Raw genomic sequence first — 70,129 nt, forward strand, 5'->3', positions numbered from 1 at the left:
ATTGTATAAATCTTGCATGCATGTGCTAAGTCCCTTCAGTCTTGTCCAACTCTTTGCTACCTCATGAACTCCAGGTTCCTCTGTCCATGGGATTCTCCAGCCCAAAATACTGGAGTGGGTTGCCATGCCCTCCTCCAGGGGATCGTCCCAACTCAGGGATCAAATACGACTTTCTTTATGTCTCCTGCATTGGGGCAGATGGGTTCTTTGCCACTAGCGCCACCCGGGAGCCCCAAATGAATCTTAATTATGCTTAAATATATATATATAGTACAACACAGGAATATAGCCAATATTTTATAATAATTGTAAATGGAGTGCAATTTTTAAATTTTTTATTAAAATATTTTACTTAAAAATATACTACAAAATAAAAATACCAAAAAGTCTAATGAGGTGAAATGGCAAACAGATAAACAACAGATAAATGGGCACAGTGGCTGCAGGTAGAGATCACTGCTTTGAAGAGACAACGGGACAGTAGGATTTGGAGTGACTTTGGGGAGAGGCTGAGCAAAGCTCTTTCCATGAGTGCCCCCCAAAGACCTCCCTAAGGAGGCCGATTTGAGCAGAGACCTGCACAGAAAAGGGACCCACCTTGGAGGAGTTCCCAAGCAGGGGCAATCGGGCATTCAAAGGCCCTGGGGTATGGCCAGTGTGTTGGTAGAACAGAAAGAAGGGCAGGGAGGCCGGACTGGAATAAGTGAAGGGGAGACTGGTGGGAGGTGAGACAGGAAAGGAAATGAGGCTGGGCCATTGATGTCTCCTGGGTCATCAGAAGGACTCCGGGTACCATCTTGCGTGAAACATGAGGCCTGTGGACCTTGGAGCATTGAACCTCCTCTTCCCCAGACATCCATGTGCAATAAAGTCTGCAGACTCCTTGGGAGCAAGGAATGTGCCTGGTATTGTGTCCCAGGGCCCCGCATTGCAGGGGACTTAGTGAGGACTGGGGGAATGTGGGCTGCCTAGCCTTCAGGCTCCTCCCAGTGAACCCAGCTCATGCCAGTATCATCTCTCATCCCATGTAGGTGCCTCCTTTCCTCAGCCAGGCTTCAGGACCTCATCTCCAGGGCTCTCATCATCCCTGTCTTCTCTGGCCATGCTCCCTTCATCTGTATCCAAAGGAGGGGCACCTGGATGGGACATGTTAGAAACAGGCAGAAATTGGGCAACTTTCATCTCTTTTATTCTAGATTCTATTCTACTTTTAATGCAACTACCTTATAGATATGCCACAGGCAGAGTAGCACTGACTACCTATTACATGCTGAGCAAGTCATGTGCATGATTTAATTTACACCTAACCACAGCCCTATGGGGTAGGTGTCCCCGCCAATAAGTGAGGAATCTGAGGATCAGAGAGCCAAGGGACTTGAAGTGCCCCCAGCAATTTAGAAATGGAGGTGAGCTTCAGCCCCTGGGGACCACTGTGCCTCCAGAGCCTCTTGGGATACGGAGATACTGTCTGGCTTCAGAAGCCTCTGTTCAGATGCCTCATCCCCGGAGGGAAACTGCCCCCCTCTCTCTGACAGTTTCCTTAGCTCTGCTTCACCCTCTAGGAAGTTGTTCACTCTTTTTGACCCGCAGATGACCTTCCATCACTCTCTTCTGTCTCCTACCCCTGCTTTGCCATGCTTTTGTTACCTTGGCCCTATCCCAGCAAACCAAGGCTCCGTGACTCCTTGGTGGAGAGGGCAGATGGAATGAACACTGCCACCCACCCAACCAGGTTCTGACCCTGCCTCGCCCCTGGATCCTCATGGGCCTTATTAAGTTTCGACTTCCTCCAAACAGTTGGAATCGGTCAGCTGATCTCCATGCTGGCCTTGGTGGCAACCCCTTGGAAAATGTGGTAAGGGCTGATGGTCCTTTCCGAAGATCAAAACACAATTAAAGGACCCTCAGGTGGGCCCATGGGGAGCTGATGCGAGAACCTCTTTGGGCTCAGTGAGGCAGGCTTTGAGATACAAGAGGAGAGGGGAGGCATGGGTGCAGGGCAGACTAACGAGTAGAAGACAAGAAACCCCGAAAACCCATGTAGCAATACTGTCACCTGGAAAAGTGAGCCCAGCCAAGGTCATCTCTGTCTGGTAAAAACCTAACAGAGACAATAAAATGAGGGCAGTGAGGGTGCTGAGGCTAAAAGTTCCAAAGGTTTATCAGTCTCAGGACCTTGAGGGATGAGGGAACTAAGACAAAAAAACAAAAAGCCCTCACAATTTTGCCTTTCATCAGGAGAACATGATGACGTCACCTAATTTGCTGCCCCGTTCTTCAGTGAGTCATGGCAGGTGTCGGCTCTTCCAAGTTTAGGAAACACATCCCCATCCTTTACCTGGGGAAATACATCCTCCGGTGATGCAAGGGAGCATTATTACTCCTGTTCACGGATGAAAGAACCTGCAGCTCGGGTGAGAGATGGACTCGGCCAGGTTGAGCCAGCGAAGATGGAAGTCAGGGTATGTTGGAGTGTCCAGCTTCGAATACTGGGCAAAAGCAACCTGGGCAAAAGTCGGCAGACACTTGCCCAGCATCTGCTCAGAGAGATGCAGTCAATTCAGGCAAAAAATGCTCTCCGTCTTGCAACCAGAAGATGAAATCACAAAACTCACCTACATCTGCAGTTCTTCAGATGCATTGTCCATGTTTTCTAGGATGTCCTAAATGCATCTTGATATTTGTTCACCTGTTTTACAGTAAATCAATTCAGAGGGCTTATGATTTATAAGAAAAATCTTCTCTAACGGAATCTTTTCCTCCTAGGCTTCTGATCATCTATTCTGGGATCAGCAAAAAGGCTGAATTTCTGATTATCTGGTTCTGCACTCTTAGCATACATGACTAGTTGATTCTAGGACTCTTATCTGCTGAATATGGCACTTCTCAACCCAGTGCTCTGGGCAGCGTTAGTATCTGATCAGGAGGCAGTGTCAAAATGCAGCTATAGCTATTGCCCATCTTCAGATGTGGAGGGGCCTATTCAATCCAGTTCAGCCAACTTTTCCTGAGAACTTCTGTGGATGCAGGGAGAGAGACAAAGAAATCAGACCCTCTGCCCTCAAGTGTAAGTGCTTTGTAAACCCTCATCACAGTTTTCACCTCATCTTATCACCACATCCCATAAGCATGCTGGGAAGCCACCCACACAATTAAACTCTCCCTCGGTGTCCTCAGTTTACTCATCTATAAACTGGGGCTTCTCAACCTCGGCACAGTTGACATTCTGGGCTGGATCATTCCTGGTCGGGGAGGCTGTCCCGTGCACCCTAAGGTGTTCAGCCGTGTCTCTGGTCTCTGCCCACTAGGTGGCAGTAGCAATTTCTCAACTGTGACAATCCAATGTCTCATAGGCTCCCTGGGGGGCAAAATCTAACGCCGGCCCCACAGTTCAGAACCAGGACACTAAAGCTCCTTTCAGCATCAGATTCTCAGAGTAACTCACGTCACAGAGAAGAAAGCAGCAACCACAGAGGCCTGGGAAGGATTTTTGCACCATCTGCTGGTGACTCAAAGCCTTGTCATTGCTGAGCCTGGTGAGCCCCACTGCAGAAGGCCAGATGCAAACACCCCTGAGAGGTGGACGCTCTGAGGCTCAGCCTGGGGAAAGTGCTGGAAAAGAAAACGGAGAATGTAAGACTCGTGTCTGTGCTTTGTGTAAGGTTCACAAGTTAGAGTAGAAACCAAGGCTGATGGTGTCCTTGGTGAGGAGCTGCCGGCTTCTCTCCCACTGTGTTTCTCAATGGGAGCAATGTTGCCTCCTGGGGGACGTTTGACAGTGTCTGGGGAGGTCTGGGGTTGTCACAACTCGGGGGGCATGCTACTGGCATCTATGGGTACAGACCAGGGGTGCTGCTAAACACCCTTCATTGCACAGGATAGCAACCCCGCCCCCAAGAAAGAATAATCCAGCCCTACATGCCAATAGAGTTGTGTTGAGAAATTCCATTCTAAACAAATCACTGAGCTTTCTAGAGTGTTCCTTGCCTCCTGGGGCAGACTGGGCCTGAGTACTCATAGATACATTCCAATGCACACCTGCGGAGTGTGGGGAAATGCACAGACTTTACGGGAATTGCATTTGGAATAAGGTATGGTAGCAGGGTTAGAGGGGGTTGGAACAAGGGCAGACTTGCTTTAAACCCAGCCAGCAGGGTTGTTTTCCCTCCTTATGAAGCAAGCCATCCACCCGCAGCACATTTACCTGATGGTTCCCACAGACCCAGCCCTGGGCTGAGTGGACAAAGTGAGTTGGTCACCCAAGTTGGCATTTCTGAGGAAAGAAAGACTGTCCTTGAACATTAGCTCGGCCACTTTCTCACCAGTGAGTTGGGGAAAGGACTTGACCTCTGGAGACCTCAGTTTCCTCATCTGTAAAATGGGCATAATGCCAGCAGTACTGAGCTTTCACAGTAGTTGGGCTCATTCGAAGGAAGTCAGGGGGCAGGGAGGAGCTGGACAGTGGCACCATCGGCTCACACTCAGGACTGGACCTGCCCTGGGTGCCATCAGCTCAGCTTCCAGGGCCTCACGAGGGGGTGAACTTCGCTGCCCTGAGGGGGACTCAGCTGCTCTCCGCCTTGGGTGCTCCTGCCTCTGCCTCCCCAGGTCCTCTGCAGCCTCCAGCTCCTCCTCACCCTCCCACATTAATGCACTCTGTGCCTTCCTGAGTAAGGGCTCTCACCAGTCAATCAATCATTGGCCAGGATCTGGGCTTCCCAGTGGCCTCCCCAAGGCCTGTGGCCCCCTCAAGACCTGTCCCCCCACCCAGGCCTATAGCCCCTATGGGAAGGGGTGAGCTGCAGGTGAGATTCCCCACCCAAAGCCAGGGCAGGGAAGTCAATGACACACAGTAGGGTCACTCTCAGTGGGGCTGAGCTCATAGATGCCTCAGCACCTATGCAGAACGTGGCCACGCACCTGCCATCGAGGTCAGGATGATGCCGTCAGTTCAGGGAGAGCCAGGTGAAGGGCAGAGTGCTGGCTTTCTGTAAAGGAAGGAGGCGCACAGGGAGCATGGCCGGTCCCCACTGAAGGGCATGGGATAACCAGGTGTCAGCATTTGGGCTGAGCTTGGAGAGCTTCGTTTTCCAGCTGATCCTCGGAAAACCCTATGCAGTTGGAAGGACAGCCTTCTTTTCCAGATGTGGAAACTGAGGCCCAGCCCTCAGGGAAGGAAATCCCTGCCCCTGGAGGTTATAAACAGCAAGTGCCAAGGCCAGGGCGGATGGCAGGTCTGTCTGATTGCAAGCTTGGCACAGCACAGTTGCCTGGACCCTAGGTCACCCGGGAGGGCAGATGGAGGCGTCCCCGCCGCAGCCCGGAACGTCCCCTCCACCGCCCGGAGCCCTGGCACGTTAGCTCGGGGGCAGTGCAGGCTGCAACTTGGCTGTGACAGGGGCATCCAGGGCAGGGCTGTGACATCCAGGGGCAGGGTGAGCCTGAATAAATGCTGGTAGATCCCGCATGTGTGCATGGTCGATTGCTCAGTCACGTCCAACTCTTTGCCACCTCATCAACTGTAGCCCACCAGGTTCCTCTGTCCAAGGAATTTTCCAGGCAAGAACACTGGAATGGGTTGCCATTTCCTACTCCAAGGGATCTTCCTGATCTTGAGATGGATCGCGAGTCTCTTGTGTCTCCTGCACGAGCCAGCAGACCCTTTACAACTGTGCCACCTGGGATTTCTGGCAGACCCTGAAGAAGGGAAATTATGGATGTTTGGCAGAATGCTTAAATGTGGAGGACAACACGGTCTAATGCTGGCTGGAGAGGGCAGGGCAGGAAACTCCGTGTGTTAGATTGAAGCATCGACTATATGAATTTCCGGCACTTGCCATTGTTCACCTAAACATCCACAGTGATATGAAGGAGCAGCTAGAAGGGGCGTCTCCAACTTGGCGCTGGGGGCTGAGTGGTGGGATCAGGGAAGAGAGGGGCTGTGGATGAGCAGGGGATAGCATTCCAGGATGTGGGACAACAGCGTGAGTAAGACGAGGAAGCCAGCACAGCACGGGTGCATCTCGGCCTGATCCTTATCTGGACACAGCAGACTGGACCTGGAGCATCCCAAGGCTCCCCTTTCGTCGTCCTCCCCAGCCTGGACGTGGGACAGGCCTGAGCACAGAGCCTTCCTTCTCTCCCAGTGGACCTGAGGGAGGCGGCTCCTAAACCCCCTACTCTGGCCATCCAGATGGCCCTTCTCTGCATCCTGGGAGGAGGGGGGGAGGGTGTGTAGCCTGCGATAGCTGGAGCCGCTCCCCGGGGAGGAGCTCGGGGCTGCTTTAGGAGGGACCAGCACCCTTGCCCATGTGAGCAATGAAAAACAGGTACGAAAACTCAACCCTTGTGACTTTGGTCTCTAGGAAACTTAGCAGCAAATAGCCTTGTGAAAACTTCTAACTCGTAAATATGCACGTGCTGTGACTTTCCAGCTGTGGCGTTCTGTTTCTGTTAATTTACTGTGTCTTTGATAATATCTTGAAATCAGGTAGGGTCAGCCCTCCAGGTTTGTAGTTTTTTTATCACGGCTTTGATCAGCATTCTGACTTCATTTACATTTTTCCTGATGGTGAGTCTAATTTTTTAATTTTTAACTTTTAAATTTGAATCTAGGGAAGGTCCCTTAAGCCAGTCTCAAATACTTTAACGAACTGAATGAAACATAAACCTTTTTTTTTTCTCCCAGGAATGCAGGGTTGGAAAAGGCCTTGAAGATCTATTGGCACCAAGGTCATTGCAAACTGACAGCAAACAGGTTGAACCAGTACAAGCTGTACTGTTTGGTGTGGACAGATTTATAAAACTTACTTAAATTAGAGACCCACATTTTAAAATTGGGATTACTCCTCGCTTCCTCATTAGTTGCTCAGTCATGTTTGACTCTTTGCGATCCCATGGACTGTAGCCCACCAGGCTCCTCTGTCCATGGAATTCTTCAGACAAGAATACTGGATTGGGTTACCATTTCCTTCTCCAGGAGATCTTCCGAACCCAGGGATCGAACCTGGGTCTGCTGCAAGGCAGGCAGATTCTTTACCATGTGAGCCAAAATCGAGATAAATCACATTAAAAAAAAGAAAAGAAATCCAGATTTACAACTCCCTTGGGACAATCAGAAGGTTCACTGGGGCTGTCAGAAGATCAGACACCAGGTTCATCTAGACCTTCAACAAATGTTGAAGCCTAACTCTTATGGAGAGTTAGACCATAAAGGAGGCTGAATGCTGAAGAACTGATGCTTTCACACTGTGGTGTTGGAGAAGACTCTTGAGCATCCCTTGGACTGCTAGGAGATCAAACCAGTCAATCCTAAAGGAAATCAACCCTGAATATTCATTGGAAGGACTGGTGGTGAAGTTAAAGCTCCAATACTTTGGCCACCTGATGCTAAGAGCCAACTCATTGGAAAAGATCCTGATGCTGGGAAAGATTGAAGGCAGGAGGAGAAGGGGATGACAGAGGATGAGATGGTTACATAGCATCACTGATTCAACGGACATGAGTCTGAGCAAACTCTGGGAGACGGTGAAGGACAGGGAAGCCTGCTGTGCTGCAGTCCATGGGGTTGCAAATAGTCGGACATGACTGAGTGACTGAATAAAAATCTACTACATGGTAGACGCGGCCCTGGGCACTGAGAATTTCTCACGGTGCTTCTGAAACTTGCTTCATTGTCCTGTTAACAGCCTGGTCCTTGAGACGGTTCAATGTGCAGCCCTTACTGATCTGGCCACCTTTGTTTACAGAGGGGGAAACTGAGGCCATAGAAGGAAAGAAACCTGCTAAATGCCACCCAGAGACCACTGACCATCGAAGAACCGGCACCCAGGTCTCCAGTACCCATTCCCAGCTACATAGCTCTCCTCTCGGCCTCTAGCTGGGGGAGCCTATTACTTCCACACCTCCCTGCTCCAGTTCCTATTATCAGCATGTTCTCAGCAGCACCAGCGGCTCTCACTGCCCAGGTCTCGAAGGCAACTGACAAATCAGAACCCATGAAGACTTCCATCTGAGTGACTCTGCAGCCTCCTTCGGGTTCTTGCCTTTTTTTTTTTAAACTCACTGTGATCCAAGCATCATGTACACCCAATCCATCCATGCCTGCACTGAAAGCAGTCGTTAGAACTGATGCAGAGTTCATTGTCAGTTAGCTGTCTCTCATGCGTTTGGTTCTGCCCATGAACCTGCGGGAGGTTGGTGCCCTCACCGGCTGCTTCTCCTCCCGCTGCCCCGGCTCCCTCTGCTTGGTTTCTATAGTGAGTGAGGAGTGAGGAAGAGGGACACCACTTTCTTCTCCAGAAGGTGTCTGTGGCAACGGGAGCAGTGGATGCAGATCCCCCTGGGGTGTCTCAGACGCCCCATCGCCTGCCTCATCAGTGACGTCCTGAGTGACTTGGGCTAAGCCCTCTCCCCTTGGCCTTAGCTCCCAGCCATGCTTGTCTGCATGCTTGTCCCTTCTCCTCACCCATGTCTTGGTTCAAATGTTACCTCCTCAGGGTGGACTGCCCTGACCAGCCACCTCCCAATCAGTCTGTATCTCCCCGCAACATGTTCCTTCCAACACTGACCATGATCTGATAGTCTATTAATTATGTGTTTATTTATGCCTCGTCCATCATCTGGACTACCACGGCATGTGTTCCATGAGAATGGAGACTTTGTCCTCCTCAAAGCCCAACTCCCAGAGCCTTGCACAGCACTGGCATACAGTAGGTGCTCAGTAAATGACTGATGACCTGATGAATGGACTTGTGCCTCCTCTCCAGCCTCCGCCTTCCTCACTCTTGAGAACAGCCCCTGTCCTGTGTGCTGTCTTGCTACTTAGCGTCTGTCAGGTGATCTGTGCTTTAGAGTCCTTCTTTAAAAAAAAGCAAAAAAAATCTGCTCTAAAAAAACCCTAAGTCTGGACTGTTCGGAAAATTCACAGTTACATAATGAACCACCCAGAATCTCAGTCATTGAAAGCAGCGATCACTCTCTCACTTACTTGAAGGTTAGTGGTGGGACATTCAGGCAGAGTCTTGCCAGGCAGTTTTTCTGCTCTATATGGTGCTGGCTGCAGTCATTCACTCAGCTGCGTGCACAGTGCGGCTGTGCGGGGCTGAGAGGTCCCGGAGGCTTCACTGGCATTTCCGGTGCCCCGTGCTCCTCCCTGTGACCTCCCTTCCCCTCTCTCCCTCCTCCCTATTTGGTTCCATTGGGCTTCCTCCCAGCATGGCTGCCCCAGGTCAGCCTCCTTACCCGGCAGCTGGCTTCCAAGAAGGAATCTACCAGCATGTGAAAGCAGAAGCTGCTGATTGCAAGGCTCAGCCTCAGAAGTTCACACAACATCACTTCTGCTCCAAATTATTAAGACAAGTCACAGGGGAAGCCCTGATTCTGGTGGAGGGAAGGAAAATAGACTCTACCTTTTGATGCAGCACAGACTTTGCAGCCACGTCTGCACAATCACTCATAAAAGCCTGTCCTCCTTTACCTCACAATCCTTAACAGCCCTAAATGCTGAGACCCAGCTGGTTGTGAGCTAAGGAGTGCAAAGGGGCCTAAAGTCAAGACTGTGTGTCCCACCTGCCTTTGGTTAGAGCTGTGCAGAGCCAGCAGGGCTCACAGACAGGAGGGAGGGAGACAGAGTCTGAAGGACTGAGTTGGCCCTTCAAGAGCAGAAATCCCTATCTCCTCCTTTCCTTCTTGTCCAGAATGACTTTGACCTGAAATTACCTGCTCAGGATCAGATAGAAAAGCCTCATGGCTAAGATGATACATGCTCTGCCCAGTCAGAGAGAAGAGCCTAATGCCTTTGAATCAAACCAAACCAGGATCAACCTAAATGCCTCCTCCTCCGTGAAGCCTGCCCTGTGTCTCCTTTCCAATTCTTTGCTCTGTGGCTATGGACTTGCCTAGGGCTGCCTCACGCTGTTGCTGCTTGTGGTCAAACCTTGTCTCCTGCTCCCCGAAGGTCAAGGTGGTGCCTTGGGCACCTGTGTGTCCCCCATGCCAGTTCTCCCACCCTCCCCCATCCCCATCATTCACACGCTGACCCTTGGGCACAGTGGGGTCTTTGTACCCATCATCATTCCATGATTCATTCTTCTACAGAACTTTTTTTCATACTGTTCACCTGTCTGGAACACTGTTCCCTGCCCCACCCCTCTCCTTTAACTTGGTAACTCCTCATTCATATCAGCTCTCATGTCCCTTCCCTGGGAATCCCTTCCTAACCCTCATCTCCACCTGCGGCCAGTAAGTAAGTCCCTGTACTATCAGTCCTAACTCCTGAACTTACCCTTCACAACTATATGCTACAGTGCATGGATCCAGCCAGTGAGAATGTAACAGTGTTGCTCCTGATGGCAGGAGCTCAGTAAGCAGCTGGATGAATGAATGAATGAATTCAGAGACAGGCTGAAATCTCCCCCTTGAGCCCCTGAGAGTTTCTATTTCCCCTCCAACCTGTAGTCAAGTCTGAGCTCAGGAGAGGGTATGTGGTGGTATGGACAGTGCTGTGTGTATAATTTTCTGAGCTGCTGCTGCTGCTGCTATGTCGTTTCAGTCGTGTCCGACTCTGTGCGACCCCATAGACGGCAGCCCACCAGGACCCGCCGTCCCTGGGATTCTCCAGGCAAGAACACTGGAGTGGGTTGCCATTTCCTCCTCCAATGCATGAAAGTGAAAAGTGAAAAGTGAAAGTGAAGTCGCTTAGTCGTGTCCGACTCTTAGCGACCCCATGGACTGCAGCCTACCAGGCTCCTCCATCCATGGGATTTTCCAGGCAAGAGTACAATTTACTTGCCTTGAGCAAGTTCTATCCCCCTCTATAAGAGGAAATGTTTGGCTAGATGAGCTAGATTTAACATTCTTTTAAAATAGCAGAGGGTGTGTTTTCCCAACCACAAAAGCCACCTTTTTTTTCACCCAAACTCCCAGGGTGAGGGTTTTGGGAATACCTGACGTTAGAGGAGATGCCTGTGCCGTTAAGAAATAGTAGTTAAAAAAAAAAAAGAAAAAGAAAAAGAAATAGTAGTTAGCCCTCTGGTGGTGAAATATTAAACTGCAGGGAAGTCACACACTGACCCCATGGACTGTAGCCCACCAGGCTCCTCTGTCCATGGGATTTTCCAGGCAAGAATACTGGAGTGGGTTGCCATTTCCTTCTCCACACACATCTGGGAGTTGATTAAAAAGGCAGATGTCTGGATCCACTCTACACCACCCTCATGATTCTGATTCAAGAAACTTGGGGAACATCTGTGATTCTCTGCTTTTAACAAGTGTCCCTCTGGTGGAGGACCTCAGGGCCACGTTTGAACAATGTTGGTCTTTGGAAAAAGGCAACCACCTCCTTTCTGATGTCAATAGTTAGAAGTGGAAGTTGTCATTTGGGCTTTGGAGCCGGAGATGCCAGAGTTCAGATCCCAGCTCTCCCATTTACTAGCTGTGTGACCTCGAGCAAGACAGGTAACCTCTCTGGGCCTCCGCTCCACCCCAGTGCTGCCGAAGGGGAAGAGGGAAACTGACACGGATCTGGGCACACTTTAGGATGCCATCTGTTTCCCTCCTATGAGCCTTCCCAACGGTAAGCACTCCTAATTTGTCAGATGAGGAAAGTGAGGTTCAGAGAGGTGGAGTGATCTGCCCAAGGTCACACAGCGCAGTGGTAGCAGAGTGTGTCTAACACCCAAACCCAACCTCTGTCTAGAGCATCACAGGGGCAGGTGCCAGGGCAAAGGGCAGTCACTGGGTGCAGTGGGGTCAGGCTACCTGTCCCTCCAGCTGTAGCCAAGCATGTGCTGACCCCTGGAAGCCGTTGCGTCAACCTCTAACTCATTGCAGAAGGCAGACCAAGTAGCAGAAACCCAAATTGTGGACTGGTGAAGAACAAATCATTTGTTTTAACATGCATGAGACCAAATATCAATAAGCATCTTTCCTTCATTCATTCCCTCGGTAAATACTGCTGGCACCCCTGCGGTATGCTATACCCTGTGCTGGCACTTGGGTTAGAGCCGTGAACAAAACTGGAGCTGATGTTCCAGCAGAGTGACAGTCTGTCCCCGTAGAGAAAGAATAGTTCAGAGTGCAAATCCTACCTTGGAATCTGAGCTAGCAACTTCTCTGGGCAAGTTTTTTTTTATGGGATAGTATTGTGTGTGTGTGTGTGTGAGAGAGAGAGAATGAAGTGACATCAGAATTCTCTGTCTTACCTGGCACATCAGGTTCCTCTCTCATCCTGGTGTTGATGCCTTATTGTGTTGGTAATTTGGGCACGTCCCTGAACCTTCTGAGCCCCATAGCAGAGCTGGGACTTGGGCCCTGGGCCAGCTGAGTCCAGGCCCGTGCTGGGACCTGTCCTGCCCAGCCTGGGGCTCCCGGCCCTGTTTCACTGCTCTATACTGGTGTACAGTCCACTCAGTTCCACCAAGTACCTGGAGACCTATTCAGGAAAGCCTATTGGAGGAAGCCTGCATGGTCTAGGGCATCTCATTCAGGACTCCGAGGGCCACATCACTCCCCAAATGGTCTGAAGAACAGCCAGACATCACCCCTACCTACAGCTATCCCAGAATGATTCAAGGCTGCTGGGGCTCCCTTTTTACTGCTCCCTGTTTACTGGAGAGACAGCAGCTTCATTTCCATGATTAGAGAGGAAGTGTGAGACTGGATTCCTGGGCCAAGGAGGTGTCTGTTCTCACCCTTGCTCCTGGGATGCAATGTCCTTGCCATCTATACTGTGTGATATCTTGGTGGGTTACATTGCAAAAACATGCAGCTATAAAGCTGGCAGTGAAGTGAGTGAAGTTGCTCAGTCATGTCCGACTCTTTGTGATCCCATGGACTGTAGCCTCCCAGGCTCCTCTGTCCATGGGATTATCCAGGCAAGAGTACTGAAGTGGGTTGCCATTTCTTCCTCCAAGGGATCTTCCCGACCCAGGGATCAAACCCAGGTCTCCTGCATTGCAGGCAGACGCTTTACTGTCTGAGCCTCCAGGGAGGCTAGCAGGCTCCTCTGGAAATCTCCTAGTCCAGGATTGCACTTTGGAGGCTGTGGGCAGGGTCTAGCCTCCAGATGGGTCTCACCTGGCTGCAGAGGGATGACTCCAGTTCCTCATGTCCACTATTCCCCACCTTGTCACCCTGGAAACTGCCTTCCCGGGTTTGAGAAGGCCCTGGAGTTTGTTGCCTCTGGCCCAGCTCTTCATTTGTAGGGGGTGGGGATCAGACTGAAGTGGTAGTACAGGGCAACAGACACCCGGAGAAGGGGATGGTTAGATTTAAGCTCACAAGGCAACTGAGAGGCAGAATGAAGACTAGGCCCACTAAGGGGTTCCCCTGACCTGCAGGGAAAAGCTTGTATCAGGCAAATCTCAACATGTAACACAAACTTGGAGGGTGAACTCTCTTGGGGCCCCAGCAAGGACGGCGGGTTCTCCTGGGGGAAGGTGAGCCAACTGGCAATGAGGTCTCTCTGTTTTGAGATTCCACGCTGTACCCATGGGTCTGTTCATTAATAATTACCTGATAGGGGAAGTGGTAGGTGGGGGCAAAGAGGCTTATCCAATCTTCCTGGGCTTGATAAACCCAAGCCACATCCCTGGGTGACCTTTAGAGCTGAGACAGCTGCCTGGGGGGCCACTCCAGGACTGACTGTGCTGTGAGTAACCCTATAAGGGCGGCGATGGAGACGATAAAGAGAAGATGACGAATCGTCCTGGATTGACCAGGACTGAATGTTCTGGAACAAAACTTTCAGTGTCTGGGGCAAAACTAGGACAGTCCTGGGTGAACTGGGACCACCGGTCACCCTCATTAGGGTGACAAAGGCTAGAGAGTCCCTTACATATGATTGCACCCACCTCCTTGTGGCCCTGGGTGGGGGGACTTGTGTTCATACCCAGAACAGCCTTCTCCAGCCACACACAGCTGGGGACTCAAGTCTTCCGGCTCCAGGTGCTTTTGAAAAGCTCCTGCCAGAGGGGAATTATGTGTAATCTCACCGCGAAGCTGGAGAGAATGTGTGAGAGGAAGCGAGGGGTGTTCCCTAGTGAGCACAGCAAACTGAATAGATGAGCCAGTGACTGTGCGGTCCCCACAGCCAAAGATATTTACTATTTGGCTCTTTAAAAAAAAAGTTTTCTGACCTCTGGTCTCAGAAAAAGATGACAGAGATTTGAATAAGGGTCATAGCAGTAGAGGGGCTGAATGGGGTGGGAGTGGAGGGAAGGCCAGACAGATAGTAAAGGGTGACAACCGGGTTTGGAGCCTGATAACTAGGTAATGGTAGGGACGTGTGATGGAGCAGAGAAGATTTGGTGGAGAAAATCTAGCATCCTGTTTGGGGCAGGTTAAGTCAGTCTAGTCAAGGCTATGGTTTTTCCTGTGGTCATGTATGGATGTGAGAGTTGGACTGTGAAGAAGGCTGAGCGCCGAAGAATTGATGCTTTTGAACTGTGGTGTTGGAGAAGACTCTTGAGAGTCCCTGGACTGCAAGGAGATCCAACCAGTCTATTCTGAAGGAGATCAGCCCTGGGATTTCTTTGGAGAGAATGATGCTGAAGCTGAAACTCCAATACTTTGGCCACCTCATGCAAAGAGTTGACTAATTGGAAAAGACTGATGCTGAGAGGGATTGGGGGCAGGAGGAGAAGGGGACGACAGAGGATGAGATGGCTGGATGGCATCACTGACTCGATGGACGTGAGTCTGAGTGAACTCCGGGAGTTGGTGATGGACAGGGAGGCCTGGCGTGCTGCGATTCATGGGGTCCAAAAGAGTCGGACACGACTGAGTGACTGAACTGAACTGAACTGAAGTTCATTAGGAAAAGGGACCAATTTTATTCCTGAGACTTTGGACAAATCATGTTCTGAGCATCAGCGATTTCATCTGTACAGGGATGATAAGAATACCAGTTCTATTTACCTCTATGTGGATAAGAGGGTCAAACAAAATAGCATAAAAGCGATTTTGCAAACTGTAAAGAAAACCACAGATGTTTGTGGAGTCAATGCTAGCATAGCCGTTGTTTAGCGGCTTTGCTGTGATGCGTCACTGGGTTAAGGAAATAAACTCATATGGTACAAGACAACCCGGGCTGAGTCCAGAGCCCTCTGTTCTAGCTAAGATATTAACTAGTTTGATGACTTGGTTGAGACACTTTGGGCCGAGATCAGGTGCATTCAGAGTGGTATGGCTGTAGACAAGACACTTTGGGAGTCTGTTACCCCGTCTCTGCAATGAGAATGGAGTCTAGTACCATGCAGAGCTCACAGAGATGGGAAAGGAAATGAGCCGGTGGACAGGGAGCCCTGTGCTTTGTAAATCTGAAGTCTGGCTATAGCATGCCAGGGCACCTCACATGTGGAGGTGCTGGGTGTTCGCTCGTCCCCCTCAAGCTCATGTGCAGGAGCTGAGGGACCACTTTCATCCTGGGGCCCTGCCCTCTGCCAGCCTTCTCCGAGGGGTGGAATGTTCCACTGGGGAGCTTCCTGGGCACGTTTTTTTCTCCTACAAACCTGAGACCACAGAAGATGCATCTGGCTGGCTTCCTGCTCCTCCTTCTGGCTGGACAACTGGTCCTTTCTCAAGGTCAGCTGCATCCCAAGCACTACGGCCAGGGTCATGCCCACCTCCCCCGTCAGGCTCCCGGCACAGGTGAGGGCTTCTCCAGCCTCAAGATCAACCCAGGCAACACCACCTTTGCCCTCCACTTCCACCACCTGTTGGCTTCCCAAGCCCCCGGGGGCAGTATCTTCTCCCCTCTGAGCATCTCCACAGACTAGCTATGCTGTCCCTGGAGGTCAGCTTGCACAGCAGGACTCAGATCCTGGAGGGTCTGGGCTTCAACCTCACACAGGTATCAGAGTTTGACAGCCACCAAGGCTTCCAGAACCTTCTGCACACTCTCTACCTCCCAGGCAACAGGCTGGAGATATGCATGGGCAACGTCTTGTTCCTGAGCCCTGAGCAGCTGCTTCTTCTGAGAATCCTCAAGGACTCCGCAAGCTTCTGTGAGTCTAGACTCTTCTGCACCAACTTCAAAGACTCTGTGAGCATGACCCAGCTAATCAACCACCACCTTAGGTAGGAAACTTGGGGAAGATCGTGAATTTGGTCAGCAAGCTCAATGCCGATACTACGATGATGCTGGTAAATTACGTGTACTTCAAAGGTCAGTGTGTTGGTGAATCCCACTCTTCCCTTTCCCCCTAACTTACTGAAGGCTCACGTGTCAAAGAGAAACCCCTCAAAACAGAAAGTGGATAGATTGAGTCTGATACATTGAGCAGACTTCAGGAAATTTAATGTTAGAGCATCAGATATTTAAGTTTGTATAATATTGATTTCCATCCCTTCATACTTCTAGACAGGTTTTCTTATTTATTTTTTTAATAACAGCAATGCATGTGTGACAAACATCTTATGAATTCATATCAAAGCTTTACCCCTTACCAAGAGTGCAAATCCAGCAGGCTGTTTGCTTGAAGTGAGGATATGAGTCCCTGCTTCAAGTTTTATTTCTAAGGATCAAATGATGTCACATATTTATATGTTCCTTAGAGGAGGGCCTGAAGGGATTGGCAAGCTTTAGGTCCCAGCCAAATCCAACAGACCACCTGTTTTTGTAAATAAAGTTTTATTGGCACACAGCCACACCCACTCATTTATGTATTATCTCTGACAGCCTTTGCAAGACAGAGATTAACTGTTGCTACTGAGACAGAATGACCTGTAAAGCATAAAATATTTACTTTCTGACCCGTTGCAGAAGAAGATTGCAGATCTCTGAGCATTAGACATGCTCAATAAATAGAGCATTTGCAATTACTCTAATGACAACAATTTTGAAGACCTTTAAAAATACATAAAAGTATAAAAAATACATGGAAGTATAAAAGAAAAAATAGAAGTTGTCTATAATCTTACCTTCCTGAGTGAACCAGCATTATTTAGCCTAATTCCTTCCAGTCTTCTATTTATACACATGTTGATAGAGTTGAAATCACAGGTGGGGACGTTTTTGTACAGTGTGTATCACGTAGGGTGCCATCCAGGGAGCAGAGTCACCGTAAGTGTTAAGAGAAAGAGGATTGTCCTAGGAATTAGACTTGGTGTATTTGTGGGAGGGACTGGGGAAGTGAAGGTCTGGAGGAAGAATTTGGAGGGACAGAGAAAAAGGCACTGGAGCTGGTAGACAAGTTGGAACTTCTCTGGAAGTCTGTATGCCAGCTGGGCACATCCAGCCACCAGATTGGTTCTACATAGGGGGAGCCTGGGAAGAGGCCCAGGCCGTAGTCTGGGGACACAGTTGGGCACCATGGAGGAGCTGGACGTTGAACGTGGAGGACAGCATGGGTATCTGCAGCACACACCTCCTCTGGTCTGTCCATCATCTCGTCTGTCCATCATCTCATCTGCCTTCAACAGGCGATGGCTGTTTCACATCTGACTCCCAGTCTCCTGCTGTGACCACCTTGAATCTACAGGAAACACATTCTGGGAAACAGCCCCAGACTAACAATTCAGCCACACTGGTCATTGCTTGCATTTTACATGTAGAATTTTTACACTTAGAATTTTTACACACCATTGAAAATTAAAAAAAAATTTACATGTAGGATTTTTACACACCATAGAAAATTAAAAAAAAAATAAATTCTGCAATAACTATAAATTCACAGGAAGTTGCAGAGTTGTGTGGAGAGGTCCCATGTACCTTTCACTCAGGTTCCCCTGGATAATGTCTTACATTTGCTGCTGTTGTTTAGTTGCTCAGCTGTGTCTGACTCTTTGCGATCCCACGCAAAGAGCATTAGACATGTCTGTCTCCTCTGTCCGTGGAATTTCTCAGGCAAGAATACTAGAGTGGGTTGCCATTCCCTTCTCCAGGGGATGTTCCCAATCCAGGTGTCGAACCCACATCTCCTGCATTGCAGGCAGATTCTTTACCACTGAGCCACCCAGGGAACATCTTACATAATTGTATACAGTTGCAAACCAGGAATTTATTTATAAAATTTTATTTTATTTATAAAAATAAACAAACTTTATTCAGATGTTATCAGTTTTCACATGCACTCATGTGTGTGTGTAGTTTTACGCTCTTGAAAAATTTATTTAGATCTCATTTTAGTGGCTGTACAATATTCTATTAACTCCATTCAACTGGAAAAAATAATATAATTTACAGGTATAATATACACTCTCACCACACCCAAATCTCTGGCCAGAAATAATGAAGTTTTTGGTGCTCTCTTCCTGTAACCTTCTTTCCAATTGGGTTAGTGCTCGTGGCACAAGCAAAAGGCTCTCCAGAAATAGAAGAGAAATAGCCTGCCCTCTGACACATTTGCCTGTCACCTTGGGGATATAAATGTAGCCTCAAGCCCTCAATCTAGGTCACATGGTGTGAAGAGTGGAATGACTGTGGTTTATCTTTAAAAATGAAAAGTACCTAGAAGAAAACAAACCAAAGATGTGCAGCATCTTTCTAGATAAAATTATATTGAGAGATACTGAAGTGGGCAAACAAACAAAAAAAAATAGTATACTGAATTTATGAATAGGGAGACTTAATGCGCTAAAGATGTCAGCCCCCCAGCAATTGATCTAAATTTTTTAATGTAATCCCAACAGTTTTGGGGGGAAATTTTTGTTTATTTTTGGCTGCACTGGGTCGTCACTGCTGTGCACAGGCTTCCTTTAGTTGCCGTAGGTGAGGGTTACTCTCTGGCTGTGGTGTGCAGGCTTCTCTCTGTTGCTGAGCATGGATGGTAGTGTGCGAGGGCTCAGTAGTTGTGACCCATGGGCTGAGCTGCTCTATAGCACATGGGATCTTCCTGGACTACAGATTGAATCTGTGTTCCCTGCATTGGCTGATGGATTCTTAACCAGTGGACTGCTAGGGAAGTCCCTCCTAACAGCTTTTTAAAAGATTATTTTTGGTGCCAGTTAACAAGCTGATTCTAAAATGTATGCGAGAGAGCAAAGGGCCAAGAATAGCTAAAAAGGGAGAACCTGCCTGCTGGGGAGCAAGACCGGTTATAAATCTATATTAATTTAGACTGTGTGGTAGACCAAGGGGACAGAATAGAAAGGCTGGAATAGAACCCAGAAGTGGCCCCTTGGATATACAAACATCTGATATTTGACAAAACCTGCATGATAGAATGTTGAGAAAAAGGATAGATTTTTTTTTTTTAAGTGGTGTAGGGACAGTACCCTCATGGGGGGAAAATGATTTTGTACGCCTCCCTCCTACTGATAATAAGCATTCATTCCAGGTGACATAAAGCCCTAAATGCAAAAGGTAAGAGCAAAGCTTGTAGATGATGGAGGGAAGTATCTTCAGGACCTGGAGGTGGGAAAATGTCCCTGGGTAGGACACAGAGATCTAACCATAAAGGAAAAAACTGATATGCTCGCTGCATTACAGTGGAGAATTTCAGTCACCAAAGCACACCATTATGAAAGTGATAAGACAAGCCAGGGAGGAAGAAAACTCACTGACAACATACAGAATTGATCAACAACTAGTGTTCAGAGAGCTGCAAATCACTAAGAAACAGCCCTATAGAAATACCGGTCAAAAACGTCGCCTGGCACTGAGCCAAAATCAAACAAACAACCCGCTACCAAAACTAATAAAAAACTCCCGTGTGCTCGTGCTAAGTCACTTTAGTCATGTCTGACCCTGTGCAGCCCTATGGACTGTAGCCTGCCAGGCTCCTCTGTCCATGGGATTCTCCAGGCAAGAATACTGGAGTGGGTTGCCACGCCCTCCTCCAGGGCATCTTCCTGATTCAGGGATCGAACCCATATCTCTTACATCTACCTGCATTGGCAGGGGGTTCTTTACCACCAGCGCCACCAGTTGATCCATAAACACAGAAGAGTACTCGATCTTACTTTAAACTGAGAAAGGGCATGTCTGAAGCACAATGAGCTACCACTACACAAACACCAGGTTGACAAAATGAAGTCCAACAATTTCAAGTAACTGGTGAAGACATGAAAAGATCTTGCTGGGTATCCTCTTGGGTCTCTTACTTTAGAATCTTTCTGAACCCCCCCCAGATCCATGCCCCAGGCAGGTCTGGTGTTGAACTGATGGGATGGTAAGGTAAGGGTCTGGAGTGATGGTTGGGGGTGGGTGTGTTTCTTGGATGGAGGATGGGCTTATTTGTCCACAAATGCCTGCTACCCTCTTCCCTTCTTCCCTCCAGCTCTGTGGGAGAAACCATTCATCCCTTCCTTGACTGCTCCCCACAACTTCTATGTTGATGAGGACACCACAGTCAAGGTGCCTATGATGCCACAGGATACCCAGCACCACTGGTATCTTCACGACAGGTACTTGCCCTGCTTGGTGCTGTGGACGGATTGCCAAGGAAACACAACAACCCTCTTTATCCTTCCTAACGAAGGGAAGATGGAGCAGGTGGAAGAGGTTTTGACTCCCAAGATGCCAACAAGATGGAGCAACTTGTTCCGGAAGAGGTAATCCATCAGGGCATGGTGCAGGCTGTGTCTTCACTGTGAACCCTTCCAACCAGAGCCAGTGTCCCAAATTGGAAAGGGGATCACCAAATTTTGGAAGAAGTCTTACTTTCTCCAAGACTTTCCATGCTGCTGCTTAGTCGCTTCAGTCGTGTCCGACTCTGTGCGACACCAGAGATGGCAGCCCACCAGGACCCACCGTGCCTGGGATTCTCCAGGCAAGAACACTGGAGTGGGTTGCCATTTCCTCCTTCAATGCATGAAAGTGAAAAGTGAAAGTGAAGTCGCTTAGTCGTGTCTAACTCTTAGCGACCCCATGGACTGCAGCCTACCAGGCTCCTCCATCCATGGGATTTTCCAGACAAGAGTACTGGAGTGGGGTGCCATTGCCTTCTCCCATATCTATGCACTGGTGCTGCTGCTAAGTCACTTCAGTCCTGTCCGACTCTGTGCAACCCCATAGACGGCAGCCCACCGGGACCCGCCGTCCCTGGGATTCTCCAGGCAAGAACACTGGAGTGGGTTGCCATTTCCTACTCCAATGCATGAAAGTGAAAAGTGAAAGTGAAGTCGCTCAGTCGTGTCCGACTCTTAGCGACCCCATGGACTGCAGCCCACCAGGCTCCTCCGTCCATGGGATTTTCCAGGCAAGAGTACTGGAGTGGGGTGCCAGGGCCTTCTCCGACTTTCCATGGGTTTCCTTAAATAAGGATTGCCAATACTGTATCTAAATTTTGCCCTCATTAGTGAAGAGAGAACCAGACTAGGAGTTAGGAATCTTGGGTTTAGATGTAGCACTTATACTACCCACTCCAGGATCCTTGCCTGGGAAATCCCATGGACGGAGGAGCCCGGTGGGCTGCAGTCCATGGGGTTGCATAAGAGTCGGATACGACTAAACAACAACAACTTGTACTGCACATGTCCGGGGTGAGGAGACACCAGCTCTCTGAGGGTCCACCTTGTGCAATGAATGAGTAGATTTCTGGTCAAGATGCTGACCATTATGCTATAGAGGTATTTAGCAAAACCCCACCCACCTACTCCAACAAGTACCAAGGAAGCTTTCACATCACCCTGAGGCTATGAGGAGGAAAAGTCTTCAAACACACTTGAGAAAAGGACCTCAGGTCAAGGCCGTATGGGGGTGGGCAATTCACACAACTCATGTGGTAGAAGAATTCTATCCAAAGAAATCACCGGTTGCAAACAAGTGAAAACCATGGGGCCCCATCAGTTCAGTCACTCGGTTGTGTCCAGCTGTTTGTGATTCCATGGACTGCAGCACACCAGACCTCCCTGTCCATCACCAATTCCTGGAGCCTGCTCACACTCATGTCCATCGAGTCACTGAGGCCATCTAACCACCTCATTCTCTGTCATCCCCTCTTCTTCCTGCCTTCAATCTTTCCCAGCATCAGGGTCTTTTCCAATGAGTTAGCTCTTCGCATCAGGTGGCCAAAGTACTGGAGTTTCAGCTTCAGCATCAGACCTTCCAACGAATATTCAGGACTGATTTTGGCCCCATCAGAGACAAAGACAAAACTGCCGCATGAGGAGACCTGTATCTCCTGACACGTGTGCAGAAAACCACCTCTGTTTAGAAGAGCTGCCAAAGGAAGGAGATCTTGCAGACAGCTGACCCTGGGGTCAAAGGAGCCTGGCTTTAAGTCACCAGGAGCACTCACTGAGGGCATGGCACAGAACTCTGATGGAGTGAGGGCAGGGAGCGAGTGCCCTTGAGAAGAGCCCAGCCTAGATGGGACCCCTGGCTAGTTCAAGAGTCCAGTGTTTTAACCCACTGCCTCTTTCAGCCATTTTTATGGGAAGCTCAAGTTGTATCTCCCCAAGTTCTCCATTTCTGGCGCCTATAGATTAGATCAGATTTTGCCCAAGCTGGGCATCCCAGACCTGGGTATCAACCCCTGGAGACCTTGGAGGGGAACTTCTACCTCTTGGAAGGTGCTGGGTGCTGGGTGCTCTCCCGGCCACCATGTGAAGTCTCAGAGCCCGAGTTTTACTCAATAATCCCTGGGTGTAGAGAGCCAAGAAGTAACCCACCGTGTGCTGGGTGTGGTGCTCGATGCTGGGAATCCAGGGGCCACCAGGCCCCTGCCCTCAGAGAGCTGTCCCAGTCAAGTCACAGATGGTGGCAACAAGAGTGACAAATGCAGAGACAGAAACAGAGGGAGGACGCAGACGAGGCTGGGTTGTTTCATGCATTTCTTAGGTGAAAAAAAGGGACCTGTGACCTCAGTTATGTAAGACAAAGTTGTGCTAGAGGGTAGAGCCTTGGGCTTGAGAGTTCAAGTTTCAGTTCCGCCTCTTATGACGTTAGAAGTTCTGCATCTTAGGACCCTCCTTTGACTCCACGGTCAGCCGTCTGCAATGTTACCCAGCCTCTGGATTTACCTTCCTCATCTGTAAAACAGACATAAGACATTGACATCATAGGATGGTTAAGAAGATTTAAAAGAGTGTAGGCACACAGTGTGTGCTCAATAAATGATCACAATCACCATTGTATAAATAAGGGATCTTTAGCTCAATGACCCTCCCCACGGTGCAGAAATTCCTGCTGTGTTTTCTCAACAAATGGCTTTGGTCTTCAGTGGTTTCTGGTCTCTCCAGGCTTCCCTAAGCCCTGACTCATGCTCTCTGGTGGCTCAGATGGTAAAGAAGCTGCCTACAATGCCCTGGGTCAGGAAGATCCCCTGGAGGAGGGCATGGCTACCCACTCCAGTGTTCTTGCCTGGAAAGTCCCATGGACAGAGGGAGCCTGGCAGGCTACAGTCCATGGGCTCGCAAAGTGTTGGACACAGCTGAGCGACTAACATACACACGCTCTCTCGGCGCTAACACTAGCCATTTCCCTTTCAGAGTTTCCGCAAGGCCATCCTGGAGGTGGGTGAAGTTGGCACCCAGGCTGCAGTGGCCCCCGGCAGTTTTGCCACCTTTTGGCCCCCAGGACAATTGCTAAGCCCTTTGGTTTAACCAGTTCTTCCTTGTGATCTTTTCCACCAATGCCCAGAGCATCTTCTTTCTGGGAAAAGTGGTCAACCCCACAAAACCATAGCCCTCCCAGGGCTGGCTTGTCTGTTACAAGCAGGAGGACGTAGCCTGGAGGGAGAGGCATGAGCAGCTCTGGGCTTGGAGTGGAGGATACAGAAGATGCTGAGGATCTGGGGCAGAAGTTGTTGGTGAAGGATGCGGGTGGTATCTGAAGGGTGTGGACTGGACACCCAGCTCCTCAGGGCTGTGTCACCCCAGACAGACCATCTAACCTCTTTGAGCAGGTCTACCCTGGAAAGTGGGAGAAATGTCCACCACCAGCCGCACTGCCCAGGGTAGTTATACAGATTAAACAAAATGATGGCTACGGGGAGCCTGGCTCAGCGCTTCCCACATAGTGGATACTCAATCAATGCATCCCTTTCCTATCCCTCTGGGGTTTGCCTGTGGTCCCCTGGCACACCTGGTCCAGGATGCAGTGGTGAGATGTTCCAAATTTCAGTAAGTTCACGAGGTGTGTGTGTGTGTGTGGTAGGCAGTCGTGGTGTGGGCAGCCAGTGGACAGGGCAGGTGCCGTTTCAGAGCCAGGGTTCAGAAGGCCTTGGCAGGGAGAGTGTCCACCAAGGCATCTGCTACCGAGACTGGAGATGGAGGCTCAGGGAGGCAAGCTATTGCAAGGGAGCTCAGGCCCTGCCCCACCTGTGGTCACGGGGATGTGGCCAGTATCCCTCTCAGAGCAGATTGCCATGGCCACGGACTGAGCTTCACAAGGAGAAGTGTGAGATGTAGGAGTCTAGAGGCCTATCTTCCCATCCCTGCTGTGCCATCGAGGTGCTCTGAGACTTTTGTGGTCCTTCCCCCTCTGGACTTCAGTGTCCCCACCTCAGTAATGTTAGCTGGCCCAGTATTAAAAAGCAGAGACATCACTTTGCTGACAAAGGTCCATCTAGTTAAAGCTATGGTTTTTCAGTTATGGTTGGATGTAAAAGTTGGACTATAAAGAAGTCTGAGTGCTGAAGAGTTGATGCTGTTGAACTGTGGTGCTGGAGAAGACGCTTGAGAGTTCCCTGGACAGCAAGGAGATCAAACCAGTCAATCCTAAAGGAAATCAGCCCTGAATATTCATTGGAAGGACTGGTGCTGAAGCTGAAACTTCAATACTTTGTCCACCTGATGTGTAGAGATGACTCATTGGAAAAGATCCTGACCCTGGGAAAGACTGAAGGCAGGAGGAGAAGGGGACGACAGAGGATGAGATGGTTGGATGGCATCACTGACTTGATGGACATGAGTTTGAGTAAACTCAGGGAGATAGTGAAGGACAGGGGAGCCTGGCGTGCTGCAGTCCATGGGATTACAAAGAGTCAGACACGACTTAGCAACTGAATAACAACAGGTGGCCCAGCTCGGACCGTCTTTGAGTTTGTGGGGTGAAACCTCTGAGGAGGGACCACTCAGAGTCTGTGAGAATAAACCTCTCCCCCTCCCATGGGAGGAGGCAGGCTGACAGGACCTGGCTGTGTTTGTCCTAAACCTCAGTAATTTCCAGCAAATGCAAGGTCTAGTGGGTTTTGTTCATTTGTCTGTTTTGAAGGTGAGTGTCAGAGGCAGCAGGAGGTTTCACAGCCACAAAATCAGAGTTTACATTGGTGACAAGGAAAAGTAGACTGAGCACCATCTACAGAGCTGACAATTATTCAAGAATCAAAATATTCCAGGGACTGTGTGACTTGGTCCTGGTCCTTGGCCCAAATAATGCCACGATGGCAGAATAGAATCATGTCAGGAAGCTAGGAAGCCAGTATCTGGAGCAGGAAACAGACAACTTTTTTGATGGAAAAAGCCATGGGGAACAAACTGAGGAGTGGAAGATTCTGGGGTCTCCCCCATTTTCTCTGTAACACAGCTGATGGCCTCAGGTGTCACCGACAGAGAGAAGATCCTATAGGAGGAAATATCTCAGCAATGCCAGCCCAGCGCTAACCACACCAGCTCTGGGCTACAAGGTCAGGAGCCTGCCAGGGCTCAGCACCAAGTCCTCCAAGGCCCCGAGGACCTCACTCTTTTCTTGCCAACCCTGGTTTAATTGGTCCATTTCCCCCTGCACCTGCTGGGATGTTGGATTCTATTTTTCAACAGCCAGGCAAGAGATAGTTAAGCGCAGGCTGACTCACTTCCCTGTCTGCCCCTACAGCAGCAGGGGGTGGGTGGATTTGAGTCCCAGACAAGCCTGGAAGAAATGCAGGCCTGGGGTTACCATGGCGATGACACTGCTGGAGTGAGGTGAGGAAGAGAAGCTCTGGTGTGAGGAAGGGGAGGAGAGGGGTGCAGTCCCCTTGAGAGTGATGCCTTCTTGTTCTGATTAAGCTCATCTCATTCCCTCCTCTGCTCAAAAGCACTCAATGGCTCCCTATTGCCTCCAGGATAAAGTTCATATTCTTCCAACTGTAGTCAAGGCCCCCATCCCAATCTTGTCCCTGCCTGCCTCTCCCGCCCCTGACTCCTCTCTTGCCTTCACTCACCCAGTGACTGCACTCATGGAAAGTCTGATGTCTTCCCAGGCTACCCATAGCTTCCCACCTTTGGGCTTCTGTCCCTTCAGATCCCTATCACCCAGAATGCTCCCTTCCCCATCTCTGAGAATCTATTAGGATTTCCAACAAGTGCCTCCTGCTGTCCCTAAGGAAGACGGTCTTCCTACTATTAAACATGGCTGGCTGACATTAATCTCTGCCTCCCACTGGGTCAACCCTGGCCCCTCCTAGACGGAACATCTCAGAGGGAGAACCCTATTCACATTGCATTCCCTTCACTCACCTTAGTACCTGACCCCAGTGCTGATCATCTGGTCTGGCACGTGACTCAGGCCCAACCAATGGTTCGTGACTGAATGAATGAATGGAAGAGGCTGTACCCTGAGCAAGGTCCCCATGTTATTTGTTCTGTATCACCACCCCCCGACACACCCCAGGAATTGATTGGGTAAATATTTAGTCCAGCTTCTCAGATTTCAAAATGTCCTTTGGAGCATTAAAAAAAAAAAAAAAAAAGATCTACAGGGCTGTGTGTGACCCTTGTTTTGCTACTTGGGAGGCACACTGTGGGCATGGAGTTCAGTGTCGGGAGGTGGGGTATGCTGGTGATTTCTGTCATTCTCCTCTGGCAGGAAAGGCACAGTCTTTCTTCACTTTGCAATTGGAGAGCGGAGGGAGGCAAGGGAGTGTCACGAGTGTCGTGGTGGAGCTTGGGGGACCCGGATGCCAGTGGATGGATGAATTGCCCCGCCCTCATAAGCAAGTGTGGAGAGAAACATCGTGGGTTCATTTGGTTATTCATTCTCTCCTTCAACAAACAGTGGACTGGCCACTAGCCAGGAAGCCAGGGGGATTTCCTCAATGGGAGAAGAGGCACTTGAAATTTGGGCTGGGACAGAAAGTCTGCATTCCCAGCGTCTCTGTTACCCGCACCGAGGACAAGCTCTTACCTCTCCAGATTTCACTTTCCGCACCTGTAAGTGGGTACATAATCCCGCAGCATCTATAGAGGTAGGGATCAGATGGACATGGGATCAGTGGAAGATCCAGGCCTGGGAACCCCCAGCTCTGATGGAGCCTGTGAATGTGTGGACATGTGAAGGGCAGGAGAGTGTCTGTTCCATCCCTGGCTGCCTGGGAAGGCGAAGTGTCCTTCTCTGAGCCAGAGCAGATCTAAGCCTAATGGTTTCCAAGCCCTGAGCATCTGCAGCGAGCAAGGCACAGTGACAAGTGCTTTCAGGGAGTTACCAAGAGGCCACGAGCATCTGAGCACAGAGCTGGACTTTGGAGGCAGAATGCCTGTGCTTGAACCTGCACTTGACCCATGACGGAGTACACGAGTTGGTTAGTGTACTAATTTTGCTCTAACAAAGGACCACAGCTGAGTGGTTTAACAACAGAAGTGTATTATTTCACCCTTCTGGAGGCCAGTATGCCATGATCAAGGTGATGGCAGAATGGTGGAGTTGGTTCCTTCTGAGGCTCGGAGGGGGCATCTGTCCTGGCCTCTCCCCTGGCTTCTGGGGGTTCCCTGGCCATTTTTCCTTGGCTTGTAGATCTCCGCTTCGTCTTCACATGGTGTTCTCCCTGTGTGGGGGTCTCTTCCCAGATTTCCCCCTTTTACAAGGACGTCAGCCATACTGGATTAAAGGCCCAGCCTCATTCCGAATGACTTCACCCGAACTAATTACATCAGCAATGACCCTATTTCCAAATCAGGTCACCTCCTGAAATGCTGGTGGTTAAGTCTTCAATTTTGGGGAGATGTGCTTGAACCTCTGACCCGATGCGGGACTTGGGTCCCCCGTCTGTGCCTCAGTTCCCTCGCCTGTGAAATGGAGATGAGGCACCTAACGCATGAGTAGACTCTGGATGAGTCACTGTGTCTAAAGCACCTAGCTTTGCTGTTTCACAAATGCTCCCTACTGTTATTTCATTTTATCTCTTATCACAACTCTCCCCTAGGGCAGGGTCACAACTCCACCTCCCCGCCAGAGCTGGCAGGTGGCCTGAGCAGGTAAAGCAGGCTGACAGCCATGGGGACCAAGAAGGTGGAATAATAAGAGCCCCCATTGAAAGACATTTCTGTTCCATGTTGTCACACTCACTTGGGGGTGACAGAACTCAGTTCTGCCCAGGGTGAAACTCACCTATTGGGAATAGTACTCTTCTTTGCTCTGGATGTCAATGGAAAAATAAATCTAGCATGACTTACTCAGTCCTTAAAATCCCCATATCCTGGCCACTGACTCATCCTACTATCTCACCCCCGTTGTTGTGGACTGAATTGTGTCCTCCAAAAGTTTGTATATAGAAGCCTGAACCCCCAGTGAATGGGCCTTCAGGGAAGTAATTAAAGTTCGGTGAGGTCATAAAGACGGGATCCTCATCTCATAGCACTAAGTGTGCTTATTAGAGGAAGAGACACCAGAGCTTGCTTCTTCTCTCTCTCCCTCTTTCTCTGTCCCCACACAGGCACAGAGGAGGGACTGTGTTAGGACTCAGCAAGGAGGTGCCATCTACAAGCCAGGAAGACAGATCTCACTAGAAACGAACCTGAACATCACCTTGGTCTCAGACTTCCAGCTGCCAGAACTGAGAAACATGTTTCTTTTGTGTGAGCCCCTCCATCTGTAGTCTTTTGTTTTGGTAGAGCAGACTAATCTGTGCCCTGAGACACCCTCAGAACTTTCTCTTTCAAGTGTTCCCGTCCCCAGCCCCCCTTCCTTCAGAACCTGAGTGGCAATGGGGAGTCAGGGCTTGCCCTGTTCCCCAGATTATCAAGCTAGTCCCTAGACTGTAAGCCTGGGACATGGTACGTGGGGTGCCTCCACAGACATACACACGGGCTGGAGAAGTCTTTTCAGCATCTTGTTTAGCCCCATCTTTCATCAGAAACCCGTTTTAAGGTATTACACTAGTCTCCCATCGCTGCCGTAACCAATTAGGACCAACTGGGCAGGGTAAAGCAACACAAGTTTATTCTCTTATGGCTCTGGAGGTCAGAAGTTCAAAATGGGTCTTCCTGGGCCAACATCAAGATGTCGTGTCAGCAGGGTGTGCTTCTGGAGTTCCTTGGCCCAATGCCCCACATCCCATTGTTTATTTCCTCCTGCTTCCCTGGTCATGTCTCCTTCCAAGAGACTCTCAAAAGGTAACAAACACTGATTCCCTTGCCTCCTCTGACTCTGCTCTCTCTTTCCCCCCGATTCTGCTTCTCTCCCTTATAAAGAAGGGCCCTTATGATAACACTTAGGACTCACCTGGGGAATCCATAACAGTACTCCCCAATCCCGTTTCAAGATCAATCAAAGTCCCTTTTGTTCTATCAGGTCACTGTCACAGGTTTTGGGTGTTAGGACATGGATATCTTTGGGAAGCTGTTGTTATCCATACTACACACATCTTCGGTTGCTGCTGCTGCTAAGTCGCTTCAGTCGTGTCCGACTCTGTGTGACCCCATAGATGGCAGCCCTCCAGGCTCCCCCATCCCTGGGATTCTCTAGGCAAGAACACTGGAGTGGGTTGCCATTTCCTTCTCCAATGCATGAAAGTGAAAAGTCAAAGTGAAGTTGCTCAGTCGTGTCCGACTGTTAGCAACCCCATGGACTGCAGCCTACCAGGCTCCTCCGTCCATGGGATTTTCCAGGCAAGAGTACTGGAGTGGGGTGCCATTGCCTTCTCCATCTTCAGTTGCTAAGTTGTGTCTAACTCTTTGCCACTCCATGGACTGCAGCCTGCCAGGCTTCTCTGTCCTCCACTGTCTCCCAGAGTTTGCTCAAATACACGCCCATTGAGTCTGTGATGCCGTCCAACCATCTCATCATCTGTTGTCCCCTCTCCTCCTGCCTTCAGTCTTTCCCAGCATCAGGGTCTTTTCCAATGAGTTGGCTCTTCACATCAGGTGGACAAAGTATTGGAGCTTCAGCTGCAGCATCAGTCCTTCCAATGAATATTCAGAACTGATTTCCTTTAGGATTGACTGGTTTGATCTCCTTGTGTGGGACTTTGTTCTTGCAAAAGACACTCAAAAGGTAACAAACACTGATTTCCTTCCTAGAAAGCATAGTTTGGGAAGCTCTTGGTTATGAGATGAGGGACTCTTGCTTACATCACGTGGCACGATGGATGGAAAACAGAGCGTGAACAAATGAGACCTAGTCTCCCCTTGTTAAGGCCTCTCCCTAGCAGCCGTGTGCTGTTGGGCTGATCACCTACCCTCTCTCTACTTCCATCTTCTCACTGATTCCTTAGGGGTTCCAGCACCCATCTTCCAGTGCATGGCGAAGGTCGTGAGCACACGCCAAGCACCTGATGCCCGGTAGTGACTGTGCTTGTCTCTAGATTGAGGCAAAGCTCAGTATTATCCCCTTTGCAAGGTGGCTGGAAGTACTAAACTAGATAAAGGGCCAAAACTGGGTCCAAAATTATGGGGCAAGAAAGCAGATGTCTCAGAGGTTCTAGAGGGACCCTGTTTGCTGAGCAGCAAGGTCACGTTCTCTGGGTAATACCCGACCCTCTATTTCCTCTACCAACTGCACACCCCACATTTACTCACACAGCCTTCTGGGTCATGGCCACACACTGTACACCCCAGTTATTTGGAAGCCCCAGGCATGAGGACATTGGCAATGAAACAAGGGTTGAGCCAACACCCCACCACTTGGAAACAGTCTTGAAAGAGTGGGGCTGAGTTTTGAAGCCCCAATGTCAAGGTAGAAAAGAACAGTTCAACTGAGCCCACAGAAATCCTGGGGACAGACTTTTGCTTTGCAAAATACAGTGGCCTTGAAGCTGGTGGCCTGAGCAGTCAGCCCCACTCTGTCCCTAACTGATGCACATCTCTGAAAAGTCCTTTCATCTCTCTGAGCCTCAGTTCAGTTACTGGTACAATAAAAGGGGTGGAGACAGTGATCCCTCATCTCAGCCACTATGGTGGTGGTGGTGGTGGTGGTTTAGTTGCTAAGTCATGTCTGACTCTTGTGATCCCATGGAGGCTTCTCTGTCCGTGGGATTCTCCAGGCAAAGACCCTCTTGATACATCTAATTTCCACCAGGAGCTGGCTGTAGGGGTCCATGAACCTCGTAAATGCACAGCCTGCATAGAGCTTGGGCTCTCATTTCCCCAGATTTGCAGCAAATTGGCTGCAGGAAACGAAGCTAAAGAGGGTTTGGAAGGGTGTCTCTCTTTGTGTCTGGACAGCTGGTCACCTGTCCAGCCTGGTCCACCTGAGGTGTTTGTGCCATAGCAGTGGTGGCTGGTGTAGGGTTTTCAGGGCAGTGAGGGGCTGATCCTGGTCAGAGCTCAGCCCTGCAAACGACTGGACAGGGAGGAGCCAGGGAAGGGGAGGAGCCCCAGAAGGGGCGGGGCCAGGGGAGAGGCAGAGTCAGGGCTCTGCTTGGTTAGTGACAGAACCTGGCTCTAGTCCAGCCAGTTCTCTACCAAGCCCTACGGACAGTCGCCTCTGCTGTGTGCACACTCATCACCGGACAGAGTAAGTACAGGCAGTGTGGACCGAGGACCTGTGGGGCTTAGGGTGGTGGTGGGGGAGTGGGGGAATGGCCTCTGGAGTTATGGCATTTGGAGGGCTTAAAAACTCTGGAGGTGTCCCAGGGTGAGCAGGACAGTGGTGGGGAGGGAGGAAGCCAGGGCCTGAAGATTAAATAAAGTGGTGATTCTCACCCAAGTGTGATTTGCCTCTTGGGCACTGCTTCATCTGGAGGCATTTTTAGTTGTCATAACTGGATTGGGGGCTGCTGTTGGCTTCCAGGAGGAGAGGACAGGCCAGGGATACTGTGAATACTCTACGCTACACAGGACAGCCCCCACTGAACGACCTGGCTCGAAGTGCCAATAGTCCTGAGAAACCCTGAACTAAGTGGTGCGGACACAACGTCTGGTCCCCGGAACATGCTGGACAAACCATAGCTTCTATTGTTTTCTGTGCCTGGAATGTTTCACCTTCAGAAATCAGGAAAAATGATCGAATACAATCTGTTTCCCTAAGATAAGGCTGGCCTGCCAGGAGGTTGCCACCCAGAGTGGTCATTTGGCCATTTGCTAAGTAAGAAAATGTAGACATACAGTGAGTGGAATTTTCAGTTTTTCTAAAGATAAGGCTTTGCGCATGAAACACAACAATAAAAGGGAAACTGCTCCTCTGGGCCGACATCCTATTGACAGATCAAGAAACCACAGCTTAAAGAATAAAGGGGGTGGGAGGGAACTTCGGAAAGTGGTGGATGGCAGTGATGATTTCACAGGTGTGTACTTCCCTGCTCTCCAAACTCATCAAATTGTGTACAGTAAATATGTACAGCCTTTGGCAGGTCAGTCCGACCTCAATAAAGTATTAGAAAAGAAAGAGAAAGGAAACTGAAGCTTAGCTTCAGTGCGGAAGTTATTCAAGGTCAGCTGGCAAGTTAGCCCCAGGAATGCCAGGGCTCAGCCCTGGATGCCCAGACTGGCTCACTTCCATGACTCGGTGGCCAGCACATGTTCTAACACCTCTGAATTACAGAGAAGGAGCCCGAGTCCAGTCATCCATCCACTCATCCATTCATTCCACAGGAGTGCTGGAGCACCACCTCTTGACTGAACGCGTCATGGCGGGACCAGTAGAGACGGAGGTCCTTTCTTGCAAGCACAGGTTCTAGTGGGGGAAAGGCTTGGACAAAAGAAGCCCGCAGCACACGCATATGTAATTTCACTTCTGTAACTGGTGGAGCCATGAGAGAAACAGTCAAAGGAGCCCTTATAGAGAATAGCAGTGGTGAGGGTATGGCCAGGTGTGGACAGGGTGCCATCAGGATAAGTGGAAGCCTGGACCCAGAGAGCAGGTGGCGTTAGTGAAGAGGCGGGGAAAGGTTTCCAGGAGGGAGGGTGGAGTGTACAAGGGCCCAGGACTAGGACAGGGCTTCTGTGTTAGGAACTGAAAAACAAGACTTGTGTCCTGGGAGGCAGAGCTGGTCAGGTGCGGCTGGTGAGAGCCAGACAGAGCTGGCAGCCTCATGGGTTATCGTGTAATCACAGTTAGGTTTTACCGAGCCAGTGGGCAGCAATGGTGTCTTTAGGCAAGGGAGGGCCCTGCCCGTGTTTGTGATCGAAGGGGATTATTTCAGAATATACTTATGTATGTCAAAGGGCTCTCAGGGGCAGGATAAGCAGAGTCCAGGAAAAAGAGGCTTCCACTGGGATGATAGCAAGGAAAATGCGGCGAGGCAGGCAGATTTCAGAGCTAGAAACCGACAAGCCCTGCTGATGGTCTGGAGATAGAGAGGGAGGTTAAGAAAGGCCCAGGCCCCTGATTCCAGAAAGCTCTTCCCCCCTGGCCTGCAGGATCTAGGGGAAGTTGTGTTTTATCTCTCCCTCTCTGCCTGGGCTCCAAGTCCTATCTCTCTTTGTGTAATTAGCAGATAGTAGACAGACCCTCCTGAGCCACACGGCCACCTCCCACAGCTGAGTCCAAAGTCGACCTTGGTGGGACTTTGTTGCCTAACATTTGGAATAAACACCAGCAGATTTCCAGGCTGGATGGTGGGACACCAGTGGGAGGACCTCTAAGGACGTGCCTATCCGATGCCCAGCCTCTGTCATCGCAAGTCCCTTTGGCCTGGGGTGCCAGATCAGCCCAATCAATTTGCTCTCTTCCCTCTGACACGTGGGAGCATCTCTGCAGACACACTGGCGTCAGGCACCCAGGAGAGCGTCAGCCAGGCCAGGCTCTGCCAGCACTCAGTGGGGGCTGGTCTCCTGAGAGCCAGGTTCACAGAGCCTGAAGACTTTCCACTGGCTCAAGGTTGGCACGAAACTCTGTAAGCTGTATATTTGCCCCCAGAGGCCCATGAGTGCAATTGCAAAGCCTGGACTTAGAAACTCAGAAACCTGAAATGAGCACCCCCAGGCCTCTACTGTCTCAAGAGTAACCTCTCTGACCCTCTGTTTCCTCTCCTGGACAATTGTGACAATGATACCAACTCCATGTTGCTATGAAGTGAAGTGTTAGTTGCTCAGTTGTGCCCAGCTCTTTGTGACCCCATGGACTGTAGCCCACCAGGTTCCTCTGTCCATGGGATTCTCCAGGCAAGAACACTGGAGTGGATTGCCATTTCCTTCTCCAGGGGATCTCCCCAATCCAGGGCTCCAACCTGGGTCTCCTGCATTGCAGGCAGACAAGGAACATGAATGAGCTATTTCAGGTGAGCAGGTTAGGAGACACCTGGGAATCAGAAGAGGGGGAACAGCATGTCATCCTCATAAATCGGAGCCAAGAGGCAGCATGTACACCAGTCAGAGTCTGGATTTTAACCCAGATCTATTACTCACTGGCTGGAACGAGCTATTCCATTTTGCTAAGCCTCAGTTTCTTGCTGTTGTTTAGTTAAGTCGGGTTCAACTCTTTTGTGACCCCATGGACTGTTGCCCGCCAGGCTCCTCTGTCCATGGGATTTACCAAACAAGAATACTGGAGTGTATTGCCATTTCCTTCTTCAGGGGATCTATCCAACCCTGGGATTAAACCCACATCTCCTGCATTGGTAGGCAGATTCTTTACCACTGAGCCATCAGAGAAGACTCAGTTTATTTGGCTGTAAAATGGAACTAATAATACTTTGGGTAAAGATGAAATGTAGTTATATTTAGAGAGCATTTAATCAGTCCTTAATAAATAGTGGCATCAATAAGAGGGAGAGAGCTAAATGGAGCAAGGTTTTCTGGGCCCCAAACCTGAAGCCCAGAGGAGCCTGAGAGAAGCAGCTTTAGTCCATCAGATTGCTGGTGTTTCAGAGGGGTGGCCAGTGGTGGGGCCACAGCACCAGACCTCCAGGCCTGGGAGGGGAAGGGCCTGGCCCAAGGTCACCAGGCTGTTGCCAGGGACAGGAGGATGGGAGGTTGGAACTCTCACTCCTGCTCCCTGACCAGCTGCCCCTGGGCTCTGCTGTCCAAGCAGGAAACTCCTCTGTGGCCTGTAACAATTCTTTGAATGCATTTCTTTTATGGTAATTATCAGCTCAGTGTTATCTGTGTGTGGGTGTAGAGGGAGGGTTGAACTGAGTTGCTTCTTAAGCAGCATCCTGCTACACTGATGATTCTAACACTCTGCAGACTAAAGGACACAACGATCACGCCACCCACCCATGCTCTTTAAAGACCTTCGTGAAGGTCACTCTCAAAGTGGGAACAAAAAGGGAGTGTCAGCATGGGAAGCCTGGACTGCTTCTTGTTTATTTTTTTATTTGGCTGCCTTGGGGAAGCAGGCTCTTTGTTACATCCTATGGGTCCTTCGATGTAGGTCACACACCCTCTCGTATGGCACCCAGGCTCAATAGTTGTGGTGCATAGGCTTGGTTTTTCTGTAGCATGTGGGGTTTTAGTTCCCCGAACATAGATCGAACCCATGTTCCCTGCACTGCAAAGCAAATTAATGACCACTGGGCCACCAGCAGAGTCCCCAGACCATTTCTCAATTCTCTGCAGAGGCAGAGAATACAAAATTGGAAGGCTGTGACACAGACAGGGGAGGACCAGGGATCTGGGGAACTGAAGGGTGTGGCAGTTCAGAGCATGAGCTTTCAGGGTCCGAACTGGGTCTGAGCCCAAGCTCTGCCACTACTAGCGAGTGACTCAAACTCTCGGAGCCTCAGACGACCCGTCTGTAAAATGGAGCTGATCTCGTGGCCTCGGCCTGCACAGTCTTGGAGCAGAGCCTGGGTTCCCAGCCAGAGACTGAGGCCAGGTCACGGCGGTGAGAGCACCAGATCCTAGCCACTAGACCAGTGGTCAGTGACAAGTCCCTGTCCTTCTGCTTTGCAAAAAAGAATTCTCACAAAATGGAAAGTAGTGAAACGAGTGAAGTATTAGGAGGAAAAGGAGTACAGTAAGTGTGGATAGACACACAGGCACACTCAGAGGGAGAGTCACTGAGTTCGCATCCTCATGGCAGTTTGAATTACTTTTATGGGGCATTTCTTCCAGGTTTCCTTTGGCCAACAATTTTGATTTCCTGGTTCACAGTCCATGTTTGGCATAGCTCAGGGTCTTCCCATGTGAGCACACGCATCTCTTAGCCAAGATGGATCCCACCGAGGAGGCTCACGGGTAGAGCATTTCTTGACATCACTCCTTGGCCCTCCAAGAAGCCTGTCTGGTCATGTGTGGTCAGGGAGGTCTCCTGACTTCAAGAAAGAGAAACGTGTTTTCTGGGTAGGGTCCAGCCCACTCCCTTACTTGTCCTGCTATTCTTGTCCTGGAGTTTCGGTCCACAGAAAATGAATCTCCAATCGCTCTTCCCCTGGGAGTCCATCTACCTCCTGCCTCATAGCCCGTAATCGAACCTGCGTCCACGGGTGTGTGTGAGGCTAAAGGGACTGATGTGTGTTGAGACATCGCAGCACCCAGCAGTGGCAAGTGCTGTCAGTGCACCTGGGCCTCCCATGGGCACCGGGACCTCTGAAGCCGCTGTGTTTGGCTCAGGGTCACTGGAGGTTCGGCAGACGGAACACCCTAAATGAACTTCCTTGGTGGGCTCAGGTGTAGTTTATTTTTTGTTTGTTTTTGATAATGTGAGAAGTAGATTTATTTATTTAAACTGACACACATTGCATAGACAGAATCTGGTTTGTCTCAGAAGATGAGAACAGCCCTGGTAGAAACAATCCACAGAGTGTGGGCCATCTCAGAAGGCGAGAGGCCCTCGGGTACAATTTGGAGGCCAGGAGTGCTGAGTGTGACTTGCTTGAGTCCATCAGTTTCATTCAAAGACAGGAGGGTCCACGGACCCCCAGGCTCACTGGTGTCCTCCCACCAGCCATATCCAATGCAGCAGTGGGGGGCCCTTTGGTTTTGCATGGGTCTGTGACTCTGTGGCCATGCTCGCCCTGAGCCTGGGGGGCCTGATGTCATGGTGTCCATGGGGGGAGCACACCCAGCTGAAGGGGATGCACACCGGGCCCATCGTGGGAATTAGTTGTCTGGCTGCCACTGGGCTCCCGTGAGAGCGTGTGTGTGAAAGCGTGTGCCCCTGCATACAGCTGGGGAAGCGGGGGTCTCGAGTGGGGCTTTGGTCCATCGTGGCCACACTGCCAGCTCACACTTGGACAGCACGTCTGCATAGGGCCCGGTTCCAAGCCATTGCTTATGTGGACTCCTTAAAGCCTCAGCCACTCCTGGTGTGGGTTCTGTCCTGACCTCCGGCTACAGGCAGCAACACTTGCTCCATATCACACTTGGAGGAGCAGTGAGGTTGGGATTTGAACCCGGACTGCTGCCTTTAGAGTCTGTGCTGTTCACAGTGGGTGGAAGGAGGGCTTTAGGAGGCCCAGGCACAGGAACAGTTTCTGGGTAGACAGGGGGAGTCTAGGTAGGTGGCAGGGGAGAGACTGAGGGTGGAGGACAAGCCAGAATGATGGCAGAGCCCCAGAGCCCACCTGAGAGTCTGTAGAGAGACAAGAGGTGAGGGCATCCTATCTGGGGGAGGCAAAGAAGAGCGCCAGGAAGGTCAAACAATACACCTTCATGGTCTCACAGTCCTGGAGGCTGGAAGGCCAAGGTCAAGGTGTTGGCAGGGCGGGTTCCTCCTGGGGCCTTGCTGCTTGGCTTGTCTGCGATTGTCTCCTTCTCCTTCCTGTGTCCCCACATTTCTCGTGTGGTCACCCCTCAGTCTGCGTGTGTCTGTGTCCTAATCTTTTTTTTTCTTTTTTAAATCCTTGATTATATTTATTTTTAATTGAGTGATGATTGCTTTACAATATTGGTTTGATTTATATCAATACATCAACATAATCAGCCATAGGTATACATATGTGCCCTCCTTCTTGAACCTCCGTCCCACGTCCCACCCTTTTCCAGCCCTCCAGGTTGTTACAGAGCCCCAGTTTGAGTTCCCTGAGTCACACAGCAAATTTCCACTGGCTATTTTCCATATGTTAGTGTATCTGCTTCCATGCTGTTCTCTCCATTCGTCTCACCCTCTGCTTCCTCGCATGCCCTTGTCCATAAGTCTGTTTTCTAATCTTTTCTTTCAAGGACACCAGTCGCACTGGATCAGGGCCCTGCTCCAAAGACCTCATTTTAACTTAAGAAAGTGAAGTCGCTCAGTCGTGTTGGACTCTGCAACCCTGTGGACTGTAGCCTCGGAGAAGGCAATGGCACCCCATTCCAGTACTCTTGCCTGGAAAATCCCATGGATGGAGGAACCTGGTAGGCTGCAGTCCATGGGGTCGCTAAGAGTCAGACACGACTGAGCGATTTCACTTTCACTTTTTACTTTCATGCATCGGAGAAGGAAATGGCAACCCACTCCAGCGTTCTTGCCTGGAGAATCCCAGGGACGGGGGAGCCTGATGGGCTGCCGTCTAGGGGTCGCACAGAGTCAGACACGACTGAAGCGACTTAGCAGCAGCAGCAGGAGCACTGTAGCCTACCAGGCTTCTCTGTCCATGGGATCCTCCAGGCAAGAGTACTGGAGTGGGTTACCGTTTCCTTCTCCAGGGGATCTTCCCAACCCAGGGATCGAACCCAGGTCTCCCACATTGAAGGCAGACGCTTTAACCTCTGAGCCACCAGGGAAGCCCCCATTTTAATTTAACTGCCTCTTAAAGGCCCTGTCTCCAAACACAGTCACATTTGGGGGTCTTGGGTTTCTGGACATCAGTGTATGGATTTGGGGGGCACAATTCAGCCCATCACAGAAGAAGAGGGTAGTCTGGGAGCTCACACTGTGTGTGTTAGTTGCTCAGTTGTGCTTGACTCTTTGCGACCCTGTGGACTGCAGCCCACCAGGTTCCAGGCAAGGATACTGGAGTGGGTTGCCATTTCCTTCTCCAGGGGATTTTCCCGACCCAGGGATTGAGCCTGGGTCTCCTGCACTGCAGGCAGATTCTTTACTGACTGAGCCACCAGGGAAGCCCTGGGAGCTAACAGTAAGAGGACAGAATTTCCTTAAGGGAGGAAGGTGCCTCTGATGAGGGACTGGGTGGCTTTATGGGGTCCTAGAGCAGCCCCTGGGGAAGGAGAGGGAGACTGATGGTATCCTGTGTTCACGCATGAAGCACAGGAGCCTGGCACTCTGCCCACCACCTGGATGCTCCGAATGAACAGGGACAAATCCAGCAGTGTGGCTGAGACCACGGGGAGTAGCTACCCTGAGCTCATAGCAGGAAATGAGGTATTGCAAATGCTACGCCCCAGCAAGAAAGTGAGGGATAGGGGTCATTCAGGGATACAGGCTGCTCAGCTTCTGGTAACCTCAGAGCTGCTGAGCAGGCAGAATCCTCAGTCCTCTGTGATGGGTACTTCCCTATGGATGAGAAGCGTCTTCTTGCCCAGTGCCCACAGGGGTCTCACTCCTCCGCCTGTCCTTCTTCTCCCTGCCATAGATACCCACGTCCCCGAGCCTCTGTCCTTCCGCCCCTCTGGGGCTCTCTAAAACCTCACTCCCTCCGAGCCGCTGGGGTTCATCATCGCCCTCTGAGGCTGCTGGTGGGCACGGTCGCCCCCTTCGGAAGGTCAGCCCTGCCCCTAATCTTCCGATCTTCTCACGGAGAGGATGCGCTAGCCACCCATCCTTTCTGAGGTCATCTTCCCACTCTCCCTTTCAGAACGAGGGGTTAGCCGCGATGCGTCTCTGTCTCTTCCTGTGCCTGGTGCTCCTCGGGCCGCGGATGGCCACCCTCCGGCGCTCCCAAAAGAAGAAAATCCAGGAGGTGCCGCCAGCGGTTACCACGGCGCCGCCAGGCAGCAGGGACTTTGTCTTCGACCTCTACAGGGCCTTGGCCGCAGCCGCCCCCGCTCAGAACATCTTCTTCTCCCCTCTGAGCATCACCGTGAGCCTGGCCATGCTCTCCCTGGGTGCTCAATCCAACACGAAGGCGCAGATCCTGGAAGGCCTGGGCATCGGCCCGGGGGAAGGCTCGGAGGAGGAGCTCCACAGCGCCTCCCAGAGGCTGCTGCGCGAGCTCCAGCAGCCCCAAGACAGCCTCCAGCTGAGCCTGGGCAACGCCCTGTTCACCAAGCCCAGGTTGCCCATCCAGGAGGCCTTCCTGGGTGCCATGAGGACTCTGTACCTGGCAGACACTTTCCCCACGAACTTTGAGGACCCCGAAGGGGCCAAGAAGAAGATCAATGATTACGTGGCAAAGCAAACGAAAGGCAAGATTGTGGACTTGATAAAGAGCCTGGATGGCACCCAGGTCATGGTCATGGTGAATTACATTTTCTTTAAAGGTAAGACCCTTGGGCTTGAATCTGAACTTGCTCTTTGCAGATGCTTTTTGTCAAAAACAAACAAAACAAAAAACCCCCAATCCCTCCAAGACGAAACAAAACCAGTTCCCACACACATAAACGAGTGGGAGGGGGTTTGGTACTCTCTGGTCCCTGATGATAGAGTGAAGTCAACGGTCAGCCAGGTGAGACGATGCCTTCTTAGCCTTCTTGGTGCGTATGTGTGTGTTTAGTCGCTTCAGTTGTGTTGGACTCTGTGTAGCCTGCCAGGCTCCTCTGTTCATGGGATTCTGTGGACAAGAATACCAGAGTGGGTTGCCATGCCCTCCTCCAGGGGATCTCCCCAACCCAGGGGTTGAATCTGCATCTCCTGCATTGCAAGCAGATTCTTTACTGCTGAGCCACCAGGGAAGCCCCTCTTAATGCTTCAGGTGGTATAAAGAGCCTGATGCTGTTTCCTCCACTGGGGAAAAGCCAGCTCCTATTTGGGCCCCCAGGAACACTTAAAGCCACAGCATCCACATAAACTCTGAAGCATGAGTTTGTCAAGGCCACGATGCCAAAGAAACGGACACCATGGCTACTCAGGGAAGGACTGTGGGTCTTAGACGTGCCTTAGAGGGCTTTTGCCAGCTGCTCTGAGGCACCCACGTCCTCACCTCTGTGCCTTCCTGGGAGCTGGTTCCTTAGCCCAGAAATTCTGGGACAAGAACCTATTCCTCTGAATTGTCTTCTCTCCCCCACTTGAGAGTCAGTCTCCCCATCTTTGTCTCCCTGGCATTTCTTGTAAATATCCCTACTCATCTCAGCTTGTATGCCTGCTTCTCCTTCTAGATGCTGAGTCCTGAGCACCCTATATGGGGCCTGACTGAAGATAGAGAGGGGAGTGGGGAGAAAGGGAAAGAGGAAACTAGTTAAATTGGTACCCAAACCCCCTTCCTGTGGTCACAGAGAGTGAGGATCAAGCTTGCCTTCTAAGAGTTCTTGTCCTCATGTCCAGGTCTAGGCTTCAGAGGACAGCTGTGAAGTAAGCTAACTGGCCCGTGGGAGTTGGATCTGTATTTGATAACTACTAAGAAGATGAATGGAGAAGGCAATGGCAGCCCACTCCAGTACTCTTACCTGGCAGATCCCATGGATCGAGGAGCCTGGTAGGCTGCAGTCCATTGGGTCGCTAAGAGTCGGACACGACTGAGCGACTTCACTTTTACTTTTCACTTTCATGCATTGGAGAAGGAAATGGCAACCCACTCCAGTGTTCTTGCCTGGAGAATCCCAGGGACAGCGGAGCCTGGTGGGCTGCCATCTATGGGGTTGCACAGAGTCCGACACGACTGAAGCGACTTAGCAAGAAGATGAAAGCAATTACTTGTATCACTTTGAACAAAATACCCATATGAAACAGACTGAGCAAGAAGCACAACCAAAGACTTCCCAGCAGGAAAAATCATGTTTTTTTCAGGACCCTTATGAACCTTTCCTCCAAACCTAGATTGAAATTCAATATTGGGAAAAGAATGGAAAAGAGAAGAACTCACCCTCCTCAGTGGGATATTTGAGCTTGAGTACCAACATCAGAGAACCAGACAAACAGCATTTAGGGTAAAGGGTGCCCGAAGACATGAAAACCAACCTCCTTGTTTTGCAAATGTGGGAGCATAGCCCCACAAAGTTCTAGTCTGTCCCCTGAATTAAGAAGGGGCTTGTCTTTATATTGAAGAGGCTTTGCTGTCACTTCTCCCAACGATACTGCTCTAAAGAGGATGCTCTCTGGTAGGTTTACTGTGAGCACACTTTTCATTGGTAGCTGACAATTTCTAATTCCTTTTCCATTTCAATCTGTAGCTAAGTGGGAGACAAGCTTCAACCTCAAAAGCACCCACGAGCAGGACTTCTACGTGACCCCAGAGACGGTGGTGCGGGTCCCCATGATGAAACAACAGGACCAGTTTTACTACCTCCTGGACCGAAACCTCTCCTGCAAGGTGGTGGGGGTCCCCTACCAAGGGAACGCCACTGCCTTCTTCATTCTCCCCCGCGAGGGGGAAATGGAGCAGGTGGAAAATGGCCTGAAGGAAAAAACACTCAAGAAGTGGCTCAGGATGCCCATGAAGAGGTATTCTTCACACTACTCTGGGCCAGCCTGCTGTGGCACACCCACAGGGCCACACGGCAGTGGTGGGAGCACTCACCTGGCCCAGGACCTGCCTCCAAGCCCAGAAGCATCATGTGATGTCCCAGCTCTGGGGCCTGAGTCCCCTAGCTGGAGGGAGCAGGGCTGGAAGCTGGGTTTTCTGGTGGGACATCTGAGTGGGCAGTGACCACTGGGGACAGCTCAGGTCCAAGTCCAGAGTTGGATGGGTTCCTTTCTAGACAACAGGTTGGAGGAGCATTAGGAAACCTAGAGATAGCAGTAATATGAGCCAGTGCTCTCAGAGAGTCTAAGAAAAGGTCCTCTTCTCTTTTCAGGCGGCTTGAGCTTTATCTTCCCAAGTTCTCTATTGAGGGCTCCTATCAGCTGGAGGAAGTCCTCCCCAAGCTGGGGATCAGAGACATCTTCACCTCCGACGCCGACCTGACCGGCATCTCCAACCACTCCAGCATCCGGGTCTCTGAGGTGAGCCCAGAAGCTCCTGAGCACCTGCTTCTAGAAACTTCTATCCTTTTCTGTTATATTCTATTCCATTCTATTCACCCCATCCCTCATTCCATATTCTTTCTCTCTCTCTCTCTCTCCTCTTTTCCCTCAAGAAGCAAAGGTTTCACTTTGCCTCTTGTCCTCTGAGCAGTGGGAAGCTGTATCCAGCGCCGTGTCTTGCAGGTGTCTTGTCTTAAGCAATCAAACCTAAGAATCAGAGGCTGACTCCTTCACTTACTGCGTGACCTCCAGCATTTACTAGACCTCTCTGAGCCTCCTTTCTCTCTATAAACTCAGAGAGTCACACCCTTGCTGTGAGAGGCAGTGAGAATTCAATGAAAAACATGTGAGCACTCACCCCTAAGCCCTGGGGGCACAGTAATTGTTCAGTCACCTCATCTCCTGTCTGCTTCATGGCTCAGGAGCACAGAAGTTCAGATAGTGGTGCCATTGGCAGAAGCTTGGCTGTTTCCCCCGATGGCATCTCCCTGCCCCTGGTGGCTCCGTGACACCTGATGTCTCCGTGACGCCTGATGTCTCCCCTGTAGATGGTGCACAAAGCTGTGGTGGAGGTGGATGAGTCTGGAACCCAAGCGGCTGCAGCCACGGGGATGGTCATCACGTTCAAATCTGCCCGATTGGGCTCTCAAAGGATAGTCTTCAACAGGCCTTTTCTGGTGCTCATTGTGAAGAACAGCAAACACATCCTTTTCTTAGGCAAAGTGACTCGCCCTTGAGATGAGGATTTCTCAAGGGGCCTCCATAGTGGAAGATGAATGTGCACGATGGCTGTCTGTCTGCTGGGAGTTGCTGATTTACACAGGTTTGGTTGACTAATGAGACTCCCACAAATCATAATATTAAGAACATCATCAAAACACTGATGACTGCTTTTTTTCACATGATTGCAAGACATGGGTGCCTTGGAGAACATTTGGTTTTGCCCTTGCCTTTCATCAGTGGAGATTAGCCCTGAGGCCCAGAGAGGTTGGTTGACTTGCCCAAGGCCACACAGCATGTTAGTGGCAGAGAGAAGCCCAGAATCTAAGCACCTGTTACCCAGCCCAACACCACCAGTTTCTGTAGGAGCATTGTTCCAGTAGATATTTCCAACAGGAAGTGTATCTCTAAGCCTAGCTTCCCACCTTTTGGCAGTACCAGCTATCAGTTCATCATGGCTTGGAAAAAAAATGCTGGGATGGGAGTATGAAATCGGGCTTCTGTCCCAGCTGTGTGACTTTGGGTAATACTATCTCTCTCTGGACTTCAGTTTCCCCATGTCAGGTGAGGGACTGAAGAATCCTTGAAATCATATAAAAAGGCTAGAATGTTCCCCACCAATCACTGTTGATTTCAATGCATTTAAGTGCCACTCATCTTTTAAGAAAAGCAGGTGGACAGCCGGGTAGACATGGCCAACCCGGGATTGTACTGTCCTGTGGGTTAAGTTACAACCTCGTGGGCTTGGCTAGGTGTGGAAGAATGGAGGCCTGACGCGAATACTAAAGTGTCATTTGAAGACCCTAATGACTAACCGTGGATTTTAGTGTCAGCAATAACAATAAAGCATTTTGCAAACACTGGATGTCATTGTCCTTCTGGAGGCAGTGCTGGGAATGGTGACATTCCTAGCTTACCATGTTCTAGGACCAATGCTGGCTGCTTCACCTGGATCGTTAGACTTACCCTTCACAATATCCTGTACCAGGCAGGCACTCCTCTTACTTCCATTTTACAGACAGGGAAGGTGAGCCTTGTTGGGAACAGGTAATCTCTCCAGTCACACAGCTCCTTGGTGGTAGAGGCAGGATTGGACCCTGGGAGTGTGGCCTCAGGACCTCCCTCTCAGCCTTGGGCTCTGCTGCAGAGCAGACATGACCTGGAAACAGAAGCCCAGGTCAAGTGCATCAGGGCACCAGCTCCGCTGTCATCCAGGTAGGCTCAGTCTCCTCCTTCATGAGTCCCATCACGCTTCCCCATCTGTCAAATGAAGGGGATCAGGCACATTCCAGCATCAAGGAATGAATGAGTGAAGGAGTCCTTCACTTAGTCTCAGACGGTCCCCTAATTCGCTGCCCCCAGGTCTGACCCGTGAGTGCCTGTCACCCCACTCTGCATGCCCATGGCTTGCTTCTCATGAGCCTGTGCTCAGGAGACCCTTGCCTGTGTGGCAGGTGTGTGCCCCTTAGAACTAAGGTCAGAACCCCGAGCTTTGACCATCCCCTGAGGTAGGAGCACTTACTATGTGCCGGCCACACTTTGCATCTGTGATCTCTGATCCTTCGACAACCCTGCATGCCTATCAGAGTCCCCATCTCACAGAGGACAGCCTGAGCGCGTGCCCAGAGCCCTCCAGTGAGAGGCCCAGGCTCGGGGGCCCAGATGGCACGAGTATGGGCTGGCGGCAGGGCAGACGCTGCAAGCAGCACCAGGCGGCTTGTCCTCGCGTGTGCGCCTCGGGCTTGGGAAGCTGGGGAGGATGGGGCCTCTTCATGGGGCCTGACTCACTCCTGGGTGCCTTTTCCTTTCGTAACACCTGGTCTTTTTTTTTTTGGCAAATATTTCTCTCAGCGTTGACTCAGCCAGTCCAAGGTCAGGGGAGGCCCTGACTGTACCACGTGTGTCTGGCCAAGGTCCAGCGCTGTCTAAAGTTCACTCAGCAAATAGTCACTAAATGCCCCCATGTGGGGAACCAGCCCGGGCTCGGGGCAGCTGATTTGGGGGGGGGCCTGGAGGGAAACTCTGAGCTGGGAGTCAGCACCGCTCACGTGAGTCAATTGTCTCACCATCCTGGGATGAACAGATCGATAGAGCCACTCAGACAGAGAGAGAAGGAGGGTTACATTCTGAGGGAGCAGGTGAGATTTTTGCCAAAGAAGTGACCTAAAGTGAGCAGATAGGGCTTCATGGGCAGCAGATTTGGGTACAGGGCTGGGCCGTCTGGCCGGGGGAACAGCTGAAGCAGAGTGTGGCTGAGGAAGCTGCAGTGTGCACGGGAGATGGTGGTGGCTTCAGTGTGGGCCAGGGCCACGTGGGGAGGAGAGCAAGGAGGGAAGAGGGGGCGATGCTTGTGGTCCAGTGACAGGGACCCTGGACACTTCTCTCTCATCCTGAGCTTCAGCGTAGTTTGACCATCCTCACCACACCTAAGTCACTCCCTGGACCCCTTCCAGGCCCTCGCTCTTCCACCTGTGTGTCCGTAGATGCCTCACACAGCCCTTTAGCGGGGGCTTTCACACCCATCCACACCTGCTCCTCCATTGACCCCACCAGACCTGTCTTATAGGTGCCTGCATTATAGGCATGGCTGTCCCCATCCGGGGCCTTCCCAGCTGGCACTAGTGGTAAAGAACCCGCCTGCCAGTGCAGGAGATATAAGAGACACAGGTTCAATCCCTGGTTCAGGAAGATCCCTTGGAGGAGGGCATGGCAACCCACTCCAGTATTCTTGCCCGGAGAATCCCATGGACAGAGGAGCCTTTTGGGCTACAGTCCACAGGATCACAAAGAATCAGACACGAATGAAGCGACTAGGCATGCACACACACCCACCTCTGGACCTTCTTTCTTAGCCCTTATATTCATTTTCTAGGGTTGCCATAACGAAATTCCACAGATGGGGCAGCTTGACAACAGACATGTATTATCTCACAGTCCTGGAGGCTGGAAGTCTGAGATCAGGTGTCTCCAGGGCTGTTTCTCTCTGAGGGCTGTCTTTGGTGTCTGCAGATGGCAGTCGTCTCTCTGTGTCCTCACGTGGGCTTCCCTCTTGATCTTCTCCCTCTGGATCCCCTCCCCTTCCAATCTTCATCAGTCGAGTCGGATGGTAGTAGTGCTAGTCGCTCAGTTGTGTCCGACTCTTTGCAACCCCATGGTCTGTCCATGGGGCTCTCCAGGCAAGAATACTGGAGTGGATAGCCTTTCCCTTCTCCAGAGGATCTTCCTGACCCAGGGATTGAACCCAGGTCTCCTTCGCTGTAGGCATTTTCTTTACCATCTGAGCTACCAGGGAAGCCCATGTTGGATGGGGACCCACCTTAATTTTAACTTAATCACCCTTTTAAAGATGCCACCTTTGAATATAGCCACATTCTGAGGTACTGGGGTTAGGACTTTAACATATGGATTTGGTGAGGACATAGCTCAAAGTCACCCATCTTTGAGTTCCTTGGAAGCTATTACCAGATTCACTGCTGTTCTTAGGCACCCATCTTCGCTTCCCTCTCTGACTACATGCACTCTGAGGCCCTCCCCACTGTGGACTTCAGAGAGCAGAGGAATGGTTCAAGGGCCCAGGATTCCTTCCCCCACCATTCCCAGCAGAAACCCAGACCAGAAAGAATGACCTTGGTCTCCAGAGAAAGCGCTTCACACCCCATGGAACAACCTTGGCTAGCCTACCCTTGTTTATTTAACTCTATCATTTGAAGGCTACTGTTTAAGTGGTTCCTACAGGGAATCAGGCAGGGAGCTAGGACAAAGATGTAAACGGTGAGCCTAGCAGATGCAGGCTTAGGCAATAACCAGGCATGCACACAAATACACAAAATTACAGACTGTAATGAGGGCTATCCTTTTGTTCCCAGATGTTTATTAAATATCCCTTGGAACTGCTCCAGGTGCTGGAGATAAATGAAAAAATGAGCAAAGATCTCTGCTCTGGGCAAGCTATATTCTAGCATGGAAAGATAACAACAAAAAAGAGAGAAAAAAAATCAAAAAGTAAAATATGTCACATTGTCAGTTGATGATAAAGTGCTATGAAGTGTGAGTTTGACAGTCGAGCATAGGAAGTACAGAATACAGGACAGAGACTTGACATCCGTGAACTTGACTGTATGATCAAGGTCAGCTTCACCAGTGGTGTGGCATGTCATCATCTTGGGTTCTCTGATATGGAGTGACCAGAAAGGAGCATTGCCTCGGTGGGATCTTCCCCCAAACACGTCACCTCCTCACTCCGATCATGAGAAAACACCATATAGACCACAGCTGAGAGACCTTCAACAAAATACCTGGCCAGCCCTACTCTTCAAAAATGTCAAGGTCACACAAAGCAAGGAAAGCCTGATGCTATGGACCAAAGGTTTGTGTTCCTTCAAAATTCACATGTCGAGGTCCTCACCCTGCAATGTGATCGTGTTAGAAGGTGGTGCTATCGGGAGGTGACTAGGTCATGAGGGTGGAGCCCTCATGAATGGGATTAGTGCCCTTGAAAGAGACACAAGAGCTCGCTCTTGTCCTTCCCCACATGAGGACTTAAGCAGAAGAGAGTCCTCACCTGACTATGCTGGTTCCTGATCTCAGCCTGGATGTTCAGCCTCCCAAACTATGAAGAGTAAATTTCTACTGTGTATAAGTCACTAAGCCTGTGGTATTCTGTTATGGCAGCAGGACAGTTTCAGAGACCTAAAAACTGTCACAGGCCAGGTGAAACTAAGGAGACCTGGAAACAGTATAATGTGGTTTCCTGGATAGGATACTGGAGGAGAAAAAGGACATTAGTGGAAAAAGTGAAATCCAAAAGAGTCTATACCATGCCAAAGTTCGCTCCTTAGTTTTCAGAAATATGCCACGGCTACATAAGATGTTTATGTCTCAAGAGCTCTCTTCACTGTCATCACAACTTCTCTGTACATCTAAAATTGTTTCAAACTAGAAAATTGACTTTTTCCAGTGAGATGTTAAAACAAATGTAGAGAAGAGAGTAGGTATGGGGTTGGGTGGGGCAGAAGCAGGGGACTAGTTAAGGAGGAGAATGAGCACCAAGAGACAGGCAAGGACCTTCTACTGCTCAAGACAGAGAGCTGTAGGTGGTGGAATTGAAGCCAAGAGCTGAGGGGCAAGCAGGGATGAATGGGGAGACTGTTGCTTGTACAGAACGTGAGTGAAGGCCCAGCGATGGGAGAGTGTGTCCTGTTCATGGAACTGACAGGGGCCGAAAGATACAGGCGGCTGGAACCCAGGAGGCTCAGTCTTCACCAGCACCAGTTAGACTATGCAGGGTGCCAGGGCGGTGGTGGGGGTGGCAGCGCTCCTAACAGTGGGTGGCACTTGGATGCCACCTCCTGAGCACCTGCACCACTCAGAGTCCTCTGCATATATTGTCTCAGTTAATGAAGAGGCAGAGAGGCGCCTGCACAAGGGGTTGGGAGGGCAAGTGGGTGACATCAATGACATTCTCCCATTTTCTATAGAGCCCCACTCCAGAGCTGACCATCCACCACCTTTCCCCAAGGAATGAGGTGGGGATGAGATGACCCCCACCTGGCAACAGCTACAGACACAAAAGTGTTTTGCCCAACTGAGAGAATCCAGTGTGAGAGACCACATGCCATTCCTGATGATCATTTTCCATGAAGACATAAAGAGTACTGACAAAAAAAAAATAATAATAATGCTCCTACACATGTCCAGATGTGCTTGCTACTTGCTCATATGTGCACACATAGGCATAGTCTTCTGGGGATATGTGGCTGCTAATTCTCTGGTTGAACTAGAAGCTGAGCATTCATTGTATACCTGGGGGGTTGGATGCGGGAGGTGGTCCCAGAGCCTTCCCCTATCTGGGTCCTTGCTTCTCCATCCCTCCCCCAGAGAGGCTGTGCTATGAACCACTCATGGCTCTGAGCAGGAGGTACGTGTTGCTTCTGATGTTATGGACCTGGGCTGGGTTGGGGTGGGGCAGGCTGGAGGTTTGGGAAGGCCAGTCCGGCAGGTCTGGTGGGTGTGTGGTGAAAGAGTATGAGACGGGCCCAGCCTCTGCTCCCAGGTACTCAGAGCCAAACACACAGTATGTCCATTTTCCCCACTGCCATGTAGGGTGATGGTAAGGAGGCTTGGAGGAAACCAGGCAGGGGCATATTGAAATTACCAGCAGACTAAAAATCAGGGACTTTACTTTTCCATCAAAGGTCTGTCTAGTCAAAGCTATGGTTTTTCCACCAGTCATGTATGGATGTGAGAGTTGGACCATAAAGAAGGCTGAGCACTGAAGAATTAATGCCTTTGAACTGCGGTGTTGGAGAAGACTCTTGAGAGTCCCTTCGACAGCAAAGAGATCCAACCAGTCCACCCTAAAGGAAATCAGTCCTGAATATTCATTGGAAGGACTAATGCTGAAGCTGAAACTCCAATACTTTGGCCACCTGATGGGAAGAACTGACTCATTTGAAAAGACCCTGATGCTGGGAAAGATTGAAGGTGGGAGGAGAAGGGGACAACAGAGGATGAGATGGTTGGATGACATCACCGACTCAATGGGCATGAGTTTGAGTAAGCTCCAGGAGTTGATGATGGACAGGAAGGCGTAGCCTGGTGCACTCCATGGGGTCGCAAAAAGTCGGACACGACTGAGCCACTGAACTGAACTGACCCGAACTGAAGGCAGGGGCAGGGCCCTGACCTTACACCTCACACCGGTGTTTCTCAGTCTGTGATCAGTATCACCAGAGACTGGGGGGAGAGGTGGGTGTTTGTTAAAGAAGCCTCTTCCTGGCCCCTACGGGAGGAATCAGTCAGTGTGTTTAACAAGCCCCCCTCACCCTCGGGATTCTGATGCACAAGCAGAGCACAGAGTTATCCAGTTTGGCTCAGATCCCAGTGAATCCACACCCCCTCCTCTCTGCAGCTGCCACTACCAAGCTTCAGTGCCCGGGGACTCTCATACACTCACACTCTATGCCCCAAGGGCCTGGATACTCTTCAGTTTTAGCACTTTCTCAGAAGGCAATGGCACCCCACTCCAGTACTCTTGCCTGGAAAATCCCATGGATGGAGGAGCCTGGTAGGCTGCAGTCCATGGGGTTGCTAAGAGTCGGACTGAGCGACTTCCCTTTCACTTTTCACTTTCATGCATTGGAGAAGGAAATGGCAACCCACTCCAGTGTTCTTGCCTGGAGAATCCCAGGGACAGGGGAGCTTGATGGGCTGCCGTCTATGGGGTCGCACAGAGTCGGACATGACTGAAGTGACTTAGCAGCAGCAGCAGCAGCAGCAGCTAATCCTTGCAGAGCCACTGCTGGGTGATAAACACAAACACCGGCACATCCTCAGGACTCTGCCCAGAGGCACCTTCCTGACTTCCCCAGATTCATCTCTGGACCCCCACCCTCCACCCCTTCCTCCATGACTTCCCACACTCTATACTGCCCATCTCTCTACATGTCTGTGTCTCTCACATACCAGGAAATCCCCGAGGGCTGGCCCCAGTGCCTGGCATGGTCCTTGGCCCAAAGTGGGCCCTCAACAAATGTTGGGTGAATGAATTAAGGAGCTACATAATGGAGATTCCAGAAGATTCCATGCCTCTGCCAGTCCTCAGTCCACTGCCTAAAACCCCTATTCCTTGAGCCCTGGATGCCTACCTGAGTGCACTGTGCAGATGGGGCTGCTGATAACACAGATAAATATGAATTCCAGATAATGAATCCCTTTTTAGCATAAATATGTCCCAGGGATTGTGGGGTGGGTCCCAGGAATTTGTTTGCCAAATCTGACAGCTCTGTCTGTAGAGAACAAGGGGGAGAGAGAAGCGGCCATCCCCACAGCCAAAAGCCAGCAGTGTTCCCTGAAGAGCTAAGGGGGAAGTCATATCACAGGGACAGCAGACAAAGGCTTTTCCTGTAAGAGGGCGGGAACAGGTTTCAAAGAGTCAGAGGAGGGTCTATTCCACCAGGAAGGACCAGGAAGGGCTCCCTGCCACATGTTGTGCAGCCCGAGATAACACAAAGGGGTGGACTTATGTGTGATTGCATCAAGCTGAAGCCCAAGACAGAACTTCTCAGAGGTCCCCTTGTTTGTGAAGGGAGTTGAAATTCTCCCTTGTCCTGGGATGAACTGAGAGATCTGAGGATTCCCAGGTGGTGCTAGTGGTAAAGAACCCGCCTGTCAACGTAAGAGATGCAGGTTTGACCCCTGGGTTGGGAAGATCCCCTGGAGAAGGGCATGCAACCCACGCCAGTATTCTTGCCTGGAGAATTCCATGGACAGAGGAGCCTGGCGTGCTAAAGTCCATGGGGTCTCAAAGAGTCGGACACAATTGAAGTGACTTAGCATGCATGCACACGAGGGTTCTATAGGGACAGCTGTGCTCTATGGAATATGCTTTGTGACCTGCAATGCTGGTATCCCAGCTGCAGAGGTGGGTGGGGCCAGACCATATGGCTGCTGATGGATCAGAGGATGGAAGGGAGGCCAAGGGGTGGATGTGGGAGCTTCAAACGCTAGTTCCCTGAATAATCTGTATCCTTAAAGATGTTCTGAGGACCTTTCAGAAAACAGACTGAGAGGGAGCAGGCAGGGAAGAGAGCAGGCAGCCCAGGGGCCAGTGACCCAGGGAGCAGTGCCAGCAGCTGGGACCAGAGTGTGGGCAGCAGAAACGGAGAGTAGGAAGTAGGTTCCCGGGAAGCAGAAGAGAATATCTTGCCCACACTGAAGGGGAGGCTGGAGGAGGGAGGGTGCCCCAGGTTCCTGGCTGAGCTGGGGAGTTAGTGGCACCGTCCACTGAGATGGGGAGCAGAGAACAGAGGGGTGGGGGTGGGGGTTACTTAGGGCATAATTGGTGGGATAGATCCCAAGGAGAGAAGCCAAGGAGGAGCAGTGTCAAAACCCTGATTGCCAGAAGTCTCTGAAGCATGGTGAGAGCTGCAGCATCCCAGGTAAGAGGTGGGAGGTGACCCATGCGACAGAAAACTCAGCAGGTGGAGATCACCCTGCTATGGAGAGTGGATGATCTAGGAGAGGGTCTCAGGTCAGACCAAGCTGCTGAGAGGGCACGGGAAGAAGTTGGAGAAGCACATGAGGGCTTGGTCAACAACACCCACATTAACCAAGGGCCCTGCAGCCTGCCGCATCTTTGTGCCCTGAAAGTGAAAGTGAAGTCACTCTGTCATGTTGGACCCTTTGCGACTCCAAGGATTGTGGCCTACCAGGCTCCTCCGTCCGTGGGGTTTTCCAGGCAAGAGTCCTGGAATGGGTTGCTATTTCCTGCTCTTGAACTTTCTTGTGATTGATTGGTGGTGAGGTAACTGGGAGTCAGCATCATCAGCTTTCTGGTTCCAAGTGGTCTGGGGTCTGTAGTGGGCAGCTTATAGTTAACTTCTCCCACCTGATGAGGGTTTCAGTATCTGCAAAATAGTTCAAAGGTTATGGTCCAGAATACTATCTATAGCCCTTAGGGAGGAAATAAAGGTCCTTGATTTTGTTTAATGGCTAAAGTATTTTTATTTTGTCTTGCTTGACTATTTTCCTTTGCTTCTGGATTTTCTCACTGCTATGGTTCAATTTATTCCTTGGAACTCAGGGAAGGCCCCATAGGATCCTGGTCCATTATGTACCTTACCTGTACCAGATCTTCCCACACGCTGGCCCAGAGCAGAGTCAGGATGCCTCCTCCTTCCTGTGGGCTGCACTTGCTGTCTCTGTAACCAAGTTGAGAACAGGTCAGCCAGGAGTGGGGCTGTGTTTCTTGGAAATGACAAGGGTGTGGGCTCTAAAACCAGCTGGCCTGGTGCAAAATCCTCACTGGGCACTCACTGCCCTGCAACCATGGGGATTCGCTTCCTCTCTTTGTACTTCAGTTTCTTCATATGTGAAACTGAATAACCGAAACTGCCTTAGAAGGTATCTGTGAGAACTTGAGTTCTTAACATAAAGACTAGCTCACCTGTGGTTACATCCTCATTATGACTAGGCCTCTGTGCAGTGAAGGAGGAATTGATAATTTGTATAAAAACAGGTAAGGCAAAGGGAAAGCCCATTTACTGAGGCATCAAGTGTACGGCACACGCCGCGCTGTGAAGCTGGTCTGCTCTCTTCTGTAACGTTCAAATGGCCCGGTTTACGGTCTTCCCCTAGCCTGAGTCAAGTGGGCAGGTGATGTGGATTTGGGTTTATCTCCTGCTGTATAATAAATCATTCTAAAAGTTCACAGCTTGGAATGATAAAATTTTATTTATTATCTTACAGTTTCTGAGAGTCTGGAATCTGGGACGTATTAAACTGGGTGGTTCTGGCTCTCTCTTGTGAGCTTGGGCAGGAGGGCTACAGACCTGCCCAGAGCTAGAATTCCATGATCAGACTTACTCACATGGCTGGTGGCAAGAGGCCTCAGTTCTTTGCCTTTGGGTCTCTTCATAGGGCTGCTTCACACATGGCTCCCCCTCAAGTCTCTGTGTGTGTGTGTGCGTGTGTGTGTGTGTGCGTGCCTGTGTGTGTGAGTGAGAAAGAGAGAGAACCCAAGACAGAAGCAGCATCTTTTTACAACCCAAACACAGGAGTGATACCCCATCCCTTCTGCCATATTCCTTTCATTAGAACCAAATCACAAAGTCCCAGGTGGCACCAGTGGCAAAGAACCTGCCTGCCGATGCAGGAGACCAGGAGATGTGACAGAGGTGGGTTTGATCCCTGGGTTGGGAAGATCCCCTGGAGGAGGGCATGGCAGCCCACTTTAGTATTCTAGCCTAGAGAATCCCATGCACAGTGGAGCCTGGCAGGCTGCAGTCCATAGGATCCCAAAGAGTCGGACATAACTGAAGCGACTTAGCACGCACACACGCCCACTAAGTCCACTCTAGCTCCAGGAGAAGGTAGTTAAACTCTGTCTCTTAAAGGCAGGATTATCAAAGAATGTGTGGACATACCTCTAAAATGACCTGCATATTGTAATTTCCAAATCCAGTGAAGTCACTGCCCTGGTAGTAGAGCCTTTATTAAAAACGAGTGGGAGGAATGAATGAGCAAGTGAATGGGTCACTGAGGAGGGTATTTCTGTCCTGTCTGACACCGAGGAAAGAGGCTGAGGCTTGGAGAGGCTGAATTGTGGTTACAGTTGTTAGGATGGGGGTGGCTGCTCTGATCTCAACAGTCCTTGTTACCCAGAAATTCTCAGATGTCACCCAGAGCCTGGAGGGCAGTGCTGAAAGGGAAAATGATGATGCAAAGTACAAAATTCCCTCCTCAAAGGCAAACAAGATACAGCAGGAGGAGGAATGGATGGCTAAGCATCAGGCAAATCAGAGACAGGAATTCTCCCTGATCCTGCTGAATGCTTCTGCAGTTGCCTCCAGATCTGATCTGTGTGGGGACCAGGCCAAGGGCCAGCTGGGTTGTGCTGAAGGGGATTTGCAAACGCACCTCCGATCTATAGTCAGTATCTCCCCTGCAACTGCAAGACTAGGTCCATGCAAACGCAGCCAGACAGCATAGGTGTCAAGCAATACAGATCTCCTCTCTCCATAGTTTTCCAGGGGAGAGCAGATTCCAGAGTCCCCTCGCTTATAACAGAGAAGGTGGAAACTGCTCTGCAGTTTGAGTAGCTGTCAATTCTCATTTCTTCCTTCTAAGAATTCCTTAAAGAGACACAATTGATGAAAGAGGTTCAGAGAGGTAAAGTAACTGCCTTAACTCAGCTAGTAGATAGGGGCAGAGACAGATGTCAAAGGAGCCTCACTGAGTGAGACCCTGCCCATGATCCCTGCCAGCTTGCCTCCCACTCAGGGAGCAAACAAGGGCATCTACTGCTTGTTTTTGCTCCCTCTTGTTGCAGTGTAAGTCCCAATAAAGCCTTGCCAAAATTTCTCATCTGGCCTCTTATTAATTTTTACTGATTAAAGAGTCCAAGAACTCAAGCCAGTAACAGACGCAGGTGGGCGGCCCTAGGGAAGCAAGAAAGCAAAATCAAGAATTAAATTCATGAAAAGGAATGAACTGACAAGGATGATTATACTTTGTATGACTTTTTGGTTTAAATATTGTCTATTTTTTTATGTTTTGTTCTTCCAGATTTAAGGAAACCTTTTGGTGGCGGAGAGGTTAAAGCATCTGCCTGCGATGTGGGAGACCCGGGTTCGATCCCTGGATCGGGAAGATCCCCTGGAGAAGGAAATGGCAACCCACTCCAGTATTCTTGCCTGGAGAATCCCATGGATGGAGGAGCCTGGTAGGCTACAGTCCACGGGGTCGCAAAGAGTAGGACACGACTGAGCAACTTCACTTTCACTTTCTTTCAAAGCATCTGTGACTTGCAGCAATTTGATATTGTTTAACTTTGTAAACAAATATAAAACATTTATGGATTCCTCCCCAACTGAACTCTCCAGGACTCAGAAACTTTTTAAGAGTGTGCTCATTTTCATGGCAATTTAGCCATTTGCATAAATTCAAAATAATCTACTCTCTTTAGAATAGGACACAACTGGAAAAACATAGAGTTATTACCAAGATTTTGTCTGGAATGTCATATTCAAGAGTATGCATAAACTCAACTTTTACCAGGCAGCTTTAAGGGACTAAGATTGACTTTATAGAGCAAAAAAAAAAAAAAAACACACAAAAAAAACCCAGGAAAAATAGGCTGGTACCTTGCTTACAAGGTTGCCAGCTATCTAATTAGGTGAGTAAGGAAGGTAGGTACAAGAGCTCAAGATATTTGGGGGATCTATCTCAAGAAGGGAGGGAATTCACCTAAATCTACAGGCATTGCAGGTAAAATCTGATGGTAAGTATATGGGTTGGCTTTCCTGGACTTCAGAGGCCTTTAAAAGTTTAATCTGGGACTCCTGGTGAAAAGTTCCAGGAAAGCAGATTCAAAAGAGCTTATGCTTTCAATTGCTTTTTTGTTACACTTAGATAAATAATCAGGACAATTTTGCTGATACCAGACTTACTTTAATGAAAAAAATCAATCTTAATTTAGCAATATTTGGTGGGATGAGGGTGATTTTAGAGAGAAAAATTATGTTTCAGTAATGTGCCTCTGTGGATAGTAGATTCTAGTCCTGTTAACTGTCTTTGAGGTTTTGGTATTTACCTGTGAACTAAACTAGAACTGAATTTTAATTTCTTCCAATATCAGGCTCGGACTCTCAAAACAACTGTTTTCAGTTTTTCCTCTAATCTTTTTGACTTAGAATCACTGAGAACTAAAACTGCCCTTTTCCTGAGGCCATACAAGCTAAAATTGGACAACTTGATATAAACCTCATGGAAATTACCATAATAGCTCATGTATAGGCACGCTTTATGCCAATTGTTGTATGAGTGATTCAGAAAGTTTATATAAACACCAAAGGCCATCATCAGAGGCATTTCTGATGATGCAAAAAGAGGCTTCAACACCTTGGCATCTAGAAATCTTCTTCAACTGGCTCCCTTCTAGACTTGGTGCCTTATGATTATCAGAATTGCAGCTAGTTACACTAATCATTCTTCTAATTTGTTCTCTATCATTTTAAAATTTCATATGCTTTGTGTCTTCCATTGCTGTACTATGACAGCCTCCAAAAGAATAATGGTAGCTGACTTCTGGAGGTGATTGATTTATTCTAAAAGATTCTGCCTAATGAAGATCCATGAATTTCTCCTATAGTGAGTGCTGCCTAAGACTCACTTCCTAGATGGCTCCTCAAACGTGGCCATAAACTCTCTAAAAGCATATCTCCTGCATGACCATCTCTTTCCCTCCTTCATAAGACATGATTTTCTGGGAAGAAGTCTTCCCGGCACCAAAGAAGTCAATGCTAATGCCAAGCAAACAAGCAGTTGATCACCAATGCTTTTGTCAAAAAGATCTTGAGCAAAAGGTGTAAATTTGACTAGAAAATCAAAATGGAGTCAATATTGCCAAAAGACTTTGGCCACCTGATGTGAAGAACCAACTCACTGGAAAAGACCCTGATGCTGGGAAAGATTGAAGGCAGGAGGAGAAGGGGACGACAGAGAATGAGATGGTTGGATGGCATCACCAACTTGATGGACATGAGTTTGAGCAAGCTCTGGGAGTTGGCGATGGACAGGGAAGCCTGGTGTGCTGCAGTCCATGGTGTCACAAAGAGTCAGACACAACTTAGCGACTAAACTGAACTGATTGTTAAAAGACTCTCTAAAATGGAGTCTGGAGGGCACTTAAGAATTGTGACTAATACACATCTCAGCCCAAATGGAATCTGAGCTTTAACCAATTATTTTCTTAACATCAACGTCCAGAATATCTGCCCAGTCTTCAGATTCAAGATGCATACCAGATTCTTAACCTAAAATAATTCATGACTGCCTATCTACTTATTGGAACCTTATCTTTAAAAAATCTTGACAGCCTATCTCTTAAGGGCAATCATTTCCTTTCTCGTGTCAGAGTCAGTCATAATTCTTGCCAGATAACTTTAACAGCCTTATGGTTTTTGTCTTTATAAGCTCCAGACCTTTCTCTTCCTTGGAACACTCTTTTGATTTTACCTGAATAGATATCTTTCAAACTGCAATTCCAAAGACTCTATGTTGCAGGCTTCTGTGTTTTTTTTTTTTTTTTTTTTTAGCACATAGTCTGCTCTCCATCAACATCTTAGGTTACATGGCTGTGCCCCATCAACCTATAAGATGTATATGAATCACTTGGGGAGATTATCAGAAGACAGATTGTGTATTAGTAGGTCTGGTATGGGTCCCAAAAGTTTGCTTTTCTACAAGCTCTTGCAGTTGGTCCCCATGCCACATTTGAATACAGTAATGGTGTCAAAGCTTTTTCCTCATGGCCAAGAGTATCTTTTAAGACATCATCATTATGCCATTATTATTTTTTTTTCCTTTTGTGTGTTTCATAAATATTTATGGGATCTCCTGGACACAGAGGAGGGGATATTTAAAAAGGATTCCTGGCTCAGGAGGTAAACATGTTCCAATAATTCTGTAGCCTCAGTGGCCTATAGAGAGATGTCCTGGAGGGTATTGCTTCAAACATAGGAGCCATGAGATTCAGCAACAGTACAACTGACATTATCTTTGCTTACATTCTGTGTCATAAGTCCCTTATGTTCTGATCAGGCCCTAGTGACACTGTGCCATGACCATCCTTGCATAATCGATGCTGTGGAAATGAAAAAAAGAAGTCCTGTATGAACACTAGGGACCAAGCAGACCAATGAAGTTTCTAAAAGCTCAAAGAAGAGGCTGAAACATGGTCAGAGGTGACCAGAGGTACGTGTGGCCCTGGAGTATTAGCTTGGAACTCTAGGTGACTGGTGGCACCCAGGACATTTTAGACCTACACATCATCCTGCAAGTTAGTTGGAAAAAGTAGGGAACTTTTCTGCCTTTACATCGCCTGGAGGTCCAGACTAAGCCATTTTGGTCTTAAGGAAAATGATGGCTCTCCTGGAGTTAGATAATTCGAGAACACACAGGGAAAATGTTGGGACAATGTTAATAATGATACCTAATGTCTATTCTCATTGTCTCTCAAGGTAATTATCCCCTCCCCATTTTTTAGCTAGGGCATGGCACCCCGTGTGGAATATTGGCTACACCAAATAGCCTCCCTTGCAGCTAGGTGTGACCATAACACCAAACTCTGGCTGATGGGACAGAAGCGGAAATGATATAGGCAACATTTAGCACATTTCTTTCAAAGAAAAAGGTGTGTTTTTCCCTTTCCCTCTGGCCCTTACCTGGAATGTGGACTCAGCAATGATCCATCTGGGAAAGGGCAAATAAACATCAGAGATGGCAGAACAAGATAGAAGGAACCTGAGTCCTGACAAAGTAGGGGCCAACATGTCAACCCACTGTTGGCATCTGGACCTACATGGGAGGGAAATAAACGGCAGTTTTGTTTCATCCACTGTTTCGTTGGGATTCTGTGTAGCTTAAAAAATACGTAGCTATTCTGGAAATATCTGGTGCCTGAAAGGATGTAAACTTTCATTTCCGGAAGGATGGGGCCAAAATCTTCTTAGTCATATCAATGCTTTACAGCCAACAAGTATTTACTCAGTACTTAGAGGCGGCAGCACTGTACACCCATCCCCAAACCCCCACCCCCACTATCAAATCCTACTAGAGCTTACGTTTAGTGCTATTTCACTTGGTGTTTGCAGAGACCTTGGTCAGGGAAATTTTGTTATCTTCATTTCAGAGGTGAGGAGATTAAGGATGAGGGATTTACAGTAAATTGCTTGAGGTCACTGGAGAAGGAAATGGCAACCCACTCCAGTCTTCTTGCCTAGAGAATCCTATGTACAGAGGAGCCCGGCAGGCTGCTGGGGTCGCATAGAGTCGGACACAACTGAGTGACTTAGCATGCATGCATGCACTGGAGAAGGAAATGGCAACCCACTCCAGTGTTCTTGCCTGGAGAATCCCAGGGACGGGGGAGCCTGGCGGGGTCGCACAGAGTTGGACACGACTGAAGCGGCTTAGCAGCAGCAGCAGCAGCTTGAGGTCACACCTGGTGAGGAGTACTCCTTTGATTGAGGTATTCAGTCCAAAGCCAGTGGTTTCCAAACTTCTTGGTGGAACTCCTACAGGTCACAAAGGTCTGTCAAGGGTTGTCATGGATGGAGGGTTGTGACTATGAGGGATAAAAGGGAAGGATTTTCCCATGAGCCCTAGAAAGACCTGGGATTAGCTCAAAGAGAAATCTAAGGGGACATCAAAGCCCAGAGATGAAGGTCAGCTAGCTATTTTAGGGTAAGCCAATAGTGAAGGGGTAAGGACAAAGGCTGAGACACAGCAGAACCCCAAAGACAGATGGTACCAGAGGACAGAGGCCACAGGCCCTCTCACGGCCCTCACACCCCCTCTCTGGGAAAGTCAGTCTTGCTGTAGTCAAAGCGCATTACCTGTTACGACATATCTGAGATTGTGTTTGGCGATTCCTATCACATACACACAGGTACACACATATACACAAATTAAAGAAAGGTGGTTTATAAAGGAAACACAACGCAATGCGAGGGGGGCAGTCCCAGAGTGACACAACTCTAGGGAATGTTTTCCAAAGTCCTTCCCTACAGTCTTTGGATTATTACACAGTCCTCAATGAGGATATCATAAACAGGAGGGAAACTAACAAGGCCAACATTGTTTTCAAAATCACAACAATCAGGGATATTTTTCAAGCTCCTTTTTTATATTTTCTGAATTTTCACATACTCTTCAATGAGTTTTCTTAAACAGGAGAAAACATTCTCAAGGGAAATTTTTTAAATGTATTTTCAGTTTTAACAGACAAAAAGTTAGTGGTTTCTGTAACTAGGTTGTTCAAATAGATTTAATCTGTTTAACAGACCAACCTGTTACCAGGAATGGTCATCTACCCATTCCAGTCAGAGGACAGAGTCCTGTGTTGTCCCCGCCAATGTTTCACAAGCCTGGGAGGAGGGCTTTGCAGGATAAATAGGCAGCAGCACCCGGGAAACTCCAGCATCCGGGCAGGCGGCGGCTCTGGATCCACTGTCCACATCCCGCTCTCGCAGGCAGGTAATCCGTGATGCTCTCACACTGGGAGCCAAGGGACCCCTTTCTCAGGGTGGTTCTGGCCTTGATCAGGGGTTGGTAGAACTTGAGGCATAAGGGAGGCGGGAGGACATGTGTCTGATGCTGGGAGGGTTCTGAGTCTTCTGAAAACCAGTCCTCTCTCTGGGTCTTAGTTTTCATCCTGCAGAGGGAGGGATGTGCCACCAGGGCTCCAGGGAACATTTCTGCTTTTGAGTCTTTGAGGTTGTGATTTGAGCCAGCTGTGCCACATACAGCTGTGCATCCACCATCAGGTCAGAGCTCTCTCGAGGGCCCTGAGGTGCGTCTCCTTGCCTGGCACAGGGTGCTGCTCTCAGAAAGCCCTGGAGATGGAATTAGTGCAATGCATCCCTCTGGGCAGAGGCTGCAGGGTATCCAGGGGGGTTTTCTGGGCTCCACTGTCCAGGGCCCCCAGCCAAGTGGACAGGAACTGAGTCTGTCCAGAGCCAGATAGGAACTGAACAGAGCCAGCCCTCCAACATGGCCAAATATACAGGAGCTACTTTTCCAAATATAATTTTAGAGGAAAATGTTTAACTCTTTTCTAAAGAAATGAAATGGTTGCATCAGCCCCAAGTTGGGGCAATTGCTTACCTCCGTGCCCAGGCTTGTTTGGGACCTTTCCCCTGGCCTCTGGGCAAGACTCGACTCAGACTCCTCTCTTCCAGTTCCTCTCCCTTCTCCCCTCCCCACCACATCACCCCAGCAGCCCTCTTTACTCTAAACCCTGAGACAAGAGGCCGAAGTTGAAGGGAAACTGCCCTCTTTGCTGAGGTCACCAGTTTGACCTCAGTCTCTCCTGAGGCTTCTGGGCAGTAGCTCGGTCCTCTGTCCCCAGGGATCACAGTCTGACTTGTAGAGTCCTAGAAGGGTGGCTAGTGCAGGGGGTGACACGTCTGGAACTCCTCTTAGGAGCCAAGCACCTTCTTCCTGTATGTCACCTGAGCCGTTCCACATGTTGGACGGAAGTGGGAACTGAGGATCAGAGAGGTGCAGTCACTGCTCGTCACCACACAGCACTCACAAGTGGTCCAAAAGACATCCTCGACCAGGTCCCTGAGACTCTGAGCTCACCCTGCTTCTCCCCACTAGGAGGCCTTTCCAGGTTCTTGATGGAAACACCCTCCACATGTCCCCATGGCAGGGGCTGAGCAGAACGCTCTGCCCTCCTTGTTCTTTACACCAGCCCTCCTCAGGGCAGCCAGGCTCTAGCATGGCTCCCGCTGCCTGTGTAGGCCTCTCTCCTGAACCCTCACTGTGACCAGGCACCTCGATGGGAGAGCCTCCCTGAGGTCACACCCTTGTCCTCAGAGGTGGGGAGAGGTGCTGTGTCCTCTGATCAGTGCAGGGCTCCTTCCTGGGGGGACAGAGAGGGGACACGGTGGGAAAGGAGCCCTGCTTCCTAGGCCCCTCTGACAGTGTCAGCTCCCGGTAAGAGGGAGATGGGTTCTCGCTGGACAGGACCTCACACCCATCACCAGCTTCCTCGCCCTGGAGCCAGGCACCCCAGGCTCCTCACCCCCCTACTCCACTGCTTGCTGTGTGACCTTGGAAAAGCCCCTTCCCCTCTCTGTGTCCAGCTTCTCCACTGGGGAGATTGGTAACAATCACAGCACTTGATCAAAGGGTAAGAGGGAGCCCAGAGCCTCCTCATGTGTGTTGGGAGCCCAGGAAGGTTCCTACCTGTGGGAGGTCACAGAGCAGCAGGGCTGAGAGAACAGAGATGCGAGGGACAGTGTCGGGGGTTGGGACGTCATCTGACACATGGAGACTTAAGGAGCTTTGCTTTTCAGACATGAGGGCAGAGAGAACTTCCTTCCTCCTGGCCCTGGGGCTCCTGGTGGCTGGGATCCGCAGTGTCCACTGCCTCCCAGAGAATGTGGTGGTGAAGGACCAGAACAGAAGGGTGGATGGCCACACGTTAGCCTCCAGCAACACCGACTTCGCCTTCAGCCTCTACAAGCAGTTGGCTTTGAAGAACCCCAATAAGAATGTCATCTTATCCCCGCTGAGTGTCTCCATAGCCTTGGCCTTCCTGTCTCTGGGGGCCCGTGGCTCCACCCTGACAGAGATCCTGGAAGGTCTCAAGTTCAACCTCACAGAGATCCAGGAGAAAGAAATACACCATAGCTTTCAGCACCTCCTGCAGGCGCTCAATCAACCTAGCAACCAGCTGCAGCTGAGCGTGGGCAACGCCATGTTCGTGCAGGAGGAGCTGAAGCTGCTGGACAAGTTCATAGAAGATGCCCAGGTGCTGTACTCCTCTGAGGCCTTCCCGACCAACTTCAGGGATTCTGAAGCTGCCAGGAGTCTAATAAATGACTATGTGAAGAATAAAACCCAGGGGAAAATTGAAGAGCTGTTCAAGTACCTTTCCCCGAGAACAGAGTTGGTGCTAGTGAATTACATCTACTTTAAAGGTGGGTGCCTGTTTGATTCAGAAGGAAATGCACCTTTAGTTTTTGTTCTCAGGGTTATTTCCATTCCAGCTCAGCCAACTGTGTTTTTAGGTATCATAGAGGGAGCTGGCATCGGTGAGGGGGTCTTGGGCACTAAGACCCTGTCCTGACCATCAGTTCAGTAGCTCAGTCATGTCCGACTGTTTGTGACCCCATGGACTGCAGCACACCAGGCTGGCCGGTCCTCACCAACTCCCGGAGCTTGCTCAAACTCATGTCCGTTGAGTCGGTGGCACCATCCAACCATCTCATCCTCTGTCATCCCCTTCTCCTCCTGCCTTCAACCTTTCCCAGCATCAGGGTGTTTTTCAGTGAATCAGTTCTTCGCATCAGGTGGCCAAAGTATTGGAGTTTCAGCTTCAGCATCAGTCCTTCCAATGAATATTCAGGACTGATTTCCTCTAGGATTGACCGGTTGGATCCCCTTGCAGTCCAAGGGACTCTTAGGAGTCTTCTCCAATATGACAGTTCAAAAGCGTCAGTTCTTCGGTGCTCAGCCTTCTTTATAGTCCAACTCTCACATCCATACATGACTACTGGAAAAACCATAGCTGATGCTAAAGCGTCTGTCTACAATGTGAGAAACCTGGGTTCAGTCCCTGGGTTGGGAAGATTCCCTGGAGAAGGAAATGGCAACCCACTCCAGTATTCTTGCCTTGAAAATCCCACGGACGGAGGAGCTTGGTGCAGGCTACTATCTGTGGGGTCACAAAGAGTCAGGCACGACTGTGCGATTTCACTTTCACTTTCACCTCTGTCAGCAAAGTATTGTCTCTGCTTTTTAATACACTGTCTAGATTGGTCATAGCTTTTCTTCCAAAGAGCAAGCATCTTTTAATTTCATGGCTGCCGTCACCATCTGCAGTGATTTTGGATCCCAAGAAAAGAAAATCTGTCACTGTTTCCATTGTTTCCCCATTTATTTGCCATGAAGTGATGGGACTGGAGGCCATGATCTTAGTTTTTTGAAAGTTTAGTTTTAAGCTGTAATCTTCACCCTCCTCTTTTACTTTCATCAAGAGGCTCTTTAGTTTTCTTTGCTTTCTGCCATAAGGGTGGTGTCATTTGTATATCTGAGGTTATTGATATTTCTCCCAGCCATCTTGATTACAGCTTGTGCTTCATCCAGCTTGGCATTTCCCATGACATACTCTGCATAGAAGTTAAATAAGCAGGGTGAACAATATACAGCCTTAACATACTCCTTTCCCAATTTGGAACCAGTCTGTTGTTCTATGTCTGGTTCTAACTGTTGCTTCTTAATGGGTCTTTGTCTATCTGGAGGTTCTCTAAATCAGAGCTGTTATTGCAGCACACAAGGGCAAGGGGGCCATTAACCCTTTGCCTGAGCCGTAGGGAGACTTTTTATTCGCAAACTTGCCTGGCTGCCTGGAGGAAGGGGCTTTCCTCTAAGGTCACTCTGGAGTGGCTGGGAACCCCAGCTTCTTTTAACACATGCAGGGAAGGCCACTGCTCCGCACACTGCAGAGTGGTCAGGTGCCTAAGCGACACCCACTGGGGGGACATATTCACCCTGAACTGGGAACTCCTGGCAGAGCCCTGGGTAGCCCTCCTGGATCTGTACTTTCCTCTGTAAATGAAGACATAGATTCCCAGTTCTCTGGAAAATTGTTAATAATCCAGGCCAGATCTAATATGTTTCTTCCTTGACTTTTCTGTGTTCTAATTTCCTACCACCCTGACCTGCCCCAGGACTATCTCCTCCCCAGGGGTACCCCACCAGCCCAGCTTTCCCTCTCCTCCTGTCTCTAACCATGGGGATGCAGGCAGGGGTGGAGACAAAGCAGGAAGCAGGGGTGGGTATATCCTCCATGAAGCCCCAGGGCACCAATCTCCCCAAGAAGCCCACCCCCTGACATTAAGGTCTCCATCTTACATGGGGGACACCCAAGCCCCCTCTTCTGCCCTCCGGGTTCCTGTGTGGCTCCTGCTCCAGCCGGGCTTATGGCCATGGGGATGGGTGTCCTCCCTACAAAGCCAACGACTAATGCCTGGTCGCTAACATGTCCCCTTGAAGGACCAGGTGGTCCCATATCTCCCCAGGCCCAGCCTCATCCCCATCTCTCCCTTGCCCTCCACATTCCTGTTGACTTCACATGTAGCACAACTAACCAGCTTTGTTTAATGCTCCCCTTCTCAATCCTGACCTGTGGGGTTCACCACCATCCCCAAGGACTTAACCACCTGCCCAGGTGTATGGTCACACCCAGCAGGTCCATTCCCAGAGGCACGTGGTAGGAGGGGCTGCTGCCATGGGGAAGGTCTTCCCCACTCGAGGACCAGGGCCGAGGAGGGAGAGACTGCAGCACTTGCACTCACACACTCTTCACCTGTCCCCCCATCTCCAGCCCAGTGGAAGACCCGCTTTGACCCCAAACACACTGAGCAGGCAGAGTTCCACGTGAGCAACAACAAGACGGTGGAGGTGCCCATGATGACCCTTGACCTGGAAACCCCTTACTTCCGGGATGAGGAGCTGGGCTGCACGCTGGTGGAGCTCACGTACACCAGCAACGACAGTGCCCTCTTCATCCTCCCCGACGAGGGCAAAATGCGGGACCTGGAAGCCAAGCTGACCCCAGAGACGCTGACGAGGTGGCGAAACTCCCTGCAGCCCAGGTGACTGTCCCCAGGACCCACAGCTGTGGGTTCAGCTGACTTCTTGGTCCTTCCCCTTCTACCTGGACTCCTGACCCCCAGCAATAGGGCCTCAGGAATGTGCAGGGCAGGGGCAGGATGGGAGAGCCCACCACGATGACCTTGCCCTTTGCTGCCTGCCTGGCTCAGTGCTTAAATCCTTCTGTAAGTTGATGACATCTGAGAGGGCGGGAGCTGAAGGTTTGGCTCCCATTAACAAGGGCTAAGTCATGAGAACTCCACATGACCCTCAGTATTCACGAGCTTCTCCCCTGACTTCTCCTCTTGAAGGTAGAAGGATCGAATAGAATCGGGTGAGGGCCCGGGTGTGATGGGCTCTGAGGACCACACTGGCGCTGTCTTTCCATTGTAGTCACTCGTTTATCCACTCACCCAGTCAGCACTGGTTGAATAGGTTAATTGAGGACATGCTACGCCTCAGGGACTGACTTAGACCCTGTGGTAGGTCAGCAAATAAACGCTAAATTCTCTGTCCTCATGGCACTCTATAATTGTGGAAGACAGACTGGAAATAAATATAAATACTTTATTAGGTTGAGAGGGGACAAATGGGGAGGTGGGGAGAGTAAAGCACAGTAAAAGGGAGAAGAAAATTGTATCCAGAGGTAGTTTGTGATCATAAATAGGGTGGCCCTTAGGTGAGGTTGCAGTGAGAAACTGAGCCTTCTGGATGTGTTGGGAAAAAGCATTTCTGGCCAAGGGAATAACAGGGCAAAACCTCTGAGGCAGGAGTGAGCCTGGTGTGGTTGAGGATTATTGAGGCCAGAGCAGGAGAGCAGAGGGAGTGAGAGGGGAAGCTGGGCAAGGTCAGGGTCCCCCCCGAGGGTGGACTCAGGTCACTTGGGGCCTTGCAGACTCCTTAAGCTCCCCCTGCCCTGGTGCCTGCCTGGCATGTTAGACTCCTGCAGATTGGAATGGATAAGTAACAAAATAAGGGGATTTATCTCGAGGGATCTAGAAACTGAGAACAAGAGTCCTTATTCCAGGGAGAAGAGGGTGGGTTAAGAGGAATCGTTGGAAGACCATGCTGTGAAATGGGAAAAGGCAGACATCTTTCCAAGCAGGTGTTCAAATTTATTTTCCTTGTTTCCTAGACGAATACATGAACTCTACCTGCCAAAATTTTCCATCAAAAGCAACTATGAACTGAATGACACCCTCTTCCAGATGGGCATTAAGAAAATATTCACCGACGCTGACCTGTCAGGAATCACAGGGACCGCGGACCTGGTAGTCTCCCAGGTGAGTCTTTAAAGTGTGGACAGTTCATCCTCCTATCAGATTGCAAAATGTGGAGGCCAGACAGATGACAGGTCACATTGAATTTGTAAAATATTGCTTTTCCTGCAACTCAGTCTCCCTCCCTGGGACTCCCCAAGCCCAGGAGAGCTGGGTTACCATCACAGTGACATCAGGTCCCACCTTCCCTGAATTATAAAGTGAGACAGAAGCCTGTCATTGGGAAAGACCCCGAGTGGAAACAGCAGTGGACCCCATATCAGGCTCCATCTTTCCCTGCCTTTTGGGAGAAACGATCACATTTCTGCATCCCCCAACTTTTCATCTTTAAAAGGAGCGTATAGTTGTTGGTTCCTGTTTGGTGCCTAGCGGAGCAGGTAAGAGGTCATAGGTACTAACAAAGTCTCTAAAGCAACCGTGGTGAAAATGCACTAAGAGTAGGCGAGAAAACACCCAGTGTCCTGGTGCTGTGATCCTAGAGGCAGAGAAGCCAGAGTGAATGGTGGGGCGGGGGTGGCTGGGCAGCCCTGCAGGCTCCCCTGAACCCCACCTGCCATAGGACCTGGTAAAGGAGGCACAGATGCTATGGGGCTTCGTGGTCCAGGGCTGGGAAGCCAATCCTAGGCAAGGGAGCTGAGGGCTCGGGGACATGTCAGCTGGGGCAGGAGAGGAGCAGAAAGCAGTGCTCACCCATCAGTTGCTTCGACACAGAGGGACTGTGGACAGTTGCCTGCAAGAAAAATGCCTTGACCTGGCCCCTCCCCCTATACTAGGCGGTCTTCAGAGACAGCACAGTCTCTGGGTTAGGAGAGTGAGTCCCTGTTCTTTTCCTATCTGATGCTGGGCACATCGCTCACAGATGTTGCCTTCAGTTTGCACGTCTATGTATCACAACTATGCAAACCAGTTGACAGTTTGTTGGGAGGACAAATAAGTAGAACAGATGGACAGCAGAGTGATGGGCCAGCGGCAGGTGGGTGAATGTCAGCCCCCTTAGAGGCGCTAGGTGACTGCTCACCTCCACCCACCCCGTCTCCAGTGGGTACTGCTCTGGTGTCCCCACAGGTGGTCCACGGCGCTGCGCTGGACGTGGACGAGGAGGGCACGGAAGGAGCTGCTGCCACGGGAATCAGCATGGAAAGAACGTTCTTGAGAATCATTGTGCGTGTCAACAGGCCCTTCCTGATTGCCGTAGTTCTGAAAGACACCCAGAGCATCATCTTTTTGGGGAAAGTCACCAACCCCAGTGAAGCCTAGAGCTCCGCTCTGAGTTGTGGGTCCCCTCCCTAAGGAGCAGGGTGCTCAAGTCCTGGGTGCAGCCTGGCCCCTGGGCACTGAGGATCCACCCTGCCTGTCCCCACCTGCTCACCTCTGGAGAGGTGACAGGGACTCTGCTGGGAGCTCCACATGCACAGGGAGTCTGTGTCCGGGTCACAGGGAGACTCTGAAACCTCTGACAGCAATAAAGCACTTTCCTCGGACTTGCCTCTTTCCTGTGTGTCTCCATGCAGCTGCTGCCTGAGCCCTGAGGCCACCCCCACCCCCAACTTACCACATCTGCTCAGCCCACCCCAGACTCTGAGCCCCTCCCTCTGCCCCAGCCTCACCAGCCATCCCAGGAGCAGGCTTCACACCCGTGACCAAGCCTGCTGGACCACAGGTCCAGGACTGAAAGGGGCCTTGCTGCCTGATGCCCACTTTCAGGGGCTCTGATCCCAGGTCCATGTTCACCCCTCCCTCCCCAGGGCACACAGCGTGCCCTTTTCTGGCACAGCCCCTGGACCCTGGCATCCTGCAGCTGAGCTGGGTCTTCCTCCCCCAGAACCTCCCCTCTGCCTTCCAGGAGCAAACCTGGGAGACTAACTGCTTCCCGGATCCCACCTGAGCTCCTCCACCTCCTGACCAGTTCCACCTCCTCCCCTGACAGACGATCCCCATCAGGCAGAAGAGGTGTGCCAGGAGGGAAAGAGCAGCAAACACACACCTGTGATAAGAGCAACAACCCAGCCCTGCCTCCTACTGACGTATGGACAGCTGTGTGATCTCCAGGGAGGACAGCTCCAAGTGGTAATGATGGCGTCCCCAACAACTGAAGGGTCGAGAGCTCTCTTTCAGGTAGCCTGCTAAGACCTCTACCTGGAAGAACCCATTTTTAGTCCTCATGATGATCATAACAGATACATCCTGTTACTCATCCTACTTTACACATAAGGAAACTGAGGAACAGAGAGCCTCTGTAATTTCCCTCAAGTTCACACAGCTACTAATTATGGCTGGCAGAATTTATCCCAACCTCCTTGATCAGAATACTCTGAGCCGCAGAGCCATTCTGCCCCATAAATGCTTCCACAGTGATGGTTCTCTAGGAACTGCAGATCTGAAGGGCAGGATATGAGGAAGCAAGGCTCTGGATGCTGAGAGCAGAGGTCCAAACTTAGTTTGGGAGGTCAGGAAAAGTTTCCTGGAGGAGGTGTTTTCTGTGATGTCATCAGAGGGAGAATAAGAATGTTATGGTGTGAAGAGACAGCAGAGTGTTCTGAGCAGCAGGAAGAGT

The 70,129-nt window shown here is 50.1% G+C and overlaps 3 protein-coding genes across 4 annotated transcripts; all 3 read left to right on the plus strand.

Moving 5' to 3' along the window:
• Positions 1 to 15,518: 15,518 nt before the first annotated feature.
• SERPINA4 (serpin family A member 4) lies at positions 15,519 to 23,572 on the plus strand. Its single transcript, XM_019983246.2, is given in 7 exon segments — positions 15,519 to 15,771; positions 15,774 to 16,088; positions 16,091 to 16,168; positions 20,223 to 20,496; positions 22,311 to 22,458; positions 23,377 to 23,450; positions 23,452 to 23,572. Coding segments are annotated over 7 exon segments (1,254 nt in total). The 5' UTR covers positions 15,519 to 15,527.
• Positions 23,573 to 31,403: 7,831 nt separating this feature from the next.
• Positions 31,404 to 44,484, plus strand: SERPINA5 (serpin family A member 5). Its single transcript, XM_019983826.2, has 5 exons — positions 31,404 to 31,537; positions 39,642 to 40,266; positions 42,112 to 42,382; positions 42,736 to 42,883; positions 43,453 to 44,484. The coding sequence occupies exons 2-5, from the start codon at positions 39,660 to 39,662 to the stop codon at positions 43,639 to 43,641; spliced, it is 1,215 nt and encodes a 404-aa protein (XP_019839385.1). The 5' UTR covers positions 31,404 to 31,537; positions 39,642 to 39,659; the 3' UTR covers positions 43,642 to 44,484.
• A 16,488-nt stretch (positions 44,485 to 60,972) lies between these two features.
• On the plus strand, positions 60,973 to 69,056 carry LOC109575331 (serpin A3-1). Of its 2 annotated transcripts, none has more exons than XM_070775626.1 (5): positions 60,973 to 61,162; positions 62,992 to 63,618; positions 66,027 to 66,297; positions 67,431 to 67,578; positions 68,641 to 69,056. In XM_070775626.1, the coding sequence occupies exons 1-5, from the start codon at positions 60,988 to 60,990 to the stop codon at positions 68,830 to 68,832; spliced, it is 1,413 nt and encodes a 470-aa protein (XP_070631727.1). In that variant the 5' UTR covers positions 60,973 to 60,987; the 3' UTR covers positions 68,833 to 69,056. The 2 variants fall into 2 exon arrangements, with proteins under 2 accessions (XP_070631727.1, XP_070631728.1); XM_070775627.1 differs by having other exon boundaries at positions 61,028 to 61,158.
• Positions 69,057 to 70,129: the final 1,073 nt, after the last annotated feature.

This window comes from Bos indicus, chromosome 21 (genome assembly GCF_029378745.1).
Source record: "Bos indicus isolate NIAB-ARS_2022 breed Sahiwal x Tharparkar chromosome 21, NIAB-ARS_B.indTharparkar_mat_pri_1.0, whole genome shotgun sequence".
NCBI lineage: Eukaryota > Metazoa > Chordata > Mammalia > Artiodactyla > Bovidae > Bos > Bos indicus.

Excerpts from the sequence above, each read along its gene's own strand:
- SERPINA5 (XM_019983826.2), top strand. The coding sequence starts at position 39,660 with ATGCGTCTCTGTCTCTTCCTGTGCCTGGTGCTCCTCGGGCCGCGGATG. Across the intron at positions 42,383-42,735 it reads CTCAGGATGCCCATGAAGAG|GCGGCTTGAGCTTTATCTTC; the intron begins GTATTCTTCACA and ends TTCTCTTTTCAG. Across the intron at positions 42,884-43,452 it reads CCAGCATCCGGGTCTCTGAG|ATGGTGCACAAAGCTGTGGT; the intron begins GTGAGCCCAGAA and ends TCTCCCCTGTAG.
- LOC109575331 (XM_070775626.1), top strand. The coding sequence starts at position 60,988 with ATGGTCATCTACCCATTCCAGTCAGAGGACAGAGTCCTGTGTTGTCCC. Across the intron at positions 63,619-66,026 it reads GAATTACATCTACTTTAAAG|CCCAGTGGAAGACCCGCTTT; the intron begins GTGGGTGCCTGT and ends CCCCATCTCCAG. Across the intron at positions 66,298-67,430 it reads CGAAACTCCCTGCAGCCCAG|ACGAATACATGAACTCTACC; the intron begins GTGACTGTCCCC and ends CTTGTTTCCTAG.